Here is a 62302-nt window from a genome sequence, read left to right as displayed (position 1 = left end):
AGGTGGAGGTAACTTCCCTGCTGTTCGGAGTCCTGGGTGCAAACGCGCCCCCATCTAACTGTTCTTTGTTCCTCGCCAGCAGTACCAGGTCCGACACACGGAGGCAGTGGCCACCTGGGAGTTCGGGACTTGGCGGCTCCAGTATTCCCGGGGTCCTGTGGCGGAGGAAGCCGTGTGGTTCCGGTCTCACCTTGGAGAGGCGTCTCCTATCTTCGAGCCTGCCCACACGACACTTTTGTGAATTGACTGTTGTCCATTTCCGTGATTGGTTGTATTTGTTGTGCACATTCACAACAGTAAAGCGTTGTTATTTGACTTACTCCATTGTCCGTTCATTTGCGCCCCCTGTTTTGGGTCTGTGTTCCTACACTTTCACAACGGGATATCTCGGCCAGCGTCATGGATCCCGAGGGGCGTCAACCAGCTGTTGAACGGCCAATGGAAGAACAAGGCGCACAGGCGTCCGCAGGAGGGGTAATCGGTGAGTTGCAGCGGATCCTCACCGCTTTCACGACTCGGTTGGATTTGATGACCGAGCAGAACGTCCTCCTGAACCGCAGGGTGGAGGCTCTCGCCGCGCAGGTGGAAGCGCGCCCTCCGGGCGCCGCTGCGGCTCTCTCTCCCGTTGACCCTGTGCGTAACAGCGACGTTCCACTGGTTGTCCAACGACCCCTCCCACCTTCCCCTGAAGCATACATAAGCCCCCCAGAGCCGTACGGAGGCTGTGTGGAGACGTGCGCGGATTTTCTTATGCAGTGTTCGCTCGTCTTCGCACAGCGTCCCGTCATGTACGCGACCGACGCTAGCAAAGTAGCTTATGTGATAAATCTGCTTCGTGGTGAGGCACGCGCTTGGGCTACAGCGCTCTGGGAGCAAAGTTCACGGCTCCTTCTGACATATGATGGGTTTGTGAGGGAGCTCAGAACGGTGTTCGATCACCCTAATAGAGGAGAGACCGCTTCAGCCGTGCTGCTGTCAATGAGACAGGGGCGCCGGAGCGCAGCTGCCTATGCAGTCGACTTCTGCATCGCGGCTACGAGGTCCGGCTGGAATAGCGCTGCCCTCCGCGCCGCCTTCGTAAACGGACTGTCGTTGGTCCTCAAGGAGCACCTGGTGGCTAAGGACGAACCGCGGGATTTAGATGGGCTTATCGATCTTGTCATACGATTAGACAATCGATTAAATGAGCACCGTCGGGAACGAGACGAAGGGCGTGGCCAGGCACGCGTCGTCCCTCTCCCTTCCGGTTCCGACCGCGTTCCGCCCTCCCCACGCTCCACGGCCCCTGCGCTCCGTGCGGTTACAGCCCCCCCTGCTGACGAAGCTATGGACACGAGTAGGGCAACATTTAGGGCACCGGTCACACAAAGGAGGCTGGCCCGCGGGGCGTGTTTTGTTTGTGGCTCGATTGAGCATCAAGTAAGAGACTGCCCCGAGCAGTTAAACACCAACGCCCGCCCCTAGAAACTGGGCTAGGGGTGGGCCGAGACATTCACGTGGGACACACCCACATCGCCACACGACTCCCAGTTACAATCCTTTATGAGGATTTAACCCTGAAGGCCCCAGCACTGGTGGACACGGGCTCAGAAGGGAATTTGCTAGACAGCAAATGGGCCAGGGAGATAGGGTTCCCTCTGGTGGCGCTTACCTCGCCTGTGCAGGTACGGGTGCTAGATGGCTCCCTACTCCCTCCAATCACTCACAAGACACCACCAGTAACTCTGGTGGTGTCTGGGAATCACCGGGAGGAGATCGAGTTTTTCGTGACTCCGGCCACCTCCCGTGTGATTTTAGGTTTTCCCTGGATGTTGAAACACAATCCCCGGATCGATTGGCCGTCTGGGGTAGTGGTTCAGTGGAGCGAGACCTGCCATCGGGTATGTTTAGGTTCCTCGGTTCCTCCTGGTTCCCAGGCCAGGGAGGAGGTCAGAGCCCCGCCCAATCTAGGGACGGTGCCGGTGCAGTACCATGACCTTGCGGAGGTGTTTAGCAAGGATCTGGCGCTCACCCTTCCCCCGCACCGCCCGTATGATTGTGCCATTGATTTGGTTCCAGGCGTTGTGTTCCCGTCCAGTAGGCTGTACAACCTCTCACGACCTGAACGCGAATCAATGGAGACCTACATCCGGGACTCTTTGGCTGCCGGGTTGATCCGGAATTCCACCTCCCCGATGGGTGCGGGTTTCTTTTTTGTGGGGAAAAAGGATGGCGGATTACGTCCATGCATCGATTACAGGGGGCTGAACGAAATCACGGTTCGTAACCGATACCCCTTACCCTTGTTGGATTCGGTGTTCACGCCCCTGCATGGAGCTAAGATATTCACCAAGCTTGATCTTAGGAATGCGTATCACCTGGTTCGGATCCGGAAGGGAGACGAGTGGAAGACGGCATTTAACACCCCGTTAGGTCATTTTGAGTACCTGGTCATGCCGTTCGGTCTTACAAACGCTCCCGCGACGTTCCAAGCATTAGTTAATGATGTCTTGCGGGACTTCCTGCACCAATTCGTCTTCGTGTATCTAGACGACATACTCATCTTTTCTCCGGATCCTGAGACCCATGTCCGACATGTACGTCAGGTCCTGCAGCGGTTATTGGAGAACCGGCTGTTTGTTAAGGGCGAGAAGTGTGAGTTTCACCGCACCTCTTTGTCCTTCCTGGGGTTCATCATCTCCCCCAACTCCGTCGCTCCTGATCCGGCCAAGGTTGCGGCGGTGAGAGACTGGCCCCAACCCACAAGCCGTAGGAAGCTGCAACAGTTCCTCGGCTTTGCGAATTTCTACAGGAGGTTCATTAAGGGCTACAGTCAGGTTGTTAGCCCCCTGACAGCCCTGACCTCACCAAAAGTCCCCTTCACCTGGTTGGATCGTTGCGATGCCGCGTTCAAGGAGTTGAAACGGCGCTTCTCATCTGCACCCGTTCTGGTGCAGCCCGATCCTAGTCGCCAGTTAGTGGTTGAAGTGGACGCCTCGGACTCAGGGATAGGAGCTGTGCTGTCCCAGAGTGGGAAGACCGATAAGGTCCTTCATCCGTGTGCCTATTTTTCCCGCAGGTTGACCCCGGCTGAACGGAACTATGACGTCGGCAACCGAGAACTCCTTGCGGTGAAAGAGGCTCTTGAAGAGTGGAGACACCTGTTGGAGGGAACGTCCGTGCCATTCACGGTTTTCACTGACCACCGGAACCTGGAATATATCAGGACCGCCAAGCGGCTGAATCCCAGGCAAGCCCGCTGGTCACTGTTCTTCGGCCGTTTTGACTTCCTCATCACCTACCGGCCCGGGACCAAGAACCAGAGATCGGATGCCTTGTCCCGGGTACACGAAGACGAGGTCAAAACGGAGTTGTCGGATCCACCGGAACCCATCATCCCGGAGTCCACTATTGTGGCCACCCTCACCTGGGACGTAGAGAGAACCGTCCGGGAGGCCCTGGCACGAAGCCCGGACCCCGGGACTGGACCAAAGAACAGACTTTACGTCCCACCAGAAGCAAGGGCTGCAGTCCTGGACTTCTGTCACGGCTCTAAGCTCTCCTGTCACCCAGGGGTGCGAAGGACCGTGGCAGTTGTCCGGCAGCGCTTCTGGTGGGCGTCCCTGGAGGCCGATGTCCGGGACTATATCCAGGCCTGTACCACCTGCGCCAGGGGCAAGGCCGACCATCGCAAGGCTCCGGGACTGCTACAGCTGCTGCCCGTGCCTCATCGCCCCTGGTCCCACATCGGCCTGGATTTTGTCACGGGCCTCCCGCCGTCCCAGGGAAACACCGTCATCCTCACGATAGTGGACCGATTCTCCAAGGCGGCCCACTTCGTGGCCCTCCCGAAGCTCCCAATGGCCCAGGAGACAGCGGACCTCCTGGTCCACCACGTCATCCGCCTGCATGGGATACCATCAGACATTGTCTCCGATCGCGGTCCCCAGTTCTCCTCGCACGTCTGGAGGAGCTTTTGCCGGGAACTGGGGGCCACGGTCAGTCTCTCATCCGGGTATCACCCCCAGACCAACGGGCAAGCAGAGCGGGCCAATCAAGAAATGGAGCAAACACTACGTTGTGTGACAGCCGCGCACCCGGCGGCCTGGAGTACTCATCTGGCCTGGATCGAGTACGCCCACAACAGTCAAGTGTCATCAGCCACCGGCCTCTCCCCCTTTGAGGTGTGTTTGGGGTATCAGCCCCCCTTATTCCCGGTGGTTGAGGGAGAGGTCGGTGTGCCCTCGGTCCAGGCCCACCTGCGGAAGTGCCGTCGGGTGTGGCATGCCGCCCGTTCTGCTTTGTTGAAGGCCCGGATGAGGGCGAAGACCCATGCAGACCGGCGGCGGACCCCGGCCCCTACGTATCGCCCCGGGCAGGAAGTGTGGTTGTCCACCAAGGACATTCCACTGCAAGTGGCCTCCCCAAAACTGCAAGACAGATACATAGGTCCGTTTAAGATTCTCAAGGTCATCAATCCCGCCGCAGTGAGGCTTCGGCTTCCGGCCTCACTGCGGATCCATCCAGTATTTCATGTGTCAAAGATCAAGCCCCATCACACCTCGCCCCTCTGTACACCCGGTCCGGCACCACCTCCTGCCCGGATCATCGATGGCGAGCCGGCTTGGACAGTGCGCCGGCTGTTGGACGTCCGACGGATGGGCCGGGGCTTTCAATATCTGGTGGACTGGGAGGGGTACGGTCCCGAAGAACGCTCCTGGGTGACGAAGAGCTTCATCCTGGACCCGGCCCTCCTGGCCGACTTCTACCGTCGCCACCCGGACAAGCCCGGTTGGGCGCCAGGAGGCGCCCGTTGAGGGGGGGGTCCTGTTGTGTGGGCCGCTGAAGAGGAGGTACTGCTGGCCCATCACCACCAGAGGGCGCCCTGCCTGGAGTGCGGGCTCCAGGCACCAGAGGGCGCCGCCGCCTCACAGGAGCAGCCAAGGTGACAGCTGTCACCCATCACCTGAGACAGCTGACAGCAATCATCAGTGGGGTATATCAGCAGGACGGCATCTCCACCTCAATGCCGAGATATCGTTTCTACCTGAGGGGTAACGTATCAAAGCTGATGGAGTGTATCCTTTTGGATTTGTGCTTAGTTTGTGGATTACTGTTCCAACGAGAGGTGGAGGTAACTTCCCTGCTGTTCGGAGTCCTGGGTGCAAACGCGCCCCCATCTAACTGTTCTTTGTTCCTCGCCAGCAGTACCAGGTCCGACACGCGGAGGCAGTGGCCACCTGGGAGTTCGGGACTTGGCGGCTCCAGTATTCCCGGGGTCCTGTGGCGGAGGAAGCCGTGTGGTTCCGGTCTTACCTTGGAGAGGCGTCTCCTATCTTCGAGCCTGCCCACACGACACTTTTGTGAATTGACTGTTGTCCATTTCCGTGATTGGTTGTATTTGTTGTGCACATTCACAACAGTAAAGCGTTGTTATTTGACTTACTCCATTGTCCGTTCATTTGCGCCCCCTGTTGTGGGTCCGTGTTCCTACACTTTCACAACAGCCATGCTTGATTCAAAACTCACATTTTAATGCAACCTATTAGATTACACAAGTTAAATTATCTGAAATATTTCCATAAATTCTCAGCAGTGTTCTCCACATAGTACCAAAATTCTTAAAATTCTGGAAACTTCTGTGCCTGATTTCAAGGGAAACATTACATCGGTACACATTAGACATCTTGTTTGTTGTTGTTGTAAAAAATTGTTTTGTTGCATGTGTTTTTTAAAGTAATTTCAAAGCTCTTTCCAATGAACCTATACATGTGTGCGTGGAAAAAAAAACTTTTATGTAAAATACAGAAATTTGGGGAAATTATGACAAACTGTGCTGGTTTTCTCTCTCTATTGTCACTATTTGTTAACAGATTTTAATAAAAGTAGTAAATGTTGTTTTAATTCCTCTTTCTAAAGTGTGGAAATTTGGGGAAAACATGCCATTCTGTTCATTTACTGTGATGTTTTTTCCCCTGTCATCATAATTCTCGATGGATTTTTATAAATGAAGCCTTGTAAGTTGTATTCAAGCTGATTAAAAGCTCTAACGAACCCATACATGCCTGGATAAAAATCCTTATGTATTAAAATATTAATCTGAAGTATGCCTTGCCATTGTGCTCATTTACCTTGCTGCTTTTTCCACTGTAATATTATTGCTAGTCTTTTAATAACAACAAAATATATATGATTTTTACTAACATTTTATTACAAGTAGATATAAAGCCATTCAGAATTGATGACTTTTGACCCTCAGTCAGGGTAAAAAGTACCTCCTCCATCTTCTCCAACCACACTGTTAAAATTTAAATGCCGCCTGTGACCACCATGTACATATCATATTAAACAACTGCAAGTATATAAACATAAATATATTTAAACATTTTTGTTTCCATATCTGTATGCATGTGAACGCAGCTTAATGAAAAGAACTTATGGCGTTGAGTTATAGTCTCTTTATATCGATATTAAATTGCGACATAACGACTTTAAAATCGACATTTGTTTTACATAATTACATTAAGGCTCTTGTACAGTTCATTTTAGTATTGGAGAATTTGTTTTTGTAGTTGGTGTAGTTGATGGTGAAGCACTCATGCCCGTATATAGAGGGGGTCAGGGGGTTCAACCGACCCCCCTGAGAATTCTGCTGATTTTTTTCTGATCTGGATATCGTTATGTATTTTCTTTTCATTGATAATAAGCAACAAGCACTAACTGTTACACAGCTATTATCACCCACCCTCAAGTTTCAATTTCCTCTGCCAGAGTAATCCCTTAAGTGATGAAAGGGGAAACTGCTAGATAAACTTTTCCCATGGGGGTTGAGAATTTTTGCTCCCTGGTCCCTATCCTCCTCTGATATCAAACAGATTAGTAGGCTTGTAAATACCCATGTAGACACACAATTACACTTGTCTGGTTTGTAAAAACATGTTTGTATGTATAAGCTGAGAAATAAAGGGAGCTTCTCCTTCCTGTTGTAAATACTGTAAAGGTGCAAATAGTCGCGTGGGATTTATTATGCGAATTTCGCAAGTTAAACAAGGTCGCCAAATTAAATACCGCAATTTTAGTACATAACGTACATATACGTACATATTCATAATGTAAACGCGAATATTAATACCGCTAAATACGAGGTCTGTTAGAAAACTATCCGACCTTTTTATTTTTTGCAAAAACTATATGGATTTGAATCATGTGCGCTTGCATCAGTCAAGCTTGAACCTTCGTGCAAATGCGTGAGTTTTTTCACGCCTGTCGGTTGCGAATGACGCAACCGACAGGCAGGTATAAAGTTTGCATTAATGTTATCTTGGTTCTTCCTGGGTGGTTCTTATGGCAACTGATCCAATCCCAAGCAAGGACTATTTGTATATAAAAATGTATTTCCTAAAATGATACATTTTGGGTTTCAAATGAAAGTTATGTAGTTTTTTACCCCTCGAAATCCTCAAAAAGCTTTGCCCCCGAGCCCCCCATGAGCACGTTGCCCCTCGACCCCACTGGGGGCCCTGCGGCCCACTGGACCTCCAACTCAAGGATTTGAACCCCCCCTTCACATTCCTATATACGGCCCTGGCACTGGTTGCCTTTTTTCCCCTCATTTTTCTTCTGTTTAACAGGTGCCTTAACTGGCTCGAGCCGCTCTCTCCACCCTTAGTAATGGCCGCGGTGCGGCACGCTGCTAGTCACGTGACGTCCATTCCAGTCTCTATTTCCATGGGCACGTCTCACAGAACAGGAGCTCACATATGGACTTCCGTGACATATGTCCTGGAAGTGTAACAGGAGCTGTTTCAGGTGAAAGTTTTGCTTTCAATATATATGTATTTTTTTTAATTTAACCTTTATTTTACCAGATAAGCCAATTGAGAACCATTTCTCATTTGCAATGGCGACCTGGCCAAGAGGCAGCGTAAGCAGACAGCACAAAAACATGACACAAACATTCATATAAAAAGACACAATGCAAAATAAAACAGAATCTCTAGTTTACATCAAACCAAACAGGTTAAAAACAGGTACACTGATCATGGACCAGAGAATGCAATGAATTTTTAAAGGTACTGATTGAAACAAACGAACTGAGTTTAAGCGATAACTGTAACTGATTCCAGTCATTTGTGATGGAAAACTGGAACGAGAAGCGACCAAAGGAAGTATGGGCTTTAGGGACAACTAGATTAATTAAACTGCTTGAGTGCAATGTACGGGCAGAATTATGGATCAGAAGAAGAGAACGAAGATATTGTGGAGTTTTACCAATTAGAGTTTTGTAGATGAGAAGGTTGTAACACAATATGAATTTTTGTCTTGATTTATACTCCAAACACATATTAGAAAATACTATTTAAAAAGTAAAATGAAACTCAACATTTGTTTGTTGTTCGTCACAAGTTACAAAAGTGGACAAATTAAACACAAATAAAACACATAGAATACAAACATAATGTGGAAAGGTGACAACTTAATTAAAAGTAATACGTAACCTAGTCTTTAAATGGCAACACAAACGAAGAATGATCACAATAAACAAAGATAAACACAAAAAAATTAAACAAATTAATAAAAAAGAAAATATAAATTACCTGGTCTTTGCTTCCCTCTTGTGGCCAGTACAGGTAACTGTTTTGTTCAGTTCTTTTCATTTGAAACGTTTAGAAATAATAATAATCAGTAAAATCTTTGTCCACTTTTCATTTTTAAAAATAGATACTTTAAATTGAAAAAAAAAAGCATTATTTCAGTGGGTTGCAATTTATTAAAAGCCATAACAATAACTGTTGTGTTGTCATATTTGATAGATTCGATTAGATAGAATTTATTAATCCTTTGCAAAGACTCCCTCAGGGAAATTGAGGCTCTACCAGCATTATATAGCAGCACACAGGGTAAGAAGCACAGAGTATCAAAAGTAGAAGTAAAAAAACAATTGGCAAAGTGTAAATACAAATTCCAGAAATACTGCTTGCTACTGTCTTAATAACAACAATACATTTTATTTATAGGCACCTTTCAAAATACTCAAGGACACATTACAACACAGCAATAAACTGATTTAAAAACATGACAATATACAATTTAGAAATAAAAACATAAAAGGAGACTTAACACTTAAAAAGAAATTATATAACAGTTTGAAAACAAGACAAAGTCTTACTGGCTACTACTGTAACTATATCTTTTTTAGCGACAGACGAACAGAGCATTTTCTGCGTACACACCACAAACAGAGTCACTTGAGGTATGCTAAAGCACATTTGGACAATCCAGCTTCATTTTGGAAAAGGTGCTGAGGACTGATGAAACTAAAATTGAGTTATTTCGACACAACAAGGGTGGTATGTATGGCTGAAAAAGAACACATCATTCCAAGAAAAACGCTTGCTAGCTACAGTAAAATTTGGAGGTGGTTCCATCATGCTGTGTGGCTTTGTGGCCAGTGCAGGTACCGGGAACCTTGTTAAAGTTGAGGGTCACATGGATTCCAGTCAATATCAGCAGATTCTTGAGAACAATGTTCATGAATCAGTGACAAAGTTCAAGTTGCACCAGGGCAGGGTCTTTTAACAAGACGACCCTTAACACTGCTCAAAATCTACTAAGGCATTCATGCAGAGTTACAAGTACAATGTTCTGGAATGGCCACTCAGTCCCCAGACCTGAATATATTGAAAATCTGTGGTGTGATTTTATGTGGACTGTCCATGCTCAGAAACCAACAAACCAGAGATGTTTTGTAAAGAAGAATGGTCCAATGGTCAACCAGAATCCAGACTCTCATTGGAAGCTGTAGGAAGCATCTAGAGGCTGTTATTTCTGCAAAAGGAAGATCTACTAAATATTTTTTTTTCTGTTGGGGTGCCCAAATTTATGCACCTGCCTAATTTTGTTTAAATAATTATTGCACACTTTCTGTAAATCCTATAAACTTCATTTCACTTCTCAAATATCACTGTGTTTGTCTGCTATATGATATATTTACAGTTTTTATTGATTGCTTTAACCTGTTTGAAGAAACTGGTAACCTCTCAGTCCTCATCATCACTCTCTCAGCAGAGCAAAAAACACCTCTTGCAAATGAGTTAACCCATTGTCATTGGTTTGACACAATTCCCCCACCCTTTTGCAAATCAGTTAACGCAGATGTCATTCAAGCAGTCCAAACTCCACTGCTTTAGCTGTGGTAACCAAACAGAAACCATATATTCCCATCTCTTAGAACCTCTTGACCGGCATGAAATCACTGGAGCACTGTTTGACACTGCTTCACAAACTTTTCAATTTGCAATCAGTCTGCAGGTTCAAAAGGTGCCACGTTGTGTGTTGTAACTTGCAAGCATGGATGGTCTAAGGCACATGAGAGTGAGAGGAAGAGGCTCGGGGAAGACGAGGTCCGAGAAGAGAAGTCCGTGTGCGAGGTGGGGCTGTAGCTGGAAGGCTCAAGTCACAGATGAAATTCGGGCAACTGTGATTGATCATGTGGTAAATCATGGTCTTTCACATAGAGAGGCTGGACAAAGAGTCCAACCTGTTTTCAATAGAAACACGGTTGCATCCATTGTCAGAGTTTTTCGACTGGAGAACAGGTAATGTTGCTCATACAGTATATACAGATATATCTGTAGTGATATACAGTATGTCATGTAATTTTATTCCACGTCATGTATTCTTTATAGAATCGAAAGGCTACCAGTCGGTGGTGGTAGACGCAGACTTTTGAATGCTGAGCAGGAGGCAGCCATTGTGAACATGGTTCTGGCAAATAATGCCATTAGGCTGCGTGAAATCAGGGCAGCAGTTATTGCAGATCAGGGGGTATTTCGAAATGTAAATACTGTGAGTGAGACAACAATTGCCCGTGTCCTCAGTAGGAACAACATGGCTATGAAACAGCTCTACAGAGTTCCCTTCCAGAGGAACTCTGATGCTGTGAAGGAGGCCAGATGCCAATATGTGGAGGTAAGGACACATTACAGTACTATACTGTTGTGCCTTGGCATATCATGCAGTTACTGTCAACTGGAGTTACCTTTACTGTATGTAATTGTAATTTTGCTTTTCTTTTCTTCAGCGTATCATGGAGCTTGAAGCTGAGGGGGAACATCATATTTTCATCTATGTCGATGAAGCCGGCTTCAGCCTCTGTAAAGTGAGGCGCCGTGGGAGGAACCTCATTGGGCATAGGGCCACTATTACAGTTCCAGGGCAGAGGGGCGCCAACATTACTATGTGTGCTGCTATTTCTAATGATGGTGTCCTCAGCCATATTCCAGCTGTTGGCCCCTACAATAGTGAGCGCCTCATTGCATTCTTGGACACCCTGCATGACAGGCTCATCCCGCCTCAGGAAAGAGGGCTGTTGAGGCCTGGCGTGCCACTGTTTGTAATCATCTGGGACAATGTGGCATTGCACCACTCTCGTGTGGTGAATGAGTGGTTTGTGGGGCACCCGAGGATGATGATGCAATTCCTTCCTCCATACTCTCCATTTTTAAATCCTATAGAGGAATTCTTCAGTGCATGGAGATGGAAGGTATACGACCACCGCCCCTATGAGCAGATGCCCTTGCTCGATGCAATGACCGCTGCTGCCCAAGACATAGATGCAGAGGCATGCCAAGGATGGATAAGGCATGCCAGAAGATTCTTCCCTAGGTGCATCGCAAGGGAAAATATTGAGTGTGATGTAGATGAGGCCATGTGGCCTATTCATCAAGAGAGAAGAGACTAGTAGAGATTTTTTTTTTCTTTATTGTACAGAATTATTATTTTTATTTTCCTAATGTCTTACACAGTGACGGATTTTATTTTTTCTTTCATATTCTATATGTGGTTTCTGTTGGGATATTTCATTTGTTAGCCACGGTCTAAATAAGAAAAACAAGAATGAATACTGCAATCAATAAAATTTTCATCACAGCATATCTGGATTACTTTTTTTGCAAGAAGGCAAATTTGACTACAAATGGCACTGACATGTAAGCTGCTCAGTCATTACTGTAGCTCAGTCATTAGATACAATGACCAGTAATGCAGCACTGATTCACATTGAGTGCTGCATTTTGTATTTTGATGCCCCTTGTCTAATGACTGATTGGAAGCGCTAATGCACTTGTGTGCAAGTTGTGTTGTTTGAGGGCAAAATTTGCTTTTGGTCCATAGTTTAAATGTTTTAGCAGAGTTAGAGCCTTTTGCAAGCAAAATGTGTCATTTTGACCATTGGTGCCAGTTTAGGCCTCTGCGTTAACTGTTTTCAGAAATGTGGATTTTGAGTCGACTACTGTGTCAAAGCAATCAATAAAAACTGTAACTGAAATTGCTGATCCAAACAACCAATGATTTATAAAGGAAAATCATGGAAATCATTAGGGGTGCCCAAACTTTTACAACTATATATCATGTCATATGATCCAGTTTAGCAGCTACTATAAGATCTTTGTATCAAAACCATGCAACAGCAATAAATGTGTTGAGACAAATGTGTAAGAGAAATCAGCAGCAAACCACAGAAAGAGAAAGAAACATCACACCACTTTGACTTCAGTGTTTTACAGCAGCTTTAAATGCAGCTTACGAGACAGAGTGAGCAGTTTATTAGAGACAAAGACAAATGAATAAGTTAAAAAAGAAACTGATTACAAGTCTGTGTGATTACACCGGACATTAAGATAAAGGCTTGTTAGTCTTTTGCCACAGACAGATAAAGCAGTTATTAAAGTCAAGTTAAAAAATCTACAATTACACAGAAAACAGTGAAATGGATCCAAACATATGTTCCATTTTTTTATTTCCTGTAATACAGCGCCGTACATGACAATTTCAGCTTACGACAAACAACATGATTAATAACTGCACAGCTGGCATTAGAGAAGATTGACATTAAACATTAAATAATTCCATATTAACATTCAGATCTAACTACCGCTTGATGATGGTTCTTCAGATATCAATTCTATACAATAATTACTTTATAATTCTTTAAAATGACAAATGACACCATTATTACTTCTTTGTACATAAAGAGTTTTGGAAAATGATCCGTCTCAGTCGCAGCGTTCCACCGTTAGAACGTCACAGATGATCGTGAGCTTCAGATCAGTTTGTCACACCAGCGTCTCTGGCAGGGCGTCTGCGTTTTCTTTTGACAGTATCTGCCATATATGCCACCTTTGGCAGTTGGGGATCTTTCCTTGTACCAGCTCGGACACGGCGGGGCTCACGGTCAGGGGGGTGGGGCTCCGTGGAGACCACAGTGAAGTTTGGGGGGATTGATGTGTAGGGATTGAGGGCGTGGAGTGAGAAATATAAGTCTCCCTGAGGGGAGACCAGCACGTCGTCCTGACCTTGAGGAGTGAACCGGCAGGGTGCGCTGTCTGTTCTGCTAAATCAACTGAGCTCAGAGCTCCTGATTGGCCACGCAGCCCCTGATGTAACCATGATTCTGGTTGTCCGCTCCGGTCGTGGGGACTACTGCTGCTGCGAGTCACCGGGAGGTGTGGCCTGCATTCCGCCGTACCCAATGAGGTTTGCATTGGCCTTATAAGAAGTTTGTTGTTACCTTGGTGGCTACTCAACCCCTCTGATGATCCGTACGACTCACATTCTGACACATCTCCGGGGGAACCTGGAAGAAACCATTCATTTACTCTTCAGCCTTCACCCATTCATGCCAGCAGCTTCTGCACCAACATGTACACAAGATTTTATTACCTGTAAGATGGTTGCCGGTGACATCACCGCTCAACAATTCGTGCCACACTTCCCAGAAATGTTCAGGTGAGACTTCTGACAGAAAAAAAAAAACAGAATTCTTTAAAAAGACCCCACAAAAATCAGGTGAAAAGGACAATTAATGTGATCATATTTTGTTTGCGTTTAACAACCTATCCCAAAAGACTTAATTAAACCAATAGTCAAGATTTATTTGGAGCTGATATAATGAAAAGCAAAACAACTTAGTAAAATATTTCACTGAGCCACAGACACGCCAACAACACGCTGGCTGAGAGCAGCTTTCAATTACAGCTATCCTTGGACTATTGCTATCAGCTAATTACTCTGTGCGTTAGCAACGCAGCGATAGCAGGGTATTGTTTTCCCTGCTGTATGTCTGTGGGCAGGATTACTCAAAAACAGCCGGATGGTTTTCCTTCAAATGTGGCAGGAATATTACTTGGACAGATATCTAGAGGTGATTAGATTTTGGAGTAGTTTGATCAAAGGTCAAGGTAAATATGGTCCAAAAAACACTTTTTTTGGTTATATCTCAACAAGAAAGAAGCCTTGATGAATGATCTGAAGTATATATTGATCAGCAAAATGTATGTGATTGATTGGTATGAATGACTTGAATGACTATGAATGAAGTCACACATAGTCAAAAACTTATAGACATAGTGCAGCGGCATAGCAAAACAATTGTTCATTTTGTGATAAAAGCATGGAAACTGATGCAAAAAAAAAAACTGATGCAAATTATTGGTTGAAATAAAGGGTTAATAAATAGAATAGTTTTGACTGTGCTGAATGCTTGGTCTCCAAAGTAAAGGTCAAACAAGGTCGACGTCCATTGGATTCTATGACGTATGACACGTTACCCTGTAACATGATAACTAACCATGACAGATGGTGCAAACTATTCCTTTTTAAAATGCTATTAACTCAACCAATAATTTGCATATATTGTTTTTTTTTTTTTTTTTTACCAAAATTGGAACTACTTTAACTTTTGACACCTGTACAAACTGAAACTGACCTTTGTCACAATTTTTGCTGTTTTTACCCCATAACTCCATGGAATTCAGTTATAGATAGTCCAAACTATACCTTTTTGGAATTGTTATGATCAGACAAATAATGTGGTATAGTTTTCAACATGATTGGAGCATTTTTCAATTTTGACCCCTGTGTAATTCTTTATTGACCTCTGTACCTCATTAGAGGTCAGCTCCAGGCTGGCTCCATATCTGAAAATAACCATTAGTTAATTCAGAATAACTGCGTAAAATTCCATGCTTTTATCACAAAATGAACATTTTTTAATGGAAATTGTAGCTAAGCTGCACCACTACATTTATATTGTGGTGTGCAGAGCACACAGAGTATGCATCAGCCCTCTGATGCCTTTTCATTACTACCATCAGTTAATTATGTCCAATCTATGCTCCTTTGATGATCTGCTACTGACCTTTCAGAATTAAATGATCAAAAAGACTGTTTTGCAAACTAATATGTGCAGGAATAGAAGATATCTACAAAATTATTATTATTTTTTTTTTTTTTGCACACCTACACTATGTTTTGCGAAAATCAGGAGTAATTCTAATGTGAAAGAGAAGCTAATCAAGAAACTGAGCAGGATATAAATGTGTGATGAAAAAAAAGAAAAGACACTTTTAAAAACACTTAAATAAATGCTCACAGCAGTAAATTTACCTCACCTTTACCAGTAGAAAGTGTAAGAGACGTGTTGCTTCCATCTGTGGATCGCCTGCTCGGTTTGAATTTTGTAGGTGCCGTATCTGCTGCTAGTGAATCGATGTCTCCTGGGTCGTAATCAAAAACCTGGTCAGACAGCACGGGAGAGTTGTTGTCGTATGGCGATAATTTGCCACTGGAAACTTTGATGGAATCACTGGACAGACACCTGTCCTTCAGATGGAAGGACTCTTCCAGCTGAATGCCCGGCTCTCTGAGAAAACAAAGTATGCAAAAAATGGCACTGAACTGATTTAAGCCACAGGAGCTGCAGCGTGCTTCCACGCGGCATTAATAATCTTAATAGTCACTAATCTGAACACAAAAGACATTTATTTCTGCAATCAGAAATAAATTAGCTTCATTTGGTTATTTGGAAAAACAGCAGTGAGGTAAATGCTTCTTAATCCATTTGGCAGCAAAATATTACCTGACATTTAAAGAAAAAAAGCCTCTGTGCTGGAACGACATCCTAACAAGCGCCATCAGTTAATGCCAAGTGTTCAAAGTCACAAAATACAGAAGCGACCAGCACCTGCTAAATTTCTTTTTGACCTTGATAAATCATATTTAGTGTGCAATATTTCATTCCACAATTTTGCGCTCTTTGAACGAACCTCACATGGCATATCCTTGAAGGCAAAGGCACTAAATTGACAATACTCACTATTTGACATATGCAGTCCCCTTTGCGCACTGTTTGTAACTCAATACGCATGTGTATTTGCATTTTTACACAAGGGAACCTTTAGTGAATCAGGTTCTAAGTGTATTGTTCAAGGACAGAGACAGGTAGAAAGAGCAGGATTCAAACCTGGGTTTACATATTGGTACCTGCTCTACAAAGAACATCTCAAGTACAAACACTTCCTGTTCCCTGTTGAAATGTGTGACAACTACCAAACAAAAGTATACCACAACATTTAACCAGCAGATGCACAGTGAAAAAAAAAATACAAACATTAAAACAAATAACCAAAACTCACGAGAACTGAGAGGCTTTTCTCCGAAGTAAGTAATCCACAACATCAGGATCAGTTTCTAGCAAACTCATCAGCACCTCATTCTGAAGATCAGCAGGAACCTGTGACAAAGAAATCACATAAAATCATTTTGCTTCGTTTAAATTCACATGCATTCACGGATCTTTACATCTTCCCTCTTCCTTCCTTCCCTCTACCTGTCTATACACTGTTTGTGTTCCCTGAATTACACTTATTTAATCTGGTTGTTTTAGTGTTGCCAGTGGTTCAGCATCTGTTTTCTAATTTGCAGCAGAATATGGAGGCAGTAACAATTTAACAGCAGGTTAACATCCTTAATTAAAAGTGTATGTAAAGACAAAGATTCCATTAAAGTTAATGTCTTATGGGCTGTTTTTGTGCTGTGCTAATCAGCATCCATGGAAATGACGGTGCTGTGTTTAAATACAGTTGGACAGTTGAATAATGCCAAAATGAAAATGCAGTCAAATTCCATAAACATCCTTCTTTTATTCACATTTCCAAAAAAACAAAAAACAAAAAACATACTCTGCTGCTTAAGCTACTATCTCATTGGGCTGCAACTAGGGATGGGTATTGTCAAAAGAATTTCTTTTCAGGCATTTTGGCATGAATGTCATTCCATACCTCTGCAAGAAGGTCAGCCGGCTACTGCACATCAATGCAGGACATCTCATTTTGGGAGGAAAAAAACCCTTTGCAGTTTATTGTCTGTAGAACAACGTTTGGAAAGAGGTGTCATTTGATTTAAACGGCGATTCACTTTGAAGTTATTAATTCCGACCGGACTCAATCTTTCTTACTTGACTCGGCAGAGAGCCGCGCAGCTTTTGGAGCTGTGCACACGTAATGGAGGATGATTCTCGTTTCTTTCTCACAACAAGACAAGAGTCCCAGTTAGTGACTTTAATCTGCACAAAAGTGACTCACGATTGTCATATTTTAATGGGTTTGAGAGGGGTTTAAGAAACAGATTTGCTGCTTCTGTAAAGCAGCAAGGCAAAAGAACCAATGAAGCAGCAGGTCGGAGCACTGCTTCATTGCTTCAAGCTTCAAAGCAGAGCCGCGCTGCAGAAGCAGTTGATTACAGACCCGCTGCAGGGTCTGTAATCAATGTAGAGAAATGATCATTTTCCCAACAAACACCCTCAAAAACAGTGGCTGCTCTGAAGGACCGATAAGGGAATCATTAAGCAAAAAGGCTATTGATGTCGGTGGATCGTATAATTTCTTAACGATTCTCGAAAGAACCGGTTCCCAATACCCATCCCTAGCTGCAACAGTGTGAGAATGTCAGTTGATAGGGAAATCACTTGATTTTGCATAACATTCGCTTGGTGGTGCTCTTCCCTCGTTTGACTCGCAGGGTGACAAATGCGTCATGCCTGGATTTTCAACTGTTCAAAGTGGGTCAGGCGACAAGGGTTCTCGCGGCACAGTCCCAGAGTCATTGCAGGCATCAGGAAGCCCTCTGAATGTAGTCCCCACAATTCATAACATGAGAGTAGGAGCTGCCCTGGTAGCACGCCAAAACAGCAGAGATAATCGGAGAGACACAGCGCTTAAGTAAGCAGCTGAGTAAGTTCAGCAGCTGCGGACCAACACACATGGTCAGCGGGCTGGGCACACCTCTTTGCACCAGCTGGTGTTACCTTTACTTTTCTTCTAAATCAGGACCACAAAGGAAAAAAGTCTCATACTGGTGGCTGTGAGCTGTGTGCAAGCATGGTCAGCATGTGCACACAGAGGTGAGCTTCAGCACAGCAGTGGAGGAACACTGGCCATTCCTGAGAACTGAGCAGGGCATCTGTCCACAGGAGGACATCATGCTCCATCCGTGCATGACTGTGACAGCTAGGAGCTCTTTGATGGCACGGACCGCTGGACATTACATATTTCATTCTGCAGGAAGTTCAACAAATTGGTGAGTACCTTGTTCACAGCTGTCTTCCTGTTGAATGTTTTTCTTTATAGTATCATTACCAGCTGAGCACTTTGTGCACAAACATGTCACCATTTCAGTAGTGAATGGCGTTAGACATCTATGAGAGCGCTGCACAGCATTTGCACACAAATCAGAAGATCCTTGCATCTGCAAAGGTTGTCCTCAAAATTTGAGTGTCCTATGGCATTCAAGTGGCACTCACGCAATAGGTACAGTATAGGCAAAACACGAGCGATGAAATATAATTTAAAACAGGAACACTGGTGTAACTGAAGGAGCATTGATGAAGCAAAATGCATTATGCTGAAATAAACACACAAAGGATGCTAATGATCTGTCGGCAGAACCAGCCCTGAGACTGCTCCTCCAACTGACCTTGAATAATTTAATTGATATCTATAATAAAAACAGATTATAGATACAGAAATACAGTGAATTTGTTTTGTGACTAGTTACATAAATCGTTGGTCCTTCAAAAACATATAAAGCTCATGTGGTTTTAGTGTCACAGTGCCAAATTTAAATATTCCTCTGGGGAGGAGGGCCGAATCCTACTTAATTGCATAAACCAGGGTCTTTCAGTACTTTACATACACGGACTCCTTTTATTTGCAAAAACAATGACTTACCATAAAAAGTTTATCGTACGTATCGATCATCCTTTGGACTGTGCTGATGATGGCTGTGCTCTCTTCTGCATATGCAAAACTCTGCACCACAAACTCTTTGTCAGAGTTTTTTAGCTTGTGTAAAACATTGGGGCCAAAAATGGTGGCTAAATTCAATGATGTCATCTTGTTTCCTGTAATCTAAACACACAAACAAACAAATGAAAACCCACAAATTTATTTTGGTTTATTTTAATCTCATTCAACATTTTTGAGTGAAAAGTAACTCTTCATTAAATGATACACTTATAATTTCATAAAGATATCCATATTGTGCAGTGCAGGTAGCTCAGTGGGATAGTAGTTGAGCTACCTACATGCAGACGCAAGTTCGATTCTGGGCCACGCTACCTGTGTTATTTAACAACACAGTTCATCTGCATTATCCAAGTCCACTCAGCTGTAAATGGGTACCATCACTGTTTGAAGAAAGCACCAAAAGGAACTCTGGACCTGCATAAGTCTTCTAATAAAGATATGAGAAAGGGTCCTCGTGCAGAAATTGGTTGATTGGTTTTGTAGAAATTAGAGGCTGAACACACAAGTGCCCTCAAATGCTATTTTGCAAAATCCTTCCTAAAGTCATTAGTTTGCACTTGCTGGAACCACAAATAAATGTACTGTAATTTCCAGACTATAAACCACTAGTTTTTTCACACTCTTTGAACACTGCGGCTTAAACAACGATGCAGCTAATTTATGGAATTGCATGCGTCATTTCAGACCACAGCAGCACATCTGAGATGGAGTCTCTTCACTCAAAGCGATCAAATGGATTAATGGGATTATTAACCATCAGCTGATAAATGTTGTTGTTGTCGATTCGGCTGCTCCCGTTTTTGTTCGGGGTCGCCACAGCAGATACAGCCAGATCTGCACTGGTATTTGGCACAGGTTTTACGCCGGATGCCCTTCCTGACACAACTCCAGTGTTACCTGGAGAAACACACACAGCTGCTGGTGTTCCAAAGAGGTCTCCCATCCAAGTACTAACCAGATCCTGCTCTGCGTAGCTTCTGAGATCTGATGGGATCAGGCTGACACAGAGCAGACTGGCTGCCATCAGATGACAAAGGTAAAACCTCTTAAATCATTCTAAAGTCAGTTTTAAGTAGAAATGAGGTCATTTAAGCAGAAACAAGGCGAAAATCTGTCACGCTTTGAAATGTCCGACGCGCACGGAACGCATCAGCTAGCAGCTTGTTTAGCCGCGGCGCTCTGATCGCTTCCTCTGTCTTTTCTGATGAAATAATACTGAATTTATGTGATTGTTGTACAAAAGCATCAGATATCTGTCGCTGAGATACATGATGACTGGTGTGCAGTTTGAAGCTGAAATGAGGCCTTAATCCATGAACCGCGTCATCAGGGGGGACTGAATTTTAGGGGGACCGTTTGGTCTGCGACACCGGTTCTCTGTCTTGGCGCAACAAGTTGAAAAAGTCACAGCGCCTCATTGATGTCTCATTTTTACCACAGACTCCATCCGATCCTGGCTGCGCGAGATGAAATATCAAGAAGTTAAAATTACTCAGTTCTCCATGTGGAGCAGAGACACTCTGCACTCGCTGGATGACGTGCATGTCAATATTCACATGTAACAATTTCTTTTTTCTTTTAAAAATCTGTGGGTGCAGCTAATATTCAGGTGCGCTCTATAGTCTGGAAATTACGGTAATGCATTTGTATAGCCCATTTCCATCTGATGCAGACCTGCAAAGCGCTTTACAATGATGCCTCACATTCACACACATACACACTGATGTCAATGTGCTACCATGCGAGCTACTCAACTTGGGGATTAAGGATCGCTTCCCAAAAAAACTTTATAGGTTTGCAAACCCCACACTGTATGATTCTTTCTCGACTGCGAACATGTGGCTTTTGCACTACTGCAGTTTCTTTACCTCCTGCCCTTCATTGTCCAGGTTGTCTTCAGCGCGTGCAGCCACAGTGGACAACAAGCAGAGCAGACGCTGCAGTGTGTCGCTGTTACAGGGAGGAAGCAGAAACATCAGGAGCTGAATGGTGCTGTCTTGGTCTGAATAATCCAGCACTGCAGAAAAAGAAATCAAATAATCAAATTCCAAACCAAGATTGAAAAAAAAACCCAAAGTTTTATTTAGTAGCGAACCACAGCTTGGTGTGTGTGTGTGTTCATGTGGCATCTTACACGTTGTGTTGATGAAGGCTGTGTACAGTTCTCTGGTCAGCAGCGGGTCAGGCATGTCTCTGAGGAATTCTTTAAGCAATGCTCCCACGTCATGAACGCTGTGGTCCTCATCCAAATGTACCTCCAACCCTTTATCAAACTCCTCACGAAGCTGGAAGAAATAATCACAACACCTAGTACGGACGATCCATTGCTGCGCTAGGTGCAATTCATTCAATACACAAGGTGGAATACATGCATTGGAGCTCAATCTTTACCTGCCGTACTCTCTTTTTGGAACTGCCAACACGGAAAATGCCCACCGTTTGAAGTCCTAAAGAAAAAGATGTCTCAGAAATTGCCAACAGAGAGCTGAATTACACTTCAAAATGCAACATAAACCAACTGCTGCAGGATTATTCAACATCATGAAGTAAGACAAGCTCAGTCATCATTTGTGCAACCTTGCTCTTTTATAAATCACCACATTTTTCTCACATGTTCATAGTTGGCTTGTTTTTAGAAACAAAACCTACAATAATGAAGAGGAACAAAAAAACATCTTGAAAGTACAAAAGGTTGATTGGAATCTGTTTCCCTGAGTGTTGTTGCAGGCAGTATTTGTCACAAAGTTAAATAATATGACCAACATTCAATTTAATTTTCCAACATTCACCTTAATTTTTTGTTCACGGTACTAATAACTAAATCAATACATAAAATTCTACAAGGTTAAATTTTTGTAAACCCCGTCTTATGTATCTTTAATCCTAATGTATGAAATAATTCACAGATTTTTTTTGGTTTGCAATATTAATTGTTCAGGTGATTCTTCTTCCTGGTTTGGACACGTTGCTACAAAAGGGGGAAAACCGCGGCTAGGATATACCTAATTTAAAATGAATAAAATATACATTTAAAGATCCTGAAAAACGGCTCAGTTTGCATGAGTGTTGGGTAACATGACTTGTTCTTATGGAACATAATTGTGGAATACAAAAATCTATAACCACTTTTTCATTGTAGAGCAAAATTACTTAGAATTTATTGGATATTCCAACTTGATGGCCATCCATGGCTCAGCTAAGGCACCACAGGTTCATCAACCATATTAAGTCCAACCCATATTACAAACATATGGGTTTTTTAAACCTCCTGCGTGATATCTCAAAAACACATCAATTGATTAAATTAACTAATTAATTAATAATTCTGTCAAATTTGGTGGGGAGACGGGCCTTCCGTCAAAGAAAAAGTTGACTAGATTTTCAATTAGATGCATAACCAGAAATTTTTAATGAAAATATTTTATAATGTCTCATTTATGTTCACGTTATTTGTATTTTGGCAAAAACAGCATCCCCCACCTAGTCTTCAAGTCAGTTGAAAATTGTCAGGCTTTGACAAAGGCATGTATTCTTCAGTGTTTTTTTAAGCCCACTTAAAGAGAAAATGACAAACAAGACATTTTATAATAATCACAAATAATGCAATTCAGTTCAGTTATATAGTGCCAAATCACAACAAAATCTCCCCAGGGGTCGACTTCAGATGGGTAAGGTCTAACCTTAAGCTCCGCAAGATTCTTTGGAGTCTGATAGACTGTAGCTTTTACATGGTGAGACTAAATGTACCGTATTTTTCCAGGTGCTGGCAGCAGATGTCCACTACTCTGGGAACTTGTCTGTAAATTGGATTTAGGCTCAGCTTTTTGTCATGGCGCTTCTTCCTTTTTCCAGCTGCGTCTATGGGGAGAGACAGCTGGAGGGCCTCCAAGAGCCGAGACTGGTTATCATCCAAGTCAGTGATGCAATCCACAGACACTCCACCCTGCCAAGCAGAGAGTTGATAAGGACACCGTGACAATGTCCTGATTTTAAGATCACGTGTTTTGCAGTCTTGCAAAGGCTGAATGAGTTTCATGTTAGACAGTTCTACTGTTCATCGTAACGAGACAATTAGTATGCGAGGGTGATCAACAGAAAAACGTACCCTTCTGCATGTCCGTGGCACTGCGTCTGCTCGGCAGGGCAGAGGCGAACCATTAGAGGTCTCAGGAGTGGAGCTAAGGGACGAGTTGCTGCTGGAGAACTCTTTGTTGGCCTTTTTGAAACTAGAAGTGAAGTGGAGGAAGGATTGCATCATTTCATGGGTGTTGTCTTGCCGGGGATCTTGTCTTTGCTTGTGTGCGCGGTCGTTGGATATGACCTGTGATAGCGGTATGCCAAATGCCTGGGGCACATTCTCTGTGTGAAGAGGGGAAGAGCAACACAAAGAGACCTGGAGGTAATATTGTTGGCTTATGTGTTACAATGTTGAAATGTGTCAATCAGCACGTTATAGTTTACATTTTAGATTTAGTGCTTTCTGCTTCACGACTCACTCCACAAGTTGTTTTTTGTTATTTCTCGACGAGCAAAAAATGAGAAACTATTGGAGCACATGATTGGAAACATTTAGACCCCCAAGGATATCAGTCCTCCTACAAGATCAAAAATTATTTTTATTTTTTTTTTAAATTTCTTATAGTAACTGTTGAGAAAAGGCCATTCCCAACATTATGGCCTCCAACACTGTTATGCCTTAAACACCATACAGTAAGCAGTCACCAACCCATCAATGCTAATTAAAAGTTTGACCTTTATCATGTTCAGAATCACTTGTGAAGTATCATCTGTGACCTTACACAATTGTAACTGTACATGTATGCTACAGTTGCTTAAAGCTTTCTTGTGTGTTTCAAGCAAAGGTGCATATAATTGCATAACCTACATTTTTGTACACCATTCATGTATGGCCTTTAACATAATGTATTCAATCATATCCATCACCCAGGGGGGTAGTATACCAAGCAATTGTTGTAACTGTACGAGCAATGTAACGAAGATGTTACTAAGCTGAAATAATAAAATGAAAATTGCAGAAAGGTTTAAAGAGAAACTACATGACCATAATTATGTCCATAGGTCCTGCAAATTATATTTAGAAGCAACTTGTGTCAAAGATATACTGCATTATCATCTACAGCCACAAGATGGCTCTGTCTACATGCATGACAACTGAAAGCTGATCCTGTACACTGATCTGAATGAGGTACTGTCTGAGCCACACTCCAGAGTAGAAGGAGGTGGCAATGCACCATTAAGCCATGCTATGACAACAATAAAACAATAACAAGAAGAAGAAAAAGAAGATCGGAGTGCATTTTGTGGGACAGCTGCAACTACAACAGAAGAGGACAGCTAGGCTAAGGTAAGGCTAATTGTGTGATCAGTCATTTTAAAAAAGTTAATTTGCATTAAGTAAGGTAAACATGTACATATTTCGCTCCGCATTGAAGTTGTTCATGTATCTGCGAATTTCTCATGATGTTTTTGCCTGTTCAGTGGTGACAAGCAGCTGTTTACTCTGACTTCTTTTTACCTCACACAACATTGATTAGACCATCGGCTTCTGCTTGCTAAAGTGGTGATTGCATTGTAAATAAATAATGCACTGATTAAATTCATTTTGCTTCCATTTGTATGAAACAGAAGTCCCATGTTTTAAAATGAATGTGACTTAGAGACCGATGTACTGTATGTATTGTATGTGCTTTTTTTTTTATTTTTGAAGACATAACACTGGTACAACATATAGTCCAGAAATTATAGCAAGTAAAATATACAACCCCTGGCAAAAATTATGGAATCACCGGCCTTGGAGGATGTTCATTCAGTTGTTTAATTTTGTAGAAAAAAAGCAGATCACAGACATGACACAAAACTAAAGTCATTTCAAATGGCAACTTTCTGGCTTTAAGAAACACTAAAAGAAATCAGGAAAAAAAAATTGTGGCAGTCAGTAACGGTTACTTTTTTAGACCAAGCAGAGGGAAAAAAATATGGAATCACTCAATTCTGAGGAATAAATTATGGAATCATGAAAAACAAAAGAACACTCCAACACATCACTAGTATTTTGCTGCACCACCTCTGGCTTTTATAACAGCTTGCAGTCTCTGAGGCATGGACTTAATGATTGACAAACAGTACTCTTCATCAATCTGGCTCCAACTTTCTCTGATTGCTGTTGCCAGATCAGCTTTGCAGGTTGGAGCCTTGTCATGGACCATTTTCTTCAACTTCCACCAAAGATTTTCAATTGGATTAAGATCCAGACTATTTGCAGGCCATGACATTGACCCTATGTGTCTTTTTGCAAGGAATGTTTTCACAGTTTTTGCTCTATGGCAAGATGCATTATCATCTTGAAAAATGATTTCATCATCCCCAAATATCCTTTCAATTGATGGGATAAGAAAAGTGTCCAAAATATCAAGGTAAACTTGTGCATTTATTGATGATGTAATGACAGCCATCTCCCCAGTGCCTTTACCTGACATGCAGCCCCATATCATCAATGACTGTGGAAATTTACATGTTCTCTTCAGGCAGTCATCTTTATAAATCTCATTGGAACGGCACCAAACAAAAGTTCCAGCATCATCACCTTGCCCAATGCAGATTCGATTCATCACTGAATATGACTTTCATCCAGTCATCCACAGTCCACGATTGCTTTTCCTTAGCCCATTGTAACCTTGTTTTTTTCTGTTTAGGTGTTAATGATGGCTTTTGTTTAGCTTTTCTGTAAGTAAATCCCATTTCCTTTAGGCGGTTTCTTACAGTTCGGTCACAGACGTTGACTCCAGTTTCCTCCCATTCGTTCCTCATTTGTTTTGTTGTGCATTTTTGATTTTTGAGACATATTGCTTTACGTTTTCTGTCTTGACGCTTTGATGTCTTCCTTGGTCTACCAGTATGTTTGCCTTTAACAACCTTCCCATGTTGTTTGTATCTGGTCCAGAGTTTAGACACAGCTGACTGTGAACAACCAACATCTTTTGCAACATTGCGTGATGATTTACCCTCTTTTAAGAGTTTGATAATCCTCTCCTTTGTTTCAATTGACATCTCTCGTGTTGGAGCCATGATTCATGTCAGTCCTCTTGGTGCAACAGCTCTCCAAGGTGTGATCACTCCTTTTTAGATGCAGGCTAACGAGCAGATCTGATCTGATGCAGGTGTTAGTTTTGGGGATGAAAATTTACAGGGTGATTCCATAATTTATTCCTCAGAATTGAGTGAGTCCATATTATTTTCCCTCTGCTTGGTCTAAAAAAGTAACCGTTACTGACTGCCACAATTTTTTTTCTTGATTTCTTATAGTGTTTCTTAAAGCCAGAAAGTTGCCATTTGAAATGACTTTAGTTTTGTGTCATGTCAGTGGTCTGCTTTTTTTTATACAAAATTAAACAACTAAATGAACATCCTCTGAGGCTGGTGATTCCATAATTTTTGCCAGGGGTTGTATTTGTTAGATTAATGCTAAATAAACTTATAAGAATATTGCATTCATTCATATTCTTCTATCAAATAAAATGTTGAATGTAAGCAGATTTGGCCATGGTTCTTACAGACAGACACTCATCCTTAATACGATTTGGACTCGAGCGAGTTGGGGTTTAGTGTCTTCATTGAGGACACTTTCCACTTTAACAGCAACATGCTCTAACATCTGCATTATTACTCAAAAACAGTGTACTTTCTTTACACACACACGGTAGTTTCTTCTCATTGTGTGATTCAGTTTAAATTTTCAATTTCTAATGGAATACGTTAAAAAATAAACCAAAACGATATGTGAAATATACATACATAGGTATAAACTTGTGTAGCATCTGAGCCTGCCTCAGTCATGTGTGTTTGTGGCTCAGTTGGCCACATAGGTTTTTCATAAATGGGAAGATCAGTGGAGTAACACCTGAATGGATTTGTGTGTCATAGTGCAAAACAATTACAGTTTCAGAATATTACTTTATTTAGCAAATTGAAGTTGATTTAACACAAATTAACATTAAACAATTTACCTAATAAACTCTTTTTGCTTTTCTTTTTTTACGTAAGTTGCTTCAATGTTTGATTTGGACGAATGTATCAGGGTTTACAGTGTACAGGTTATTCTGCTAGTCTTCCATTAACCTGAACACCAACATTAGCTCATCTTTGTTAGTCCCTCATTAACCCAGCTACAGAAAAGCTCTTCACTGTATTCTGAGTGCAGCAGCTACGAAATACTTTAATGATGAAACTGTTTTAGGAGAACATGCGTAACTAATTGGAAGAGATGATGACGACCTTCCCAAGCATATGGGCCATCACAGTCAGACGAAGACCATGAAGACCGCATTGCATCCTGAAAATTTTGATGAATACTGTGGGGATGTGGTCAAAATGGAAACAAAAGCACCATTTTCAAGTCCATATTTTGGCCTGATTACATCCCTGCCTGCCACATATAAGATGTTTCCACTAATTTCTTACTAATGTGTAAGATCGCTGGTGCACCAGTTCCAGTTTGTTCTTACGATGTTCTTACTAGGAACAATCGCACTGCACTATGCACGTACAACATTCTCACTGCATCCTGTCCTTACCAATAATGCGATACACGCTGCTCTTTTCATTCGTTCTGCAAGTTTTCTTGTGTCCACATGTAAGTTCAACAATAAACTACAGTCAGAAAAACAGCTCTCCTGCCAAACGTGCCCGTCTCTATTTAACCACACACTCAATATGTTCAGTGCGTGGGGATGGATAAACACGCTGGCACATGCACTGAAGTGAACCTAAAATTATTACAAAGAGGTAGGGTAACTTTTTTGGCTACGTTTCCGCACAATGGACTGCAACCAGCACATTTCTCAATCAGGCACATACTGAGTCACAGCTCGAGACTGCTGCTGGGTGAGATTATTCTATGTCAATAAAATTCCAGCTCGGTTTAAGTTACATCATTGCTACATCCTTATTAATTTTTAGTGCGTCCTTGCTACTTCTTTTTTTGAACATGTCCAAAGTTTAACACTGTTCCCCACTTTCATGGAGACCATACCATGTCCTTATTGGTGTCTACTGTGTTCTTACTATGTTGTACAAGTTCCTACTGCATCAACGTCATTTTTTGTGGATGTAGTGGCTGAGTGTGATACAGGAGAGACATTGGCCATAACTGTCTCAAGAATCTGCACACAGTGCTCTTGTTTGAACTCATTCAAGATGAGTACAGAATTAAAAACACCTGGTAAATCTGGTATAATCCTGTTCATACATCTGGTGATTTCCAAATCCCAAAGTAGAAAAAATGTGGAAACATCACCTTGTCCAACTGAAAAGAAAAAAAAAGAAATGAGCTGGGGAGTGATTTTGTGAGTCTATTCTTAAACTAAACATTTCAAGATTAATACCAATGGAAATTTGCTCAGAAGCATACACAATATTCTAGTAGGCAGAGAAAGGAAACAAAGAAAGAAATGAAAGATGGGACGGAGAGACTGCAGTGAATTAGGGTTCGTCGTAAGATTGTATTTTGTTTTCCCACGAGACAGAATCTCACTTTCCTGCCAAGTAGTGGGTGGGGCTGAAGTTCGTTACCCCTTGGAGACTTCTTTATTATGCTGTTGATTTTTCTCTCGTAAACACCCCAGTCTGATCCAGTAAACTGTATATAACTTCAGCCAAATGGATCCAACAGCACTGTCTACGGCATGAATGAATGACAAAGCTAATGTGTAAGAAACACTGCCCAGCTGGAGTTGAACAGGAGCTTGACAGGACTCAGTGGTTCTCCCACGAGCTCGTTTATCTTCACTGGGCTGGAAAAACTAACAGTATTATCAGTGAATGTGTAAAGCAAAATCCCGTCTGAAAATCATTTGCAATAGCAAGTCTGGAGGTTCCTCTATACTGCTGTGACATCATGCTGATATAGAACATGGAATTCTTCAAACTGACAGAAAAGACAAAATGGCCAAATCCACATTACCTTTGTCTTTATTCTTTTCTTTAGATAAAGAATCCAACTTCCGCCTCAATGACTTCTTATGCTTCTGGCCATCTGAAAACAGGCAGCAGTGTTATTCCAGTTTAATACGGTTCTGTTTTTGTCACTGATATCCACCCACACCAAGGACATGTTCACTCAGGTTTGGATGGTGGTGAGGTTGCTAACATTCTTATTAAAAAAAAATGACAAACTGTCATTCACGAAACTTTGTGAAACGTTTAGCTGGTCAGCAGTGACGTTAGTCAGCAGAGCACATTTTTTTCCTCTTTCCACATTAACTTTGTCCATACTACTACATCCATGGATGGACACAAAACATCAGCAAGAATGAATGGAATGGATCATAATGATGAGAATAATCGTGAACCTGTTCAACAGTTCCCTCATGTACTGTGTAAAAATCTGAAATCTTGCCAAGTACATTTGACTAATTTGCAGGCAGAAGTTTGATCTTGGAGTTCACGGCTGAGAATGTGGTTTGCAGCATCCCCAGGTTTGAATCCTGGGTGACGTTTGCTGCATGTATCTCTGTGTCCCGGCTCTATAATAAAGGCTGAAATGTTTCTTAACAAAACAAACAAAAAAAGAAGCTAAAGAAGAAAGAAGCTAATCTATACTTAATATAAGACAGTCACTTGACAAGTAAAATTTCATGAAAATATTAAAAAAACCTGTTTTCAGATAATACATTTTAAATTCTAATCCAATTACATTTGTTCTGCAAATCTGATTGGTTAATTGTGTGAGATTTCCGACCATAAAATATCGATCCGACGGTGGCAGAATATTCGACCAATTCACATTTGATGCATTACTCCGTGCCCTGACTGCTTTGCTACGTAGATGTCAATAATGGCGCTGGAGCGACGGCGCTGTTGCTACGGTAAGCTTCGCCGACCAAATTACTTACAGAACAATAAACCATGCAGATGATGGAATTGGAGTAGAATGGGAATAACCCCTTTGTGTCTGATAATTTGCATACATTAATGCTTTACGGTCGCAAATTGAATTTTACTAAAACGGCTATTTGCGACCGTAAAATCCAGCATTAACGTCTGAAAATCATCAGACACAACAGGGTTATTCCCCAATTCTTGTTGAGTGAGTCTTAGAAACATACTGCTCTGAGTCATATCTGAGACAAAACAAGTGTTTTTGACACACCATAAAAGGTTTTTAAATTAACTTCAAAGAGCTTACTGATGCATGTAAACTATGCAAAAAATGCGGAATACAATTTTTATGATTAATTCAGTAGCACAGTGACATCATTTGGCATATTTTTCATCACTGTGATCCATCGTTATTGCTGCTCTCCTAAACCTGTTCACTAAATAAGACACAGGGGGACTGATTTACTAAGATACCAGACGAGTGCTAAATTGTGCATACTTTTGCATATGGGGGTGGACAAGGTTTTGTGGGTTATGAAGAGTAATTGCACAAATAACACCGGGTGGTAAGGTGACAAAGACAGCAATATGTAAATAGGGCAGCACAGTCTCGTTCGAACTCTGCGTGACATCGCAGGATTAGACCACTTATGGGACAGCCGCTCTCGTCGCGCAATATATACACAGCATAACCACACGTGGAAAAAAATGGTGTAATTTTTGTTTTCTGCTGCAATCACCAAAGCAATCGTGAAAAGTGAAATTTTTCGGTTCCCAGTGGAGAAGGGAAGACAAGTCAAGTTCATGTCGGTAAGTGTTAGCCTACACAGCTATCCAGACTAGCTCTGTTCTCTCACCTGCAAAACCGCCTCAAAACAAACTGCAACTCATGTCCACTTTCCCACAGCATCATCACTTTTTCCTTTTATTTGCACTTTGTTTGCATGGAATTTGCCCAAAATCTCAGAGAAAGTGCTGTGTTTCTGTTACCGGAAGCAGAAAAATTACATCATATGTGTCATATTTAGGGATGGGTATTGATACGATTTTATCGATATCGGTGCCATTATCGATTCCGCTTATTGATCCGATTCCTTATCTATACCTCTTGTGAATATTCTGTATACTAAAAGTGCGATTTACAGGATTTCTATCTCAACAACATTTTAAATAGGTTACTGGATCCTTGATCTCTGGACATGAATAAAATCTGTAGTTTTTGTCAAAACCATTTCCTTTGAGACATTGTTAGTTGGAATAATCTTTTCTGTTGTGTTTTGTTTTATCGGGTTCTTTTTTGTCTCTTTCTCTAAAATTGTATTGTGGCATTATTAGTTATTATTACTATTGTTGCTGTTGTTGTTATTATTATTAATATATAAATAAAAATAAATTTTAAAAAATATTACAATTTTTAATACATTTGACTCTTTTACGACAAACGCTGAGCCTTTAATTATTATACAAAAAACAAATTCACACAAACGTGCTGAGATGTGAACAGCTTAATGCAGTGGTGTCCAAACTATTCCAGAAAGAGCCGAGAGGGTGCAGGTTTTCTTTGTAGCCACCGACTCCAGGAGGTGATTTTACTGATGAACTCATTCCACCTGCTCAAAGTGATGTTAATCAGTGAAATCACCTGGTGGAGTCAGTGGCTACAAAGAAAACCTGCACCCTCTTGGCCCTTTCTGGAACAGTTTTGACACCAATGACTTAATAGTAACTTTAACATTGCGTTAGCATCGGTCCCGTTTTTAAGTCATAAAATACATCTATCAACTGTTTCAGAAGACCATAACATGTCGGTTTAACAAAAAAAGGTACATATTACTCACAGACATATCTTCTTTAGGGTTTTAGCGGGGAAAAATTAAGATAAAGTGAAATAAAACAAAGAACCAACGAAGCAGCAGATCGAAGCATTGCTTCATTGGTTCAAGGTTCAAAGCAAAGCCGTGCTGCAGAAACGGTTGATTACAGATCTGCTGCAGGGTCTGTAAACAATGTAGAGAAGTGATCATTTTCCCAACAAACACCCCCCAAAACAACAGCCACTCTGAAGGACCGATAAGGGAACCATTAGGCAAAAAAGCTATTTATGTCAGTGGATCGAATCATTTCTCAACGATACTCAAAAAGAACTGGTTCTCCATACCCATCCCTAGCGCCCGTCCTCAAATGAGACTGTGCGGCCGAAATAGGATTTTACATGTATTAATGACAGAAAGCACATAATGAAATTAAATTAGCCACTTGCAGGTATGTTCCTTGTGTTTCACTACACATGAAGTCTGCCACATAACGGAGAAAAAAAAGTCCTATTTCAGACATTTAATTATTGTTCCATCTCTAGTATTTAAGAAAACTGTTGAATAATTGCACTGCGCTCTGTCGGGGAAATGTACAGACAGAAACCTACAATGAATGACTTTTTGTATTCTATGCTGCTGGAACAGCCGTCTGTGAAGCACATTATGGTAACACCAAGGTTTCAAACGTAAAATGCAGACGCTATGAAACGCACTAAATTTCCTTTCGACCCTTATAAATTGTGTTGTGTGTGCAAAACTCATTGCATGTTACCTCCCAGAATTTTGCACACTCGGCTGGGCACACTCAAAATTCCATATTTATCAAGGCATACGCGCTAAATGGACAATACGTGCTACTGATTTGAAAGATGCAATCCTTGGTGTGCACTGTCAGTAAGTCAGCATGCACTTTTTTTTTGGTTATGTTTTTCTGTGAGTGCTATGGTATTTGTGCATGCTTTCACACATGCAAGCCTTCAGTAAATCAGGCCCATCAGTGACACACAAGGCAGACATGGCATTTGAGTGTTAAAATGTCTCTCACATTCACCCCCGCCCTTTCTCTTTGTCATCAAAATGAGCAGTTCACTCACATTTCACCAATTTGTCAAATGAATTACAGTCTTTAGCCACATTAATAGAAACAAAAGCAATTTCGAGCCTGCACCTAAAACAGAAGTAAGGAAATGTTAAAGGTAAAGCACTTAGCACAGAATGGAAAATGGGCAGATCAGGAAAAAAAAAGGTTTTGCTTTTTTTGTGTATGCACATGATTTATAAATGTGTTCCAGCTTGTGACATGAAGTGAACTAGCTTTAAGGTGTGTGTCTGAGTGTTTTAATACATTTGGGGATGGTGATTTGGCAGCCAAGGTCACGGTTCTGAAGCAGCCGCCTGAAGGCTACAGCCTGGAGACGAACACGCTCCAACTCCGAGAGGCTTTGCAGCGGGACAGACTTCAGGCCGACACATTGTCCCGACTGGCAGTTCCAGGTGAAGTCTCCCTGAGAACATGTACACACACTTCGTCAGATACATCCATCACTGCTGTCGTTCGTTTCATTGACTACCAGAGGTTTACTTGCCAGCTTTAAGGATGAAAACATTAATCATCTGCCATCAACCATGACAAATATGTGAGACGTTCTCTGTTAAGAATGTTGGTTTTAAACCATTGGACCCTTTTTTAGTGACAGAACATTAAACATTACAAACAGCTGAAGTAAGCCTGCTGCTATGTCCCATTTGAGGAAGAAGTAACAGTGTTGCACAATTTGGGTACTTTGAGAAGAAGAGGGAGGAGAAAAAACTTCTACATAAATGTAAGCAGCCTTTAAGGCCCTCATGATTTTTTTTTTTTTTTTTTTTTTTTTGGAGCACATGTAAAATGCGACACTCAAAGTAAATCATAAATAACTCCTCAACTCGCTAAACCGTAGACATTTTCTTGAAAGTAAAGCATAAATAACTCCTCAACTCGCTAAACCGCAGACATTTTCTTGACCTTTATGACCTGCGTTAAGTCAACAGAACAAGACAGACAGCAAGAGATCGAACATTCAAGTGCAGAAAGACATCTTAAGCATTTTGTATTGGGTAAACAGGATTTAAAAAATGTAGCTAAAAGTTAACTTTTTAAGCAGCCATCAGAGCTACAGCTTCCTGATTTATAATAAATGCTAAAACTCTGTTGCATCTTTTTAATATGTAAATAAGTGTGTCTCGTTAACACAGAAAAATGACAATGCCGCTGCTCTGACAGGTTTTCTTGTCAACATGTGAATGCAGCATTACTTCTTTTGATGGCTTTCTATGTAAAAATTGAGCTAAACTGTCCCATAGTGGTGATAATGAAGCAATACACACAGGTTTGTCTCACACACACACACACACACACACACACACACACACACACACACACACACACACACACACACACACACACACACACACACACACACACACACACACACACACACTCACTACTGTTTACATAAAAGGAAGTGTGATCAGTTCCTACTTTTCATAATTTTTGTCAGAAATATGGTCCAACATTCCAGTGAGTCATTGACTTAAATTATATGTGTTTTGACATTTATAAGTAATGACTTTAAAAAGTTTATTTTCATGCCAAACAGCATGCCGTTCTTGTTTCCAGTCCTGAAGGATGTCCATGACTCCGAAGAACTTTGGCTAGGATGGACACAGCCTTTTCAAGATGTCTCATGAAAATCAACTGTTGCAAGAATGCTCTATTTGCAATAATTCAAAGGGTTTTAGATTTCATGGCACCATGGCTTCAAGGCAAGCTTATAGCCCCAACCTTAATACCATGTTTGGAGAAATATAATGTTTTTACCAACCCAACAAAAAGCTATGGGTGGAAAGATACCATGGTGAAGGTAACAAAAATGAATTCATAATATACAAACAAGTGAGGAACATTTGTGGTGTAACACACAGCAGAGTGTTTAAATGAGCATGATAGAAATAGTCAAGATGCCTAACAAAGAAAAATGTTAGTGCTTTGATTGAGCAGAACCACAGGTGCTGATATATTATACAACAGAAGTGATTCAACATTAGATCACCTCTAAGTCATGGCATTTATTGTTTTTGATCATTCATGAGAGAAATACAATGAATCAGTTGATGATGTCAAAAAAGAAAAAAAAAATCCAAAAAATTCTTTTGTTTTATAAGGGAAAAATGACAGTTGTGGTTGCCAGAATAATTCTGTAAAAAAAAAAATACAAAAGAAAGAAATATGTAAACATCTTTACAGAACATACTGTAAATTAAAAAATAAAATCATTGCAAAAATATAAAAAAAAAGGAGAATGGGGCAATGGTAGCCTTGAACCAGGGACATTCAGTTTGGAAAGAAATCACAGTAACTGCTTCCACCACCATCTATTACATGCTGTGGATTAGTCTGAAAATGGAGTTTCATCCGATTGCTATTTAGCCTAGTCATTTCAAAACAAACATGATTTTTTTTCAGAACTCATATTAACACACTATGTACAAATACAGTAAAAATATGTTAAGTTGATAGACAAGTCATTATTGTCAAGTTGTAGTCTTACACACCTCTCTGCAGCTTCTCTCCCCCTGCCATCCCCTCATTACCCCATCCCCGTAGAGACGGTGCCTGCTCCCAGACTACCAATAACCAGCAAAAATCTATTTAAGCATAAAAATTCAAAAAGAAAAAATAATATAGCACCTTCTACTGCACCACAGACTAAAACAGTTAAATGTGGTCTATTAAACATTAGGTCTCTCTCTTCTAAGTCCCTGTTGGTAAATGATATAATAATTGATCAACATATTGATTTATTCTGCCTAACAGAAACCTGGTTACAGCAGGATGAATATGTTAGTTTAAATGAGTCAACACCCCCGAGTCACACTAACTGTCAGAATGCTCGTAGCACGGGCCGGGGCGGTGGATTAGCAGCAATCTTCCATTCCAGCTTATTAATTAATCAAAAACCCAGACAGAGCTTTAATTCATTTGAAAGCTTGTCTCTTAGTCTTGTCCATCCAAATTGGAAGTCCCAAAAACCAGTTTTATTTGTTATTATCTATCGTCCACCTGGTCGTTACTGTGAGTTTCTCTGTGAATTTTCAGACCTTTTGTCTGACTTAGTGCTTAGCTCAGATAAGATAATTATAGTGGGCGATTTTAACATCCACACAGATGCTGAGAATGACAGCCTCAACACTGCATTTAATCTATTATTAGACTCTATTGGCTTTGCTCAAAAAGTAAATGAGTCCACCCACCACTTTAATCATATCTTAGATCTTGTTCTGACTTATGGTATGGAAATAGAAGACTTAACAGTATTCCCTGAAAACTCCCTTCTGTCTGATCATTTTTTAATAACATTTACATTTACTCTGATGGACTACCCAGCAGTAGGGAATAAGTTTCATTACACTAGAAGTCTTTCAGAAAGCGCTGTAACTAGGTTTAAGGATATGATTCCTTCTTTATGTTCTCTAATGCCATATAACAACACAGTGCAGAGTAGCTACCTAAACTCTGTAAGGGAGATAGAGTATCTCGTCAATAGTTTTACATCCTCATTGAAGACAACTTTGGATGCTGTAGCTCCTCTGAAAAAGAGAGCTTTAAATCAGAAGTGTCTGACTCCATGGTATAACTCTCAAACTCGTAGCTTAAAGCAGATAACCCGTAAGTTGGAGAGGAAATGGCGTCTCACTAATTTAGAAGATCTTCACTTAGCCTGGAAAAAGAGTCTGTTGCTCTATAAAAAAGCCCTCCGTAAAGCTAGGACATCTTTCTACTCATCACTAATTGAAGAAAATAAGAACAACCCCAGGTTTCTTTTCAGCACTGTAGCCAGGCTGACAAAGAGTCAGAGCTCTATTGAGCTGAGTATTCCATTATCTTTAACTAGTAATGAGTTCATGACTTTCTTTGCTAACAAAATTTTAACTATTAGAGAAAAAATTACTCATAACCATCCCAAAGACGTATCGTTATCTTTGGCTGCTTTCAGTGATGCCGGTATTTGGTTAGACTCTTTCTCTCCGATTGTTCTGTCTGAGTTATTTTCATTAGTTACTTCATCCAAACCATCAACATGTTTATTAGACCCCATTCCTACCAGGCTGCTCAAGGAAGCCCTACCATTATTTAATGCTTCGATCTTAAATATGATCAATCTATCTTTGTTAGTTGGCTATGTACCACAGGCTTTTAAGGTGGCAGTAATTAAACCATTACTTAAAAAGCCATCACTTGACCCAGCTATCTTAGCTAATTATAGGCCAATCTCCAACCTTCCTTTTCTCTCAAAAATTCTTGAAAGGGTAGTTGTAAAACAGCTAACTGATCATCTGCAGAGGAATGGTCTATTTGAAGAGTTTCAGTCAGGTTTTAGAATTCATCATAGTACAGAAACAGCATTAGTGAAGGTTACAAATGATCTTCTTATGGCCTCGGACAGTGGACTCATCTCTGTGCTTGTTCTGTTAGACCTCAGTGCTGCTTTTGATACTGTTGACCATAAAATTTTATTACAGAGATTAGAGCATGCCATAGGTATTAAAGGCACTGCGCTGCGGTGGTTTGAATCATATTTGTCTAATAGATTACAATTTGTTCATGTAAATGGGGAATCTTCTTCACAGACTAAAGTTAATTATGGAGTTCCACAAGGTTCTGTGCTAGGACCAATTTTATTCACTTTATATATGCTTCCCTTAGGCAGTATTATTAGACGGTATTGCTTAAATTTTCATTGTTACGCAGATGATACCCAGCTTTATCTATCCATGAAGCCAGAGGACACACACCAATTAGCTAAACTGCAGGATTGTCTTACAGACATAAAGACATGGATGACCTCTAATTTCCTGCTTTTAAACTCAGATAAAACTGAAGTTATTGTTCTTGGCCCCACAAATCTTAGAAACATGGTGTCTAACCAGATCCTTACTCTGGATGGCATTACCCTGACCTCTAGTAATACTGTGAGAAATCTTGGAGTCATTTTTGATCAGGATATGTCATTCAAAGCGCATATTAAACAAATATGTAGGACTGCTTTTTTGCATTTACGCAATATCTCTAAAATCAGAAAGGTCTTGTCTCAGAGTGATGCTGAAAAACTAATTCATGCATTTATTTCCTCTAGGCTGGACTATTGTAATTCATTATTATCAGGTTGTCCTAAAAGTTCCCTAAAAAGCCTTCAGTTAATTCAAAATGCTGCAGCTAGAGTGCTGACGGGGACTAGAAGGAGAGAGCATATCTCACCCATATTGGCCTCTCTTCATTGGCTTCCTGTTAATTCTAGAATAGAATTTAAAATTCTTCTTCTTACTTATAAGGTTTTGAATAATCAGGTCCCATCTTATCTTAGGGACCTCATAGTACCATATCACCCCAATAGAGCGCTTCGCTCTCAGACTGCAGGCTTACTTGTAGTTCCTAGGGTTTGTAAGAGTAGAATGGGAGGCAGAGCCTTCAGCTTTCAGGCTCCTCTCCTGTGGAACCAGCTCCCAATTCAGATCAGGGAGACAGACACCCTCTCTACTTTTAAGATTAGGCTTAAAACTTTCCTTTTTGCTAAAGCTTATAGTTAGGGCTGGATCAGGTGACCCTGAACCATCCCTTAGTTATGCTGCTATAGACGTAGACTGCTGGGGGGTTCCCATGATGCACTGTTTCTTTCTCTTTTTGCTCTGTATGCACCACTCTGCATTTAATCATTAGTGATCGATCTCTGCTCCCCTCCACAGCATGTCTTTTTCCTGGTTCTCTCCCTCAGCCCCAACCAGTCCCAGCAGAAGACTGCCCCTCCCTGAGCCTGGTTCTGCTGGAGGTTTCTTCCTGTTAAAAGGGAGTTTTTCCTTCCCACTGTAGCCAAGTGCTTGCTCACAGGGGGTCGTTTTGACCGTTGGGGTTTTACATCATTATTGTATGGCCTTGCCTTACAATATAAAGCGCCTTGGGGCAACTGTTTGTTGTGATTTGGCGCTATATAAAAAAAAAATTGATTGATTGATTGATTATATTTTCAGAGTAGTTCTTATTGTACAACAGCACAGTGGCACAAACAGTAAGCGTGACTTTGTCACAACTAAAATACCCCAAGGCTGCTGAGTCCCATTCCTCTTGTGGTGGCCCTGAGCAAAATGGCAATCAATATACATTAACTAACAACTGCATTTAAGAAATAATTATTTTAAAACCATCATGATAATTTAAATTCAGCAGAAAAAGACTATTGGGTTTACTGGTTGAAAATGTAATTTTTTTTTTATTACAACAGCATTATACAGCACAATTTACAGGTTGTTCTGTAATGGTGTGTGTGTGTGTGTGTGTGTATATATATATATATATATATATATATATACATACACACACACAGTGGGTAAAATAAGTATTATGCTCTGTACTGAGTGGAGATGAAAAGCAATGATGATGAGGTCATTTACAGTATATATAAAAGTGAATACACCCCCTGTATAATATCACTTAAATGTCCACTGTAAAATATATATATATATATATACTCAACAAAAATATAAACGCAACACTTTTGGTTTTGCTCCCATTTTGTATGAGATGAACTCAAAGATCTAAAACTTTTTCCACATACACAATATCACCATTTCCCTCAAATATTGTTCACAAACCAGTCTAAATCTGTGATAGTGAGCACTTCTCCTTTGCTGAGATAATCCATCCCACCTCACAGGTGTGCCATATCAAGATGCTGATTAGACACCATGATTAGTCCACAGGTGTGCCTTAGACTGCCCACAATAAAAGGCCACTCTGAAAGGTGCAGTTTTATCACACAGCACAATGCCACAGATGTCGCAAGATTTGAGGGAGCGTGCAATTGGCATGCTGACAGCAGGAATGTCAACCAGAGCTGTTGCTCGTGTATTGAATGTTAATTTCTCTACCATAAGCCGTCTCCAAAGGCGTTTCAGAGAATTTGGCAGTACATCCAACCAGCCTCACAACCGCAGACCACGTGTAACCACACCAGCCCGGGACCTCCACATCCAGCACGTTCACCTCCAAGATCGTCTGAGACCAGCCACTCGGACAGCTGCTGAAACAATTGGTTTGCATAACCAAAGAATTTCTGCACAAACTGTCAGAAACCGTCTCAGGGAAGCTCATCTGCATGCTCGTCGTCCTCATCGGGGTCTCGACCTGGCTCCAGTTCATCGTCGTAACCGACTTGAGTGGGCAAATGCTCACATTCGCTGGCGTTTGACACGTTGGAGAGGTGTTCTCTTCAGGGATGAATCCCGGTTCACACTGTACAGGGCAGATGGCAGACAGCGTGTGTGGCGTCGTGTGGGTGAGCGGTTTTCTGATGTCAATGTTGTGGATCGAGTGGCCCATGGTGGCGGTGGGGTTATGGTATGGGCAGGCGTCTGTTATGGACGAAGAACACAGGTGCATTTTATTGATGGCATTTTGAATGCACAGAGATACCGTGACAAGATCCTGAGGCCCATTGTTGTGCCATACATCCAAGAACATCACCTCATGTTGCAGCAGGATAATGCACGGCCCCATGTTGCAAGGATCTGTACACAATTCTTGGAAGCTGAAAATGTCCCAGTTCTTGCATGGCCGGCATATTCACCGGACATGTCACCCATTGAGCATGTTTGGGATGCTCTGGACCGGTGTATACGACAGCGTGTACCAGTTCCTGCCAATATCCAGCAACTTCGCACAGCCATTGAAGAGGAGTGGACCAACATTCCACAGGCCACAACTGACAACCTGATCAACTCTATGCGAAGGAGATGTGTTGCACTGCATGAGGCAAATGGTGGTCACACCAGATACTGACTGGTATCCCCCCCAATAAAACAAAACTGCACCTTTCAGAGTGGCCTTTTATTGTGGACAGTCTAAGGCACACCTGTGCACTAATCATGGTGTCAAATCAGCATCTTGGTATGGCACACCTGTGAGGTGGGATGGATTATCTCAGCAAAGGAGAAGTGCTCACTATCACAGATTTAGACTGGTTTGTGAACAATATTTGAGGGAAATGGTGATATTGTGTATGTGGAAAAAGTTTTAGATCTTTGAGTTCATCTCATACAAAATGGGAGCAAAACCAAAAGTGTTGCATTTATATTTTTGTTGAGTGTACATACTGTATGTACAGTGTAGGGAAAAGAAATGTCCAACTTTTCATTTCAAAGGCAATCAAATTCAACACAAAGGAAATCTTCCAAACATAAACATGTGCGCCACATCTGGTGCTGATTTCTTCAATAGCTTTGAAGGAGCTAGTATTGGGGATGTTTAGTAGATACACAGGGAAGACAGAAAAGATCCACTTTTTATTACCATGGTGACTGAATTACAAATGAATCCTTCAAGAGCAATCTGGGGATCGATCGATCGATCGATCGATCTATCTATCTATCTATCTATCTATCTATCTATCTATCTATCTATCTATCTATCTATCTATCTATCTATCTATCTATCTATCTATCTATCTATCTATCTATCTATCTATCTAGATAGATAGATAGATAGATAGATAGATAGATAGATAGATAGATTAGATAGACAGATAGATCTTCAATACATTTAGCAAGATTCAAACAAAGAAACAAGTAAAATTGTAATAAAGATTATGTATCCTATTTGATATACATGATATGTTAACATTGGAAAAACAGTGCCACCCACTGGCACATCAGCACAGATAAGGACAGACAAATATTGTTGGACCTCAATCGATGTGTTTTGCAGATTAAATCTGAGAGGAGTCGTTGCATTTCATTTAATATAAAGCACTTCACGTTTACTTGTAATGTGTTGTCTGTTTATCTATCTATCTAAATAATATAAAAAATATCTGAATAAAGATATCTTATAAGATGTTGATAAATTATTAATATATAAATGGCATTTCCTTGTGAAAATGTTTTGTGACTTACAGAGGTATATCTCTGAAGGTTTGTGCATGGCATCAAACATCAAGAACGAATACGAATAAGACAAGAGCAAGAAGTAATATAAATAAGGCTGCCATTGTGCACTGCTTAAGGGCCCCTTCACACATAACACGATTGAAGCCAACTAGCGCACGAAGGAGGACTTGCATGCCATTCATGAAAAATCGGAGCTCTAACGCCTCATACACCTGTCACTACAACTATTCACGCACACCAGCGGCCGAAAGACAGAGAGTGCTCTATGAGAGCCCATTCGATCCCTCTCACGGCAGGTGTTGGCCAAATTCCAGGTGACACACACGAGCATCCAACACCGCTCATTGGACACTTAGCCATTTATGCTGTAGCCATGTAGCCATTTATGCTGTTAGCACAAAAACAGTGAGCAGGCAATCACTTTGGAGTTGGCTGTGAAATTTGTCTAAGTACCCCCATGAGTGTGGTGTTGCAAAAAGCAACACACGTGGTGTGTGTGTGTATCGTGCCCCCCCGCTCCCCCAACACACGTGGCGTGCATGTGTTTTGTGCCCCCTCGCTCCCCCAACACATGTGGTGTGCAGGCAGGAGGAGCACACTTGCATAAAATGCTGATATGTATGTACAGACATGATCACATGGGGGCTAGACAGCCACGTCTGAGCGCACACGGCACAGCGAGGCGCCTCTCAGCTGATCGCAGCACACTGACAGCTGGAAATGACGGCTCAGTGCACACGACTTGTAACATTACAAACACAGAGACCACTGCCAGGACAGGTCTATAAATAATTACTACAAAACTGACTACTAAATAGTAAATTTACTGCTAAAATGAATGACCACATAACACAGAAACAGAGAGTGACACATTGGTCTGGGCGTTGAATGGACAAGAAGGTGTGTCTGCCAACAGCAGCTGCTGTTGAGATCTCTGCTCCTGGATGTCCCAGCTGTACATGTACTGTGTTTTGAAGGACATGAACGTACAACTGTCCTCCATGAGGCGCATGTCTCTGCCTGCTGTCCTCACATGGAAATACATAAAACATGTTTCGCCTTTACACCAGGCTGCAGCGGCTGCACATAGTGCACTTTGGCAGGCTGCAGGCCGGCCCGACATGCATGTCCATACATTGTCTAATTTCTCTTTTTTGAAAACATACGTTTACCTCCTTGTTGATTTCAAGCACTTCACACTACTGTTATAAGACAGCGATTGTAGCACAGTGATAAACTTTCCATTTGTTAATCAGAGCTTTTGTAAATTGCAGGTTCGAATCCTGTGAGTGGCATTTATTTTTTATTTAACCAGGTTTATTTAACTGCAGGGTTCTGTATTGGGTCCCCTTTTATTTATTATTTATAGTAACCCAGTGATTTTCACAAACTATACACTAATATCAGTGTCAGGTGACTGCAGTAATTATTTATATACACGGCTGGACATAATAAGACATAATGAGAGCGCACTCCTTGATTCGTGTCATTTCATGACTGTATGTCTGTGACCATGGGTCATATACAGAGGAACAGAGGGATCATACTTGCATTGTCTGCTCGATAAGAGGGATTAAATATTTGACATTGTGGTGTTTTTTTTATGGTGTGTAGTTTTCCTTTTTGTTCCTCCACATAAGCGGTGCGATGTGGTTCCACACATTCCAGCTGTTTTTTTATCTCCACATAAGCGGTGCAATGTGGTTCCACACGTTCCAGTTGGTTTTATTTTTTATCTCCACATAAGCAGCGAGATGAGGTTCCACATGTTCTAGTTGTTCTTTTTTTAATCTCCACATAAGTGGTGCGATGTGGTTCCACACGCTCCAGCTGTTCGCACTGTATTTGTGCACGCTCGTGCGTGTGCACGAACCCGTTGCAGCGGGATCATTCATGCCTGCCCGGCCGTGTGTCCCTCTCAATGTCAGCTCGATGTTTTCGGGATTTGCTCATTCGGGCTGTTTCGCCATGATTCACGCTATGTGTGAAGGGGCTCTAAGGATGAACTCGTCATTTTTTGCTGATAAAGCTTCATAAAAGGCACTTACTCAGAGATGAACTAAGCTTTGACTGAAACATTTACTTCATAAGGCATTATTTTTCAATAACTCACACATATGCTCTATATTTTATTCCCAGAGGCTACAGTGTAATAGAAGCTTAAAATTAAAAGCAAAACCATGTTAAATGAGTCTTGAATATGATTGGAAACCCGAGTCCAAAATGAGTTTGGTGAGCTATGAAAGTAATTGATTTGTATGATTCTGCTCATACATGTAATTTTAAATATCAGGTAAATACCTCAAATCAAAAATTGTTCACATTCTCTTGAAAAAATGAATAAATAAACTTCACGTCAGAATTATCATAATCTCAGTGATATGTGTAGATCAACGGGTTCTCGTAAATATTCTGCATTCAGCAATGAATATAGCATGTAACAGACTGAGCTGACTTTCTGGTTCACTGTCCTGCGGAATGTATACTTTATGCATTTACTCTTTTTTCAATTAATCTTAAATTTATTTATTTATTTAGCATTGCATGTTTTTTGGGGTTTTTTTTTTTTTTTTTTACCATTTTATGGTCTTTTTTATCTTTTTATTAGGAAAGGTTTTTGTTAAAATTTGTTTAAATTTAAAGATGTTTGGCCTTTCAAATTTCACAAAACTGACAGAATTTAATTTCTACTGAAATCCAAGCATTATAATGTCAGTTTATTTTTGAAACGTGTTGCAAAATTACAGCTCATTATTAATGAAGAGAACATATTTACCTGGGGGGAATTCCATAATGAATGTTTTATTTTCCTGTCAACACCATCTGCAGGAGTTAGTGCGCGTGCGTATGCATGGTTTTGAAATCACTGGAAGTTACCTTTGACCTCGCATGATGTGCGTACATGGGAGGTGTACGCTAATATTCGTAAGATGGCTTGTAAATCGCTTCAGAGGTGTTATCTGGTTTCAAAAACTGTTTTTAGATTTAAAAGTGTTTATTTCTCACTAACCTTTACAAAATGTTTGAGAAACATATTAGATTCATACAGAAACAAGGGCAATCTGAGATTTCTGATGTCTGCCAATCCAGACCTGGATCAGCTACAAAATTCGGTGGAGTCTTCCATGCCATAATCTCTATCTGTGGTGCAAATTTGATGACAACCCATGAAGTAGTTTTGACATAATCCTTCAAAGCCTGTATAAAGTCAGTGAAATGTTGATCCAGAATCTGCATCTGGATCACTGCCAAAATTTAATGGAGTCTTCCATGGCCTAATATCTATCTGTGCTGAAAATTTCATCAATACCCATGCAGTGGTTTTGACATAATCCTGCTAACAGAGAGACAAATAAAAAAATAAACACCAATGATTTTATTACATCCTTGGCGGATGTAATAAACTGTTTCAGAATGTCTTTGATCATCTTGGATTATTTTATTCAAGTGAGCATCCAGCTGATGTCCCTGTGCCTCTCGACTCTGATTGGCTGTTGCTGTGTGCTTCCCAGCATCCCTCACTGAAGTGGGGGAAGCCCCTACATGATCTGTGATGTCACTATTATGGTCACTATAATATACTGTATAGGTAGCTGCAAAATGTACTTCTGGGCTGTCTGCTCGTTTTAATTTTTTTCCCTTCAGGGTAACTATGTATTAATATTTTACAGACAATGCAAATTTTGATCATATTGGCAATGTAATGAACCCCCTATTTAAAAAACTAATAAATAAAATTATGGTGGTGCCAAAGAAAATAATTCTTTCTGACTTAAATCTTAAAAAGCCCAAAGGCCGTACACTTTTAAAATACCAGCAGGCAACAAAATTAAACAAAGAAAATGTTACACATGTATTCATTATTTTTTTTGTTGTTGTTGTTGACTGGTATTTCCCCGCTTACAAGGCTACTTTACCTTTCACAGGGACAGCTTGGCACAACCACCTATTGTGCATACATCTAGGGGCCAGCCTCAGGTTATGTTAACATTAGTCAAAGATAGGATGTGTTTAGTTATTTGAGCCACTTAAAGCTCGTAACACAACACTGGAAACAATAATCCTAGTGTCAGCCCTGTTATGAACCACAACACTTATTTTCTTTATTACGGGACTTTCCATAACTAAAGAACTCCGCTTTCCCATGTGTCACTTCTTGTCAGCACCCAGCTACTGACGCAGGTCCTTCCTCTCGACACTAATTATAGTAGCAATTATGACACTGAGGCAGTGAAACTATGCACCGAGACTCAAACTACCATCTACCCCAGGGTATTTTTCTCTTATCAGACACAAACTGAACACTGTGGCACTGGGGTTTAAGCCCAGAAGGTTAACTTCCATGCCAGAAACGGACTGGCTCCAGTGGGAAGAAATATGTTTGTAGGAATGTATCCAAGGATCAGGTCATGTTGCTTGGCTGTGAGAAGTAAGAGGTTTTTATTCATATAAACCAGATGTCTCTGCCTTCTATCTAAGCTCAGACTATCAAGAAGACCCTTATTGAGAATGCCCCGTAGAGAGCAAGGCTTATAAAATGTATGGAAAATATGAGGTCAGTTTATAGTTTTGGGACTCTTTTATGAGCATTTGTATGGCAGGACTTTTCTAAAGATATTATTAGATTGTGTGTGCGTTTATGTAAGATGGAGCCTGAGATCAATAGAAGGACTGGAACTGTGTCTGTTTTGCGGATGCTGTACAGAAGCTGAAACAGAGGGCCAGTCAATTTACGCTCCTTTCCTCACCTACTGTATGGTCATGAACTTTGGGTAATGACTGAAAGAAAGAAGCCAGCTGAGGTGGTCCAGGCATCTTGTGGAGGTCTCTGAAGGTCCTCCAGTCAAGTCCAACTGAGGGGGAGACACCTTGGAAAAACCTCGGAATACCCCATGAAGACTTAAAGAAGTTGGCCAAGGATAGAGGAGTTTGAGATTAGCTGCTTGATCTACTGCCACTGTGACATGCACAAATGGTAAATGGACTGCACTTATATAGCGCTTTTCCATCTGCATCAGACGCTCAAAGCGCTTTACAATAATGCCTCACATTCACCCCAATGTAAGGGTGCTGCCACACAAGGTATGCACTACACACCAGGAGCAACTAGGGGATTAAGGACCTTGCCCAAGGGCCCTTAGCGATTTTCCAGTTAGGCCGGGATTTGAACTGAGGATCCTCTGGTCTCAAGCCCAACGCTTAAGCACTAGCCCATCATGTCCCCTAAATAAGCGGCAGAAAATGAATGAATAAATGAATTTATGTAAGACAGTTGGGTACAACACTCATTGGCCGCTTTGTTAGGTACACCTGGTCAACTACCCATTAAAGAAAATATCAAATCACCCAATAACGTGGTAGAAACTCCATTTAGACCAGTGGACATGGTCAAGAGGATTTGCTGAAGTTGAAATCAAATTTAAGAATGAGGAAGGAAGCTCATTTAAGCAACTTTGAATGTGGTATGGATTTTGTTGCCAGACAGAGTGGTCCGACTATTTCCCAAACTACTTTTCTTCAGGAATTTTCAGGCACAACCATCTCTAAGGTTGAGAGAAAACAGTTTGGAAAAGAAGCAGCCAGTGAGCGGTGGTTCGCTTGATGACAGAGGTCAAAGAAGAATGGCCTGACAGCTTCAGGATGGTAGAAAGGCACTAGTATCTCCAAATAACCACTCGCTATAACAACAGTATGCAGAAGAGAATCTCTGTGTACCCAAGACAGTTGAACCTGGACGCAGATCAGCTACAAAAGCAGAAGACCATACCGGGTGCCACTCCTTTTAGCTAAGAAAAATAAACTGAGGTCACAATGGAGACAGGCTCACAAATTAGACAATGCAAGTTTGGAAAAATGCTACCTGGCCTGATGAGTCTCAATTGTACATACTGATGGACGGGACAAAAGTTGGTGTAAACAATATGAGAGCTTGCATCAATCCTGCCTTATATCAACAATTCAGGCCGTTGCTAGTGGTGTAATGATGTGGAAACTGTGTGATACTGTCATGTCAGTACGAACCGAAATCTCTGAAGAATTCTAGCGCATTATTGAATCTATCAAGCATTTAAGACAATTAAAGTCATAGTCATCTTCTTTGCTAACAGGGATTCATGCATGTACGATCAACATGTACGATTCTCCATTTCTGAAATTGGCTACCATTTACTGGTTCCTCTACATTTTTCTTCAATTTTTGACAGCACTTCAGAATAAGCATGTTTTGGGCTGCGCTGTCAACTGGGTGGTGCAACATGGCGGCCCACTATCATGTAGCTATGAAGAGCTCATTCTAAGCTTATGAAAACATATCGATTGGTTGAAGCAGGCAATTATACACTATTCTAATCCAATTACACTTTTTCCGCAAATCTGACTGGTTAATCGTGTGAGATTTCAGGCCATAAAATACTGCGTAAATGGTGGCAAAATATTAAAACCATTTCACATTTAATGTGTTGTTCCGCGCCGTGTCTGCGCACATTGCTAAGCAGATGTCAATAATGGTGCTGTCAACTGAGAGCGAAGGTTGTCAACCGCCATTACACACGAAGAAGAAGAAGAAAAAGAAAAAAAAACAACTGGCGGAGCAACACCGAAATGGATTAATTTAAGATACCATACGAAAGTAGTGATGTGCCTTCTGCTCACAGAATTTCCAATTTGGCATGAAGACGCTGTTGCCACAGTAAGCTTTGATGAGCCAACCACAGCCTTTGTCTGCGTAACATTTTTACCGAACTATGTTATTTTCCAGATTAAGATGTAGCCTTCAGTGGTGGACACAGATCTGTGTAAACATTGGAATTGGATTAGAATGGGAATAACCCCCTTGTGTCTGATGATTTGCAGATGTTAATGCTGGATTATGGTCGTAAATAGCCGTTTTACCGGATCCATTAACGCGTCGCCGGCAAAACTCAATTTGCGACCGTAAAATCCAGCATTAACGTCCGTAAATCATCAGACATAACAGGCTTATTCCCTAAATTAAACACTAATGACCAGATAGTTATGAATGCTACTGACACGGTTGCACATACGGGAACTATTCCTACGAGGTCTTAGCGATGTGCTTAGCAATGCCGGCTGGTGTGTAAACAATCCATAGCGGACAATGTAAATTGATGCAAGTTTTTCATTTTCACCACTGTTTTGTTTTTTAAATGCCTCAGCAATGCGAGGCAGTGGTTTGTACCAACAAAGTGAGAAAAAATATTAAAATCTGTTATGAAACACCAAGAGGATTATGCATCACATCGATCATGCGTTACTTTGGGGGAAATAATCAGCAGCTGGCCCCCTTCCTGGTGCAGACCAGCAATTCACAATGCATACACAACAAAAATGATATAAAATACAAAAATACCTGGTGTGTCTATGAGGTAGGAATAAATATCAGGGTATTCATTGAACATCTGGCCATTGTGTGGGATCATTTTTCCATCATCCAGCTTCCTGTTGGTATGGACAAGATGTCAGTCCTGCTGCTGCTAATTTGGTTTTATCGCTCCCGGGCGATATCATCCAAACCCTCTGAATAGGTGAAGCCCACACTAAGGTCCCAACAACAGAAATATAGCAAAATTCAAACAAATAATTACTTAACCCCTTAACGCCCGAATTTATATAGCTGTATATAAAAAAATGTTTTGTGTGTGTTTTTGCCTTTAAGTAGATGGTAAATAATGTTGAGATTATTAATTTCACTTTTGCACAAAAACTAGATAGTAATATTAGGTATTCTGGTAATGACTTTATGTTATAATGTTATAATAATAATGATGGTATGTTGCAAATTTGCGACAACGGGCATACAGGTCAATTTGGTAAGTTGCATATTTGAGTCAGAGATTGTAGCATATATGCGACGATGGGCGTTAAGGGGTTAAATCTGGAATTCAAGAGCAAATACCACTCCTACATACACAATGTATCTCTATGGTAAAACGCGCCGACAGACGCGGCGTTTCACACCAGCGATGCGTAAGTAAACTGGCAGTGATGTGGCCGTGACCAAATCAATAATTCATTTTGGATTATAGACCCCTCTAAATTCTACACACCAGCAAAAAAAGGTCCATTTCAGTGCAAGCAAGGTGCGGTGATTGTACAGACAAACAACAAATCCTTATTAGGGTACACAAAGTCTGACCATGCACTCTGATGTGATGGAACTCCACACAGATTCATCAGAGCATTCATGGTGCCTGGTATGTCTTAATCCTATGGTTACCTAATTGATTTACTGTTTGTTGAGCACTAACGTGGATGCAGAATGGCATGCCAGAAAGTGAACATGAGAACGTAGGTTTTTACAAGAGGCCTGGACAGCTACAGCTAAGTCATAATAATGGAGTTGACTGGAGATACAGTGTTAAATTGCACAGACTAAACATTATCAACCTGACTTTACTAATATTATTGTGATTGTCACCTGGATACTGTTGTCTGTTGTGCCTGAATAAACACCTTGTTGCATACTTGCACGTCCAGAATGTGATGTTGAATACTGAAGTTTACATACAGATGGCAGTGCAGCCAAAATGGACTGCATTTCTGTCATGCTTTTCCATCTGAAGCGGATGCTCAACGTGATTTACAATGACGACACACATTCACCCATTCACTCACACAGTGACATCAGTGTGCTGCCATGCAAGGTGTTCCCCTCCACACCTGGAGAAACTTGGAAACCGTGCCCAAGGGCCCTTTGTGATTTTCTGGTCTGACTGGGATTTCAACCGAGGAATATCTTGTCTTAAGCCCACTGCTTTAACCTTTTACCTCCCCAAATATATACAGTGTTACAAGAAGCATATCATACGACAGACCTCAGCTGTCAGATGCCAATTAAAGCAGTTGACGTCTGACAGCTGAGGTCTGTCTTTTTTTTTTATTAGTTACGACAGCATTTTAGGGCCACATAGAATTTTTTTTTTTAGACTTCGAGAATAAAGTCATAATATTACAAGAATAAAGTCGCAATATTATGAGAATAAAGTCGTAATTTTAATACTTCGAGAATAAAGTCGTAATTTTACGAGAAAAACGTTGTAATATTATGAGAATAAAGTCATAATATTACGAGAATAAAGTCGTAATTTTACGAGAATAAAGTCGTAATATTACGAGAATAAATTAGTAATTTTATGAGAATAAAGTAATAATATTATGAGAATAAAGTCATAATATAAAATTTTGACTTTATTCTTGTAATATTACGACTTTTTTCTCATAAAATTACGACTTTATTCTCAAAGTCCAAAAAACAAACAAACAAAAAAAAAGAAATTCAATGTGGCCCTAAAACTCTGTCATAATTAGCAAACCCGAGAAGTAAAAAAAACAAAAACAAAATGCAGCTATACCATATACAAATAGCCCCCAGACGCCCACAAAAGATTTGGAATTTACAATGCAAAAATAATCACTTTAAAATAGGAATAAGATAATAAGATTATGTATCAGGTTGTTATTGGAAGGGTAATTAAAGGATTAGTTCACTTTTTTTTATACAACCCAAGTCAATTTAAAACATAGCAGTCAAGATTGTGAGTGCTCACTTTACCTTTGATAACTGTGTAATTTGCGAGAAAACACTTTTTAAAGAAGTACTTTAGGAATTAATCCATCACAGTCGATGGGGCAACCTTACTATGAGTAAAACTCAACAGCTTGATAAAAATAGCAATGAAGCAATGCTAATAACCCACTGTTAAAATCATCAAAAGGTTTGTAGCACATAATACCTGAAGACACATCTGTGTAGTTTTCTAATATTAAAGGATTATTAACAGAGTGCTCGGTCTGTACGGGAAAATATCAGACCAAGGATGTAAGCATATTTGAAAAATATGCTTACATCCACTTCAGAGATTGTGCATTGTGTAATTTTGGAGATATTTCATATAGGGAGTGGGTGTCTACCATGACAACCCCCCCCCCCCCCCCCCACCCCATGCAAAAAAGAAAACTGCAATATATATATACTGTAATTTTAACATCTTTCGAAATATTAGAATGTAACTGTTTTGACTTCATGATTAGTTTTGATGAACCCTGCATTGAACACCACATTCAAGTTTATGATATATAATACTCCTGACTTGGTAGTACTTGTTTTAGAGAAGTCACAAAAGCTACATAAGTACTGATATTATTACAGTGATCATACAGTTACACATGTAATTTCAAGTCACAGCATGGCAAGTTGTAGTAAATCAAGTGTCATGGCCAAGCCAAAAACAAGATCTCAGGCTAAAGAATTTGATTAAACCTTTGACAATGGTTTATGTTTTTTTTTAAGTTTTTGAAGAGCATGGCCTCCTCCTAAGTTATTCACACAGTGTTAGTGAAATAAAACCTTTGTGAAAGAACTGTGTTTATAAAGTTTTTGAAGAGCATGGACAAACTTTACACATAGCGGAATAGCCAGATAATTGAAAATAGACCATACTTTGTTACATTCAAGGGGTGGGGGGTTATTTTCAAGATATACAATTAATTTTGATGCCAAAATGCTGGTATTAATATTGTTAATCATTTCCCAAGTGGATGTATTGAAATTCTGCCTTGTGATTTTACCACCTCCTGCTAAATCTATTCCAGATAAAACTGTAATAATACTACAAACAATGTTTTATGCTGTCATAAAATGCAAGAACACAATAATTAGTCCGAGTTCAGTTTGAGATAAAAGTGTTTTAAAAACTGTTCTTAAAGTGCGCATCTAAAACTATCCAGTAGATGCAGAGACGATGCACATGAAAATAAACATTTTCAACCTTATAACCAATGAATAATTTTTGTATCTGTTGCTTTAAATGGGAAGATGTTGATAGCCACGCCTCCATCCAAAGAGAGGGGAAGCAGGAGCAATGGAACATCTGGACAGCATCTCTGCCACACATTGTGTGGGTGCGTCACACAGAACCCAGGTTAACTAAGTGGGTGCGTCTCACAGAACCAGCAGGAGTCCCATAGCAGATTTCCGTATCATATATCAGAGAAATCTAAAAATACCTGTTTCAGGCCTAGATTTTACATACAGCAGGGGGTATTTTACACAGACAGACAAAAAATTGTGGGAACTGGAGGATGTTTAACATGAAAATCCAACATATTTCACTGTAAAGGACAGATCAAAGCAGATTTTACAGAACACGACCCCTGTAATTTAAACATAATAGTGTAGACCAGTGAGCAAGTCCTCCCCAGTGTCATAAATCTATTAATATATCATCTCTGCCAGGGTTCTCTCCTCAGCTTTATTCAGATTTATAGTGATTACATTTCTAGGGGATCTGGCAGCAGGATCTGGGACCTTGTTGATGGCTGTAAGAGACACCAGACACCTGGCACCCATTACAATCCTATTATAATGTCATGTCTGTATTACATTTCCATTATATTAAACAAACACGGTTACCATGAGGACCAACTTAAGCACAGCCACAACCTTCATTAAATATCATAAAGGTCATCTCTTAGAGAAGAATTAAATGAATTTGAAATGAAATATGTTTGTAACGTTGTTAGACGTCATTCTGTTAATCAATAATGTTGTTTTATTAATGGGAATTAACTAATGATTTGTAGAAGGAGTTAATATATTGATTGTTTTTGAGCAATCAATTAATTGTTTGCTTTATAAAATGTCAGAAATTAATTATGATTGAGTTCATAGCTGATGTAATTTAGAGAAAAGCTACAGATTTACAAACTCACATTTGTAAATCTGTAGCAGAAAATTCTGTCTTTTTGATTTGACAAATGCCTTAAATTACTTGTCAATTACTGCACAGCCCAGTTAGTTCAAGAATGAACATAAAACCTGGAAAAACAAGCAAAAAAGGGAGGTGGGAAATGTCATGTATTTCAGGGGACTTTATTTTGGCATCCAGTTATTTGTAAGATACACAATTTTTTGCCTCTAATTAAACAACCAGAAAAAGCAGCGTTGCCATGCAAATATATCAAAAAACAAAAGCAAAAACAGAATTCCCCAGTTTGTTAGATTTAAGAAACCATACAGGCAAGAATGCAGATGATTATGATTATGATTGGTCAATTATTCAGTGAACCCAAGTTTTTATTTGCTCCTACTTAACTTTTTTCCCCAAAAAACTCTTAGTCTGAATTTTGACATGGACGAAAATGGATTTACACTAAAAATCTGAGAATGCAAGGTGGGGGGGGGGGGGGGGGGGGGAATCACATGGAACAAATTATATGTCAAACCTTATAAAAAATGTTTCAAGTGGAATGTCACAGTTACACATTATTAATTTTCAATGTATACACAAATGATTCATGCTTTAGTGATATGATGTGAGAAAGTATGCTTTTTGAAGTTATCTAAATTATTGCTGAATAAAGTGAAAGTCTCCTATATTAAAAAAAATGATAATAATCATGTCGGAACAAGCAAAGGCTTCCACTGACATCATTTCAGCAAACGGAATGTGTCGAGTCATTTTCAATGTCACAATAACACAACTATTATTCAAAGTCCAACCACACAAAACTGTTTATTTTAGCTGTGTAATTGGTGGAAATTAGACAGAAGAAAAATGTTTCCTTCCTATTTTATGAAGTGACTACAAGAAGGGGAGACAGGGAGCAGGTGTAACACAAGGCAACATGAGACAGCACCTGTACCACCAATCAAGAGTGAGCCGGTCATGTGATCAGTACTGTACACACCCCCTTGTTCAGATTCATGCAGGTACTATAGCTGGATAAAAGAAAAGGGAAAATAATCATATATAATAACCTTGTTTGTTCCAAAAAAAACTTCCTGTTCAAGTTCAGATGTTATGAGGGTAATTAACAATGCAGCGAGTGCATATGGTACATTTAAAACAGTGTCAAATTCACTTTATTAAAGTGTTAATTTAAGTGCAAAATTAAGATGACCAACATTAACAATCAATCTGATTCAACATTACGATGGAGTTGATTTAGCACAATTTAGAATGGTATCATATGAACTTGCTGCAGTGTTAATTGCAAGTGGGTAGTTTTTTTTTTGTTTTTTTTTGACAACAGCAAATTTAAAAAGAAAGAATTTATATCAAATGCCAGTGTCAAATAATTTCTGGTGTATTTTTGGTGGTTTTCTTGTAGCTAGCTGCAACACTTTTGAAAAACCTACAACAGACACCCAGTTCATGTCCATATTATATCATATTTGTGAAAAATATTAATTTTAAATTACTGTAGTTTGCAAAATATAAGTCACAGCTTTTTTTTTTTTACTAGTTTGGGAAGTCCTGCAACTTGTGCCCAGAATGTTGGTATTTGGGTCGCTGAACTTTCCTAGCAACAAATGTAAAGCCCCGGTCACATGGCATTAACAAAGGACACTGAATCCAAAACGAAACAAGAAATATGGACTTACGCTGACTTTTGGAGACACCGTTTAACCAGCGTTCAACTTCGATTGGTTAGCAGCTCCATGAGGCGTTATAACAACCGATCTGTAAGCCGCTCCGTAATGCGTCATAACATCCGACTGGTTAGTTGCTCAGTGAGGCGTCATAACAACCAATTGGTTAGCCGCTTCGTAATGTGTCATAACATCCGATTGGTTAGCCGCTCTATGAGGCGTCATAACAAGCTGTTGTTTCTAATGATGCCGAACACGCGAGTGAGAGCCTCCCTAACCGGAAATCTCGGCTTCAAGATGGCGGTGCAACTTGAAAACTGTCCATTATCATAATGAGTATTTATATTAGACTTTTACAGGAATCAAACCACTGAACAAAATAAAACTAATAATAAAAAATAAATGGCAATTAATAAAAATACATTACAACAACACAGAAAAATCCCAAATTAAAGTGCCGATAACACAGAAAAAAAGGTATGATTTATACTCCAGTGCGACTTATACTCTAGAAAATACGTTACATGGACTAGCAGATGTGATGTCTGTGGGAAAAACAAATCAAACTGCATCTGATTTGTGATTTAACACAAAGACATTTTTCCCACCAACAGAAGATGAATCAAGTTAAATGTAATAAAATTTCTTGCGTCTTTTTAAAGTAAGACCACACAGACCCATGTGATTACTGAAATTAAATGTAAAAATTATAGCTAACAGAACACAACATGAAGAAAATATCAGTATTTGTAGCATTTGTTGTAACATATTTTATTGTTAAGCACACATGCATTTTTTTTTAACCTATTTGATTTATTAAAATGTGTTTAACACCAAATATAAAGTGAATCCTTACTTCAATATAGGCTCTAACATTGTTTCTGACATCAAATTGGTAAATATGCAATCACGATATGTGCTGAAACAGGTGGGTACTTTGGGACATATATGACAGCTCTAATAAAAGGTTTCAGGAGCTGAAGCAAAATAGTTACGACTGTCCCGGTCTCCCCTACAAATATGTGGCGTTTTGAAGGTGTAACAGAAAATGCTCTGCGTGACATCATCCATGTGGGAATTACAACCACTTCCTAAATTTGAAGAGTGAAAATAAATATGGACAAACAGATTCACTCATTCCCAGACGCGTTTTGAGCAGATTTCTCTTCACGGTGAGTCTTATCGATGATGTGTGACAGCTGACAAAAGGAAGGACACGCAGTCTCTTCACAGGTCACTGACCTTGTACGACGTCCCTTGACTTTCGATTCCATAATGTCGCATCAGCGCAGGGTCCAAGCTCTTGGTCTGCCTCAGTGCCCGTTTGGACACACTTTTGGGGCTTGGAGAGCACGAAAAAACGCTGCTGAACAAACCCTGGGCGGACATGTCTTCTCTGCAGAGCACGTACAGACTGAAGGGGACCGTTTGACAGCAGCAGGTCTCCTGTGTACCTTCTCCTCCTCCTCCTCCTCCGAGGAGTCTTACTCCACTCCACTTCGATATAATAAAACATAAAATAAAAGCCAACAGGACCACGCTAGCTCATACCCACGGAAGACTTGGTTAATTTTGCTGTGCGGGAATGACGTCGCACATTCTATATTTAGAAAAGACAAGCGGGAAAGAAAGTTCTCTCCATTTCTTTCCTAAACTACCACCAAATGGTGCTTAACGTCGTATATTAAACTCATGTTAACGCTGAAAACTAATTTCGACAGCTAACTAGCATTCTGAAACCGCATTTCGCACAGAAACCTTTAGCAACCCCACAGCTATACTAAAATACGAAATGAGCGAAATGGGGTCAAATGTAACGAACTGGACCAAACTGACCTAGGCTGACTCCAAATCTGATTAATAATTACTTTTATTTAATTTTTTTAGCGACATGGAGAGAAAATGGGACTGATATTCACGAAATGGGGGTAAAATGTAACGAAATGGAGCGGACTGAACCAGTGACTGAAGTTTCATCTCTTGAACACCAGATGGTGCACCTGTCCCGAGTACATGTACTGAGCGCACTTCACAAAAAACAAACACTAAACAATTAAATAAAAGTACATATCTGGAGTCAGTCTGCTCCATTTCATTTCATTGACATATATCATGTCAACAAAATTATAGTCACAGATTCTTTATTTTTTTCCGAAAACAGACAATTTTGGTATTCGGATGCAATTTTCTCAAAGACTGTCAGATAACGTTCCTTTTAATTTAACAAGGGCACAATATTGGTCATTATTATCACTTTACCGAGACGTTGCTAGTCCGGTAGCGTAGATTTACGTCGACGCTACCTGGCTATACCCGCCCGCTCTTCGTAAACAAATGACGTCACAGCGCGCAGCCCAAGAACTGTCCGCAGAGGAAAACATAAAAAGGCGAGAAGTGTGTGTTGGTCCCAATATGGATATTACAGATGATTTTCTCATGGATAGTATACGACAATGAACAGCAGCCAAAGCAGTCAGCTTGATGAGGACGCACTGCCGAATTTGGAGAGCAGCACGCGCCAGCCGACACGACAAAAGTTAAAGTGAGCCAACTTTTTATGTACACGTTACGTGTTGTGTATCTCAGTAACTGATAATTGCATTTGTCGTGCGGTATGCATTTTCTGAGTCCCCTCCGTCCATGCCGTCGCCCGCAAGACAGATATTCGCCCGAATTAGACGAGGGCGAATATCTGTCATTTTGGGCGACTGGGCATGGACGTCGAGCCTCTGAAAATGCATACTGCCCTCCAAAAGCATGTTATTGTATTATTGACATTGTTCCAGCCCCAAAATTATTTGCCTAGATTTGTTTGTTTGGAAATGGCGGCAGAAATGGCCATTTTGCCTTGGGCTTTAATTTCATTTCATTTCATTTATTTATTTATTTCATTCATTTAAAAGAAAAAAAAAAAAAAAACAGAAAAGCAGAAATAAAGCATCTCCATTACCAGAATGAAAAGGAGCAGAGAGAAGAACAAGTCTTATATTTTCTGCCCCTTTTTACAATACAATCTTTCAATATCCAGCGTCATTTTTCAACATTATTTAACAGATTGTATTTCTTTAAACTTGTCACATACCACTGACTTATTTCATAATTATGGCCATTATTAAATAGATTACATCTCTGACAGGTTACATTTTTAAACTTAAAACATTTTATACATTATTAACAAATTACATTTTTTTTTTTTTACTTCCTTACAGCCCACTAACTTATTTTATAGTTTCAAACTTACTTAATACATCTAGTTTAATACGTTTTTTAAATAAATTAAGCGACCTTAATTCTTTAATTTCTTTGCTGAGATTGTTCCATAATTTTACACCATTTACTGCAATACTCCGTTCTTTTACTCTGGTTCTGTATCTTGGTTTTCTAAAGACTTCTATTCCTTTCAGTTTATAACTACTTACTCTTTTCTCAAACATATTTTGAATGTTTGTTGGTAAAGTATTTTTATTTGCTTGGTACACTGTTTGTAATATTTTCAAATCGACCAAATCACAAAATTTAAGTACCCTGTACTTAATGAACAATGGATTAAATGGATCTCTAAAACCACTGTTGCTAATCACCCTTAAAGCCCTTTTCTGCAGAATAAACAAAGGTTGTATATAAGTTGTATATGTTGATCCCCAGATTTCTAAGTTAAATATAAGTTAAATATGGGAAAATCAATGAAGTGTACAATGTTAATAAACCATAACTATTTAATGAATATTTTACTTTATGCAAAACAGCAATGGCTTTCGCTATTTTTCCTTTTATGTAATTTATGTGTGACTTCCATGTAAGATCTTCATCAATTATGACTCCTAAAAATTTCATTTCTTTTACCCTTTGTATATCCATTCCATCTATTTGTAATGACACGTTATTTTTTTTTTTGCTCTGTCATTAACCAATATGAAATTTGTCTTATTAATATTTAGTGACAGTCTGTTTATATCAAACCAATGCTTAACCTTTTCCAATTCTGTTTTTATCACTTGTGCTACTTCCTGTATATCTGATCCAGAGTAAAACAGCGTTGTATCATCAGCAAATAAAATGCTACCAAGCACATTAGATACATTCACAAAATAATTGATATACAAAATAAACAGTTTGGGTCCAAGTACTGATCCTTGTGGTACTCCATAAGCAATATTACACAATTCTGATTTGATATTATTTATCTGAACAAACTGTTTTCTAAGTAGCTTTTTACCCACTGATGTGCAATACCTCTTATTCCATATTGTTGTAACTTGTGAAGCAATCTTGAGTGGTCAATAACATCAAAAGCTTTTTTCAAGTCAATAAAAATACTTACAAAATAATCCTTATTTTCTATTGTTGTTGATATTTTCTCTATTAATTCCATAATTGCCATAGCTGTCGAATGTTTTGTTCTGAATCCATACTGAGCATTATTTAAAATATGATGTTTCTCAGTGAATTTATCCAACCTTGTCACAAAAACTTTTTCCATAATTTTAGAAAACTGTGGAAGCAATGATACTGGCCTGTAATTAGAGAATTTATGTTTGTCTCCATTTTATATAATGGGACTACCTTGGCAATTTTCATTTCATCTGGAAAAATCCCTGTTGACAGAGACAGATTGCAAATATAAGTAAATGGTTCAATAACAGTTTCTATTATACTTTTTACAGTCATCATGTCTAAATCTTCATGGTCAGTTGATCTTTTGCTTACACAGTTTTTTTTTACAATATTTCTTATTTCATCTTTTTCCACATTGTCCAGGAAAATACTATTGACCGTATTTACAAGTGTATGTAATGTATCTTCTACTATTGGTTTATTTCCCACCAGACTTGATCCTACATTTGAAAAATAATCATTAAACCCATTTGCCACTTCTTTTATGTCATATATCTCTTTATTTTCTTTGACAAAGTAATTTGAAAAAGTTGCTTTCATTCCATCACTTTCAATCACACTTTTTATAATTCCCCATGTTGCCCTCATATTATCTTTACTCTTAATTGTTCACTATAATAATCTTTTTTTTTTGTTTCCTAATTATTGTCAATAGTTTATTTTTATATTTTTTGTATCTGTGTTCTGTTTCCTTTGTTTGCATTTTTAAAAAGCACCTGTATAAATAGTTTTTCTTTGCACAAGCATTTTTTATTCCCTTTGTCAGCCATGGTTTATTTACTCTTTTCTTACTAATTTCTATTAATTTACAGTTTTTATTATATGATTTCATTAATATTTTCATAAATGAGTTATATGCTACATTAACATCACTGACATAAACTTCTTCCCAATTTTGATTTTTAAGATCATATTTTAATGCCTCTAAGGCTTTTACTGACTTATCTCTTTTAAAGTTTATAACAGTTTTTTTTCTTGTACCTATTTTTATATTTAAATATTGAAAAGACTGGTAAATGATCACTAACATCTGTCATCAAGATCCCATTCCTGATAATTTCATCTGTTCTATTTGTAAATATATTGTCGATTACCGTTGCACTTTGCGATGTGATTCTGGTTGGTTTTGTTATCAAGTGGAATAACCCCAAACTATACATTGAATTCACAAAATCACTTATTCTTTGGCAACTGGAGCTCTCTATGTTAATGTTAAAGTCTCCACATATAAAAAGCATTTTGTTTTTAATTTGATGGAATAACTCTATTATTCTATCTGTAAATTTCACAACACAAGTGTCTGGTGCTCTGTATACACAACTGATTAAAATATTTTTAGATGTTTCATGTACAAGTTCCACTGTTACAATTTCTATGATGTCATCCACAGTCATTTCTTCTACAATTGTACATATCAGATCTGCCTTTATGTACAGAGCAACACCACCGCCCCTTTTATCTCTTCTGTTCACAAAATACAGCTCATATCCCTCCATTTGAACATCAGCCATGAGATCATCATTAAGCCAAGATTCAGTGATTGCAACAATACTAAATCTATTTTTAAACTGATTTAAATAATCTTTTATTTGCGACATTTTACAATACAAGCTTCGACTGTTTATATGTAAGAGTGACAGGGTATCTTCTGCAATTTTTTCACTATTTAGCTGTTCTACCGTATAATACTCAAAACCAATCGTTTTTAAGTCAAATATACTTTCAGCAATATTAGTGTCTATGTCATATATTTTATCATCTATTTCCATGTTTGATCAGATTTTTTTGTTGTTGGTCCAATTACCAACAGACGTCATATTTGATTGTCTATTCAGGTCTGTATTTCGTAAGGTCCTCCATGTTTTTGATTTGTATACCATTTGTTCCTTCTTTTACTCTAATCCACACTCTACAATTCCAGACCCATGTAGCAACAATGTGCTTCTGTTTTTTTAATAGTCTTGCTTCCCTAGCAATATCTGCATTTTTTTTTTTGTTAAATGCTCATTTATATAGACACTTGTTCCTTTCAAATTCTTTGCCTGTCTTAATACTTCATTTTTATATTTTCTGCTTGTAAATCGTATAACAATGTTAGACAGTTTATTTTTTCTATCTTTAGTTGGAACAGTATAGCAGTCTGATATTGTGTCTTGATGGATGTCAACACCATTTTGATATAAAAAGTTTGTAACTTGCTGTTCCAATGATTGTCGTTCTTCAGGTGGTACATTCTCCCCACTGGTTCCACCAGAATCCACCACCCTTGCATATGTCCGATGCCTTGTTTCTAGTCCAGATATTATAACATCATTTTTTCTAGTGAATTGTTCAAGTTCATCTACACGTTGTTCAAGTTTCTTAAGGATCTTGTCCTTCTCTTTAACCAGTTTTTGGAGTTCTTTAATCTCCACCGTCAGCTTGTCTAAATTAGGCATGTCTTTTAATATCTGGTTTATTGAGGTCTTTATCTCCTCTATATTTTCCTCAAGTTTCTCCGTTTTCTTGGGTGGTGCCATGTTAACTATCGTGGCTTAGTATGGCCACTGTTAATTGCAAAAAACAATTTTCACCCGTAACCTCCATCACCACAGGTCCGGTCACCGCACACCAACCCTCCCCGTTGCCAACCTCGTTCACAGGCGCCCCCAGCCTCGGTCGTAGCCGCTGCTAGCCACGGATGTAGCCGCCATCAGCCAGGA

At 40.1% G+C, this 62302-nt stretch overlaps 1 protein-coding gene across 3 annotated transcripts; it reads right to left on the bottom strand.

Annotated features, from left to right (window-relative positions):
- Positions 1-13037: 13037 nt before the first annotated feature.
- LOC117524858 (rho GTPase-activating protein 6-like) lies at positions 13038-56750 on the bottom strand. 3 transcript variants are annotated; one of them, XM_034186671.1, is made up of 13 exons: positions 56448-56714; positions 33180-33339; positions 29104-29175; positions 23230-23483; positions 22872-23067; positions 21516-21571; positions 21259-21409; positions 20993-21141; positions 19047-19226; positions 16455-16552; positions 15432-15682; positions 13702-13776; positions 13038-13615 (listed from the first exon to the last, which is right to left on the bottom strand). In XM_034186671.1, the coding sequence occupies exons 1-13, from the start codon at positions 56592-56594 to the stop codon at positions 13095-13097; spliced, it is 2310 nt and encodes a 769-aa protein (XP_034042562.1). In that variant the 5' UTR covers positions 56595-56714; the 3' UTR covers positions 13038-13094. The 3 variants fall into 3 exon arrangements, with proteins under 3 accessions (XP_034042562.1, XP_034042563.1, XP_034042564.1); XM_034186672.1 differs by having other exon boundaries at positions 13702-13773; XM_034186673.1 differs by lacking the exon at positions 33180-33339 and having other exon boundaries at positions 56448-56750.
- Between the last annotated feature and the right edge of the window lie 5552 nt (positions 56751-62302).

Source organism: Thalassophryne amazonica, chromosome 14, assembly GCF_902500255.1.
Source record: "Thalassophryne amazonica chromosome 14, fThaAma1.1, whole genome shotgun sequence".
Taxonomy (NCBI): Eukaryota; Metazoa; Chordata; class Actinopteri; order Batrachoidiformes; family Batrachoididae; genus Thalassophryne; species Thalassophryne amazonica.
The sequence above is the reverse complement of the archived record's forward strand: the minus strand, read 5'-3'. Positions and strand labels throughout refer to the sequence as shown.

What these genes read in the sequence shown, in the direction of transcription:
- LOC117524858 (XM_034186671.1), bottom strand. Translation starts at nt 56,594, where the DNA reads ATGTCCGCCCAGGGTTTGTTCAGCAGCGTTTTTTCGTGCTCTCCAAGC. An exon ending in TGCCACGGACATGCAGAAGG is followed by an intron (nt 23,068 to 23,229) that starts GTACGTTTTTCT and finishes TCTGCTTGGCAG; the next exon opens with GGTGGAGTGTCTGTGGATTG. An exon ending in CCAGCACCTGGAAAAATACG is followed by an intron (nt 21,572 to 22,871) that starts GTACATTTAGTC and finishes CTTTTTCTTTAG; the next exon opens with GACTTCAAACGGTGGGCATT.